This window comes from Brachyistius frenatus, unplaced genomic scaffold, assembly GCF_029030835.1.
Source record: "Brachyistius frenatus isolate BFR_SWC_R1_liver_20210118 unplaced genomic scaffold, ASM2903083v1 Contig_7, whole genome shotgun sequence".
Lineage (NCBI taxonomy): Eukaryota > Metazoa > Chordata > Actinopteri > Embiotocidae > Brachyistius > Brachyistius frenatus.
In genome coordinates, this window is record NW_027210606.1 from 2,978,119 (window position 1) to 3,032,191 (window position 54,073).

Genomic DNA, 54,073 nt, shown 5'->3' on the forward strand with positions numbered 1-54,073 from the left:
TGAACTGTGCTGCCCGCGGACCTCGTGCCCTCCACTTCTGAATTAAAGATGAGCCTGACAGCCCATTGTTGTTTCTCTGGTTGTCATTATTGTACAAAACAGAGGCAGATTTGGTCGTGATGAGGATGTGGCAAGTTCAGTACAGGCCAGATGAAAAAAAACAAACATTACTTGATTATTCTTCACTGTAATATTGTGCAATAGTGTTTTTAGTTAAAGGATTGAGTGTTAGTGCTGCTGTTAGGTAAGAAAACAATTGTAATCCTGACCCATTCATTTATTTTGTCAGTATTTATACATTTTCTTTGATCAGAAATCTACTTTTTCCCTGCAGCTTCTCTGTGAATTGTTTTAACTAAAATGTACAAAAACCTATAAATATGTAGAGGAAGAATGATGGCACATAGGGATGATATGTTAAATAACGTTTCTTATATATTCTTCAAACCATGAAATGGATTAGTTTAGGTAATTATAAACCAAAAGGAAAACTGAGAGTGCAGCTGGAGATTTAAAGAAACCACTGGACAGTGGTGGAAACACAAGTTTAATGGAACTACTGTATACTTCATTGCTTTAATTCTTTGGAGAATTTCAACTACTGTTGTTACCATCTTTCAGCAGATCAAAGTATTTGGGATACATTTCTGACTGTGTTTGATCATGCAGATCCTGAGGTGACAGGAAACAAGCCGAAGAGAGCTGCGGGACAAAGGTCCCTTGTCGCAGAGTTGAAGCAGGGATGTTGGGATGATGCACCAGGCCAGACTCCCCCCAGTGACTTTAAGATTTTAAATACAAGTTTTTCTGTTTGGATTCCAGTTCATGGTAGGTGATATCTTCCAGTTGCCCTGGACTCATCTTTCTTTATTCTTACTAGTCGCCTTAATCACTTTTCTCTCCTTCTTTCCTTTCCTTGAACTCACCCAAATCTGGATATAGAAGCTTGGATAAACTAATCTCAGGTTATCTTCCCCTATATGTTGTGTGTTTACTTTAATATAACGTTTCATATTGAATAAATGCATTTTTCTCATATTGCTTGTTTTTAAGAATTGAAATAACGTCATCACTGATAAAGAAATATAATCTTGACACAACTTTTTGCCTTAATATTCCTTTCCTTGTGTGCTGGGAAACGTAAAGTCCTCCCCTCTCGCTGACCTTCATCATCAATAATTCACCTCCTCCTTCATTTTAAATCATACAAACAAGTGTGAATAAGAGTCATTGCCGACTCTGTCAATCACTCTTCAGCTCCCCTCTCATTGGCTGCTCCTCCTCCTCCTTAGCCAGCTGGGGGCGGATCCCGCTCAGGTTGGCAGAGGCAGCATACCACAGAGCTCCAGCACGCTCCTTTGTGAGACAGCCGGTCCGAGTGAGCAGCAGCTGCAGGCGCGCAGGACTCCGCCGCGCCCTTCCTGCTCCTCCTGGGACTCTGCGCGGATCAGTGCGCGCAGGTAACAAGCAGCCTAACTTCCGGAAAACAGAGGAAAGTCCCAGCACAGGTGACGGAGACTCTCCCGTGTTTAACTTTGTGGGACGCAAAGAAAAGGCTGAAATGGAGTCTGGAGGAAGAGACTAATTGCCTTTTTCTTAATTTCTTTGCCCCTCTGGTGACTTTTGTCTGACTCAGAGGGCGTTGGAAGCGCGCAGGTGCGACACAACATTGTTTCCCAACTCGACGAGCTCTGATCTGGATATACTTGACAAGCGAGTTCATAGACACGAGTCAAGGTGAGTTCAGATATATATCTCTCTCATATCTCTTATTCCCTCCTCTGTTTGTGTATAATGCTTCTACTGTGAGTGTGAAGTGTGTGTTGTTGGGAGAAGAGCCGTGTTTGCACGTTTTTTGTTGTTCCTGTGCCCGGAGGTGGTGACTCCCATCAGCGTGCTGAGGCATCTGCATTGTCTCAAAGTGGTGGAAGGAGTCTGGAGTTCATTACATCCTCAGCGCTGCCCCGCTTGAGCCGTGATCCCATGTTTTAATGCAACCTCAACAAAAGCAGCGCTCTCCGTGCGCAGGATAAAATATTGAATCAGGTTTTATCTTCCTTATCTATTACTGGATGCCTCCACAGCACACACAGCACACACAGCACACACACACACACACACACACACACACACACACACACACACACACACACACACACACACCAAATGACAGGCTTCTACTTCACACCTTCCAGTACAGATGTAGTCCGTTTTTAAAAGTTACCTGTATGATCTCATGCAAGGAGAAGGACAGCCGTGCTGTAAAGTCTGCCTTTGTGAAGGTTAAACTGATCAGCTCTTGTAGACACAGTTACAGTGTTGACTCAACCCTGGCGAAGTTTGTGGGGCTGTAAATACCTGCTGTTGTGTTGAACTGTCATAAGGTGTTTGCTTCTTTTTTTTTACATTGAAAAGGGGGGAAAAGAAAAATCTCTTTTAAGGCTGTGGATGACTTTTTCTATCAATGTAATAATCATTCAGTCTATGAGACATGAACTGATGTTTGATGTTAGTTTGAGTCTACCACACAGGGAAACTGAGTTTATGGCGATATAGATACAGAGAAAAACTGCAAATCCTCCCATTAGAGAAGCTGGAAGATGAATAATAATGATACTAATTATACATTTCTTTTATATAGCGCTTTTAATGCTACTCATAGATGCTGATGTTGAAATGATTAAACAACACAACGATAGTATAGATTTCACAACATACGATGACAACCAGTATACAGTATATTTCAACATCACAGCTGGAGCTCCACTTGGAAGCCGACCAACATGTGTCTGCAGCGCCCCATCAGAAAAACACCAACTGGTTTATTTTTCTTTGATCAGATGACTCAAATCAAGCTTTGTTCAATTTAAAACTTGTTGTTGCGGTACAGTTCAGACACACCAGGTAGTCTTTACACAACATTCAACATTTGAGTGTTTTGGCTTCTTTTGCTAAATTAAACTTTTTTTTTAATTTTTTTTTTGTGGACCAACATGTTCCTATTAAAGTAAGATACTAAAATGTAGTGTTTAGGATATGTGTTGGTGCTCATATCCAGAATTTGTAATGAACCCAAACCCTAATCACCACTATTTACTGAACCTTTTTAAGGACAAGGTGTAAAATAGCTCTGTTCAGTTTCATACAAAGTGATGTCCTTAAAATGCTTGTTTTTAGATAGACAGTCCAAAATCAAAATATATTGATTTCATATATAGTGATATGAAATGGAGTAAAGCAGAGAATCTTCAGAGAAGCAGAAACTGGAGATTGTAAGAAATAATGATTGACATTGAAATTGCAGCTCAGATTTGAAAGATTAGAGAGTGAACAGATGATCAATTGTGTCAATGCGAGAGGAAAGATGCAGAGATAAATTGACTTTGATTCAACGGTGGGAAATCTTGGCGTTATTCATTTACCGAAACCCGTTTTGACCTTTATGTATCTGAACCTAGCTGCAGTGAACACACTACACCTGACAAACTCAGGGTTTGTACTGCTATTATAACAGTTCTGTTTCACAGCACAAAGATCAAACGAACAGAAAAAACATATTTACAGTGCTTAAATTTGAGGGATGATAAGAGAAATTGCATCTCAAATCCATTCATGACAAGCCTTGTTTTACCAGTATTTTGTGATTTTTATTTATTATGGTACATTTATGGTACACAATGTGTTTTCCTTTAATACAGTAATGATGTGAAAATGCATAGTTTTTATTTACCCACCCCTCACTGTGACTGCTGAGCACCTCAGCCCCCCAGAACCTGAATGTAAACCCTGAAGCTGTTTACTCCAGCGGCTTGTTTTTTTTTGCAACCATAGTTAAGCAGTAACTACTATAAAAATTTGGAGATTTAAATAGTCAAATCTAAAATGCAGAGACAATATCTATGAGTTTCTTTCAGATGATATTTGCCCACTTATTAAATTTGTGTTCCTGTTTTAGTCGGATTTGAATGAGATCATTTTAAATGGTGTCTAATTACAGTATTTGTGATGCATAGCAGCAAACCTTTACATAGTGTATTCATCAGATCCTCTTACGCTTGAAAACAGAGAGATAATATAGGAAATGTGAAGTTTGTGGGTTTTGGTCTCTACTTTCTGAACAAAAAAACAAAAAAACCTGGCCTGTAAATGCACCACGTGACAGAGGAGGAAGGAGCTGCCTGTGCACGTGTCTGGGAATCAAATGGCTGAAAGTGATCATTATACAGGCGACACCTGGTCAGTCCCACCAGTTGCTTGTTGCTTATAAGTAAAAGCAAATGCACTCAGAGAAAGGGATGGCTCCTGTGGCGATGAGCAGACTCTCTGTTCTTCATCCAAATTAGACTTCACAAACATAATCGACTGTCTCTACCTACACGGCTGTATTGGTTTTAGTGTGTGTGTGTGTGTGTGTGTGTGTGTGTGTGTGTGTGTGTGTGTGTGTGTGTGTGTGTGTGTGTGTGTGTGTGTGTGTGTGTGTGTGTGTGTGTGAGCACACACAGCACAGCAGAAGAGTACTGGCTGAAGTCGATGAGCTGAGGCTCTACTTTCACAGAGAGAGGGAGGACGGAGGGGAGACTTGGGTGTGGCTCCTCCGGTAATGACCGGTTTGCATTCAAACTGGTGTTTACTGATTCAGCCCCGTCCATTCACACACAAATAAAGACACATGGTGCATGAAAACACACAAGTCATGCAAACCCAGCCCCTGAGAGCCACACAGACCGGAAGGGCCACAGTGAACTTGTTGTTGGAGTCAAATAGTTGCAGCTCATACACAGAAAGGTCGCGTTTCAGAGTGAACACAATGCTTTAATTAGACTTGGGTTCTCGTTAACAGATGGTAATTAGTTCTCTGATTTATTTGTGTTGTTGTGAATGGTGGATGGCTGTGATCTTCGGGCCCTCAGGCAGCACTGCATTAAAAACAGACACAAATCTGTAGTGAGAAACATAGTCTGGGCTAAGAGGAACTTGTGAAAACCATTGTCTGTGACTAGAGTTCATCGCTGCATCCACAAATGCTGATTGCAGCGCTTTCCAGAGAAGGTGGCGGCCATATGCATTAGAGCACACGGCATGGGTAGCTTGTACGTCTGGGAAGGAACCATTAATGCTGAATGATATATTCAAGTTTTGGAGCAACGTATGCTGCCACCCGGACAACGTCTCTTTCAGGGAAGGTCTTGCTTATTTCAGTTAAACAATGTCAAACTGTGTTCTGCACGTAGTTCAACTGCATGGCTCTCTAGTAGAAGAGTCTGGGTGATAAACTGACCTCCTGCAGTCCAGACCCGTCACCCCTTTAACAAATTTGGTGCATCATGAAACGAAAAATACAACTAAGAAGAACCTGAACAGTTGAGAAGCTGAACTCTGACATCAGGCAAGAATTGGACAACATTTCATTCTCAAAACTCCAGCAACAGGTCTCCTCAGTCCTCAATTATTTACAGAGTGTTGTCAAAACAGGATGCGATACAAAACAACGGTAAACATGTCTCTGTCACGCAACAAAAACAAAGAAAGAGGCGTGGACGGAAGTGGTCATTTTTCAAAATACAACACCATGCAGGCTAATGTAAATCAAATAAAAATAGATAAATCAAAGGTTTTTTTTATTCTTTCTGTGCAGCCCAGTTCTGGAACAGATAATCAAAGGCCACGGACCTGCAGGTGCAATCTGAAATGAGACTTCTGTACAGTCAACATTGGAGTAGAGCCCAAACACTCAGTTATGACATAAGAAGAGTTTTTATTTTATTTTATTTTTTTTAACTATTGATTTACTAACCAGCCTATTCTTCTTTTTGTGTGTGTTGTACAGCTGGTAACAATGTGCACATGCTTTCAAACTTCCCATTCAATTCCACGTGATGAAGACGACAGATTTTACATTTTTAAACTTAAAGCGCACTGATATCAGTAGTGAGAGTTGGTAGATACCAGTGAAGCCCTGACTACAGTTTTAGTGCTTGATTGACACTTCATGTCTCCGATAGAACTAGAAGAAAAGTAAACTTTCCCATGCTGTCTGCACACCACATGTATGGGACCCTGTGTGTGTGTGGTATTGTTCAGTCAGTTATAGACACATTTGCACATACACCTGCCACAAATGCTTTATTATTATAATAATGTTGGCCTGAGTCGTCGTCTTGTTTTGACTCGTTTGATCCGTTCTCATTCTCTCATGACCGCAGTTTTTCAACTTTCCTCAACTGTTATGAATTGTTGCCTTAATCAAACCCTTTTCTTCTCCTCCATCATTTCAGTCTTCAGCCTCTAAAGTTCTTACTGTCTCCACATTTTTCTGTTTCTGATTTGGCATTTCTTCCCTCACACCCCTGGTAGAAGAGTGGGTGTCACTGAAGTTCCCTCCCTGTGTGTGTGTGTGTGTGTGTGTGTGTGTGTGTGTGTGTGTGTGTGTGTGTGTGTGTGTGTGTGTGTGTGTGTGTGTGTGTGTGTGTGTGTGTGTGTGCCTGTTTGGATTGAGATAGAGTTACATAGCTGGATTGTGTAATTGTGAGGTGTGTCTCTGCTGTAGGGAGCTGCTCTGCTCTTTCCATTGTTGAGAGTTGAACTTGGAGCCGATGGCGCTTCGCTGGCTATCACAGGAAAATGGAGAATGTGTGAGGGAGTGTTGTTGACTCCAGACGCACCGTGCAGCCGGGGCCCGTTTACTGTAAATAGAGGATTAAAGCCCGTTGCTGTTGGCCACGTTGTGCATGCATGTCTTGAAGTGAAGGTTAAGTTTTGCTCTGAACTCTGGTTGATTGCGATTACAGCGTCCCAGTCATAAAGCCTCGCATATTCCTTATTTTACAGACCGAAAAGCACTGTGAAGGATATTCTCTTTCTTTCATTGGATCTCTTGAAGTGTTGTTTTTTTTGTGCATTATCAAATAATATATCAGTGTCATTGATTTATATGTTGATCTATAATACATACAGTAAGAAGACAGTGAATAACGGACATCACAATTTCCCAGAGTCCGAGATGATGATGCAGATTTTTCGGGCCACATCAACTCTTAATACCAGGCAGGATCAAAAAGTTCAGAGACTGCTCCTGTTGCGCGTGAACGATGCGCAACACCGTGATGTGCACGGAGAAGGGAGAAGCTATAACCTTTGTGAATAAGTATTCCAAGCTTCATTGCTTGATCAACATCAACACCTGAGGTACACATGTTTTTGTGGCCACTGATCTGGGTCTGCTGGCGATGTCTCCGTGGACTTGAGAAGAGAGCACGCGTCAAATTTTGCGTCAAACTGAGGAAATAGGCAAGAGAGACCCCTGAAATGCTTCAGAAAGCCTGCAACAATGAAGCGATGAGCTGGGTGAGATGTCTCCAGTGGCATTGGTGTTTCAAGAAGGGCAGAACATCTGAGGAAAAACAAATGACCTGAACTGTGGCGTGATGGCACTTGGGGATCTCCAACATGTTGATGGACCTGTCAGCGGAGGTTTCTCACCCGCAACAACACAACTGTCGCTCTCCACCATCTCTGATCACTGGATTTGGCATCCTATGACTCCCTCCTGTTCCCCCAAAATTTGACAGACACTTTGATGTGCGCTCTATGCTCAAGTTTCAGTTGCATGGAGAAATCACGGATGTCACAAAAATGGGTGTAACTCTGGTGCTGATGTTGATCAAGTGACATAACTTGGAATACTTAATCACAAAGGTTATACTTTCTCTTGCTCCGTGCACATGAAGGTGCCTCCACACTACTTCAGTGTTTTCAGCGGGAAGTAAGTTGGCTTCACTGGCGATTAAATCTTGAGAAACATAGGATGGCAAAATACAGAGATTCTGCTGTTGTAATTATCAATACCAAACACACAGGTAGCAGCTTCTCACCTTTAGTCACTTTCAACAAAATGAAAGGCCAAGGCAGTGTGTGGGTGCTGACTAGGCTCACATCTTCACTGGGATTATCGTCTGGAGCTCTGTTCACATTCAGGTCTCAGAGGCTGCAGCTCAGTTGGTAGAGTGAGCACACTAATCAGAAGGTTGGTGGTTCGATCCCCAGCTCCCGTCCACATGCCTCAGTGTCCTTGAGCAAGACACTGAACCCTAAAATTCCTCCCGATGGTGTACCGTCAGTGTGTTGTAAGTCGCTTTGGATAAAAGCATCAGCTACATGTAAAGTGTGGGTGGGGAAATTTTGCAATAATTTCTAACAATGACGTGTTGCTAGAGTTTCGGTGCGCAGCATGCGATATATGCTGGGCGATGTGGTTAAAGGTCCCTTCGTAGTTTAAAAATGAAACGTCCATTACACTGTAACGATGCATAATGTCTGTGTTTGCTGTCTGTGCTCCCCGCAGGCTGTAGACGTGTATCCAGAGCTCCACACGGTAAAGGCCTCAGACATCAAACTGGATCCCTCCAGCTCTCACTTGTCCAGCTGATGGCATGCCGATCTTCACCCCACCACAGGGGGTGAGACTGAATGCCGCCCTAGTCCTGTGCTTCCAGTCTGCAGCGCCGCCCACCTCTCCGTCCTCTTCGACTCTTCTCTGATCCCACGTCCACCTGAGGTCTCAGCATGGATACAACGACTGAGGACAAAGAGGGATGCTACTACAACCGGTCTGTCCGATTTTTCTACGAGCAGAGTGGCAAGAACATCAGTGACCACTGGCGCACGCGTGACTATGTGGTCGTCCCTCTGGGCATGACGGTCTGCTTCGTCGTTATTTTTTCCAACCTTCTGGTCATTGCGGCCATTTTAAAAAACCGACGCTTTCACTTTCCCATCTACTACCTGTTGGGTAATCTGGCTTTGGCAGACCTCTTCTCAGGTACCATCATTTTACTTTATGTGCTTCTTTGTTATTATGTGACTAGAACAAATAGCTACCTAAATACACAGTAAACCCTGGCCTGATTTGACAGTTGGAGTTATTTTACAAGGGACATTTTCAGCTTTTATACTGGGCTGGAAAAGCTTTAAAAAAAAAAAATCTGTTTCTGCGAGGTTTTAATGTGTTGTATTGTTTTCCAGCAGAATGCATTTACAAACTAAAAGTTGGATTATAGGAGTTTGCGGATTTTGCTGCTGAAGGCTGAAGCTTATTGTCTAATAGTGGGAAGTGTCAATTAAATGAATTAACCACTTTTATTGGCCAGTCCGTCCAGGTATCATGAATTCATTGTACATATAAAAATCGACTTTATTATGACAGACTTTTTTTTTATATATTGCGGGGAACTACTGATATAATGAATAATTCTTGGCCATATTGTCTCCAAATATTACAATCGTCTCCCTTACAAACGATGTTCACATTTGGTTGAAGGATAATTTAAATATTTGGGAAATTGAGCAGTTTGTCAGGCGCACATGGATGTTTTAGTGACTTTAGAAATGCACTTTGTAAGTTAACCCTATCTTTGCTGAGGTGTTTGACGTCTAAAGTACAACTCATAGTCACTTACAGTATAAACTTATAGCACTCACTGAGCTAGTAGTCAGTGTGCGGTAGCTGGGATGTATCTATCTGGAGTACAAATGTGATAAAAGTAAAGATTTTCTGCAGTTAAGTTTAAATGCTGAGTAATCTGTCATGATGCTGCTGATGTGTGTTGCTTAACGACGTACAGTAAATACTTACTCGCCTCCGAACTGTGCTGCTAAAGTGAAAGGGCCGGTCGGCTTCTAGCAAAAGCAGAAAAATGCACCTTTATTACAGAAAGTTTATTACGTCAGACTTGTTGAAATATTTCCTGAAGAATGTATGAAATCCTAATAACAATATTGGCAGAAATACTGTTTCTGCAGCCCTGGCTGTGGTTGCATGGTAATGGGAATTCAATACAACCTCTAAACCTCAGAAGGCGTTTCTTATAGTGATTTTTATTGACTTTTTAAATAAACCATGAATATAAAGTGAAGTTTAGTTCGACAGGTAAACTTTGAATATTGTCTGCCTGCTTTTGTCATTTATACCTGTACAGGATTCCCGCTGGTCATCAACTTTCTAGATTATTAATTATAAAAGGCTATTCCAGACAAATCAGGGGACTTGATCATTTTTGGGGCCAAATCATGAAATATCATTTAGTTTTAGTTTGTAGCATGTTTAAATTTGAGTGATTTACTTGATCAAAATTGAATATTTTCCATGAAGTATTTTCTATATAGTGTTATTTAACTTATTTCCTGAGTGGTTTAATTCTCCTCCCCACTCATTAACAATTACTTCAGCCAAGATATGTTTTTTCCTGTAGCCGCTAACGAAGGAAAAGATTTCGGGAAAGTGAAAATTTTCAAGATTTCTGGCTACAAAACTATGACTTCAGAGATTAGGTGAGTAGATGACAGGAAAGCCAGATGGAAAAAATTTAAAACTACTATTGATCTATTAAAACATAGGAGAGGGAGCTCTTCACATGCACATTAACAGTAAGAGGCACGCTGCCCTCATCACTGCTCTGCTGCAGCCCAGTGGAGGACACTCTTTAGTGGGGGCAGGACTATTTTGTTCCCATTTAAAAGGAAATATTTTGCTCATTTTATTGTTTAAGCAGTTAAAAGAAACTTTACGTTTTTTTTACTGAAATGACTGAACTAGTTAATATATCTGACAAATTGCTGGAAATAAAATAATGGGGCTGGATTGTGTCTGATCAGCAAAAAGGATGGCTGTTTGCACCTCATTATAGGTAATTGGAAATTCATTTTTAGTCAGTGAAAGTCAGGGAACCCTGCTTGTACTAATGCGATTGACGGTAAGAAGCTGTGTTCACTTTATTCATCATTTGCATGTTAAGATATTCAGGAGTTTGTCTCGGTGTCAGTAGGTTTAAACCAGCCTTACAGTCCGCTCTGACCCAACACTGTATGAACCCAAGTAAAGTGTGTACCTCTTAAAAACCTCTGCTTCTCCTCGCAGGTGTCTCCTACCTCCACTTGATGTTTCATACTGGTCCCTGGACCATTAAACTCACCAAGTACCAGTGGTTTGTGCGACAGGGGCTGATCGACACCAGCCTGACGGCCTCCGTCCTCAACCTGCTGGCCGTGGCCGTAGAGCGTCACCAAACCATCTTCAACATGCAGCTGCACAGCAAGATGAGCACCCGGCGGGTCTTCGTCATCATGATCTTCATCTGGCTGGTGGCGATAATCATGGGCCTGGTTCCCACCATGGGCTGGCACTGCCTGTGCGACCTGGTGAACTGCTCCACCATGGCGCCGCTCTACAGCCGCAGCTACCTGGTGTTCTGGGGCCTTCTCAACCTGCTGACCTTCTCCATCATGGTGGCGGTCTACACCCGCATCTTTCTCTACGTCAGGCACAAGAGCAAGCAGATGTCGCAGCACACCACGCAGATGAGACACAGAGACACGGTGTTCAACCTGATGAAGACCGTCTCCATGATCCTGGGTAAAGGAAGCACACACTGTACATACACACATCAGGGGCAGCGTATCAAACTGAACTCATTAAAACTACGTTATGTAGGCATGTTTGGTAAATTAATATGTCACGTAATCCTATAACGTATCTGACAGTACAAACAGCCTGTCGGTGTCACTCAGTTTGTGTTTGTGGCTTCATTTACAAGAGAGAAATTCATATCAGTGTTGCGTCACTGTAGCAGAGAAAACATGAACATTTGTACGATTCCTTGTCTGAAAATGACATCAAATGAAATATGTTTTAGTTTTGGACTGTTGACTGGACAAAACATGACACCTGATGACATCACCTTGGTCTCCCAAGAAATTCTGAACTATTATATTATTATAATTAACACAATTTTCTGACATTATAAAAGCCAAACAAATTAACCAAGAAAAAAAAATAATCCTCCATTTAATTTTGAATTAAAATAACCCTAATTTACAAACCTCATTTCTGGTAAAGTTGGGACATTTTGTAAAATGCAATAAAAACAAAAGTCTGTCATTTGTTAATTCTCTTCAAACTTTATTAAACTTACAAAAGTAAAAAGAAAAGATATAAAGTTTTCACTGACCAACCTAATTTTATTTTGTAAATACTATAAACATATTTAATATTTGCCCCCCCCTCCACCTCCAAACTCAAGTTTTAAACCACATTGTCATTGTTTTCATCAGCAGATTCGTAACATCGCTGATGTGTTTTATTTCTTTGATTTCCAACACATGCCTAATGATTCTTGAAATATATTCATTTAGCATCTAGTAACTCACAGCCATAATGAATAATTTTATTATCTCAGTTTAGTTTTTTTGTGAATTTTATGCTTAATCATCAAGAATATTTCCTTTTACCAAATAAACTTAAAGATTCTCACATCTGTCAGCCACTTACACTCTATTAATATTTCACACCTTCAATGGGAATTTTTTTTACAATATGTAACATTATGTTTAGTCAAGATATTTGTGTGTCAGACCCTTTTTCATAAGAAGACGTTGTTGTAAACTGTGGCGGGCATCTTGCAGCAGAAAACACAACAACCATTTGCTGATTGGTCGGCTCTTCTGCTTTGAAAATAGTCAGGTTAGAACTGGCAAAAATTTTAAAAAGGAATTGGCATTAAAGGACAAAAACATTTTATTATTACTCTGTCATTGTAATGATTTGTGATTAAATGAGCAATAATCAAGCTTAGTGTTCAAAAAAATATTTTTTTTTCAAAAAGTTTAGCTTAAAAAGTCCCCAGAATGGCAAGAAAACACAGAGAAGACAGTCAAAAATAATCCTGCCTTGTTTTAACTTTGTCAGATAATGTTGTCTTCATGTATTCATTCATTGCTTTTAGTACATTAAACAGATTTTTCTCATAGTATGAGAGTTAGTTTAGGGAAATGTTCACCTGTGTCTTTCAACACTTTCAACCTTTCACTGCACTCACAGGATGCCATGCATGTTCCGCTCTCATCTTGTTTGTACTTGTTAAACCACACTTGGTTACCCCCCCACACGTTCACTCCCACTGATTCCTCTTGTCTTCTGCTGAACTGGCCTCGCTCCTCTCACTTTCTTTCCTCGGTTTCCCAGCCCTCCCGTGCCTCTGCTTACACATTATGAACCTTTGATTAAATTCCTTAAAATTTTAGGAATATTACGTGTCTTTCTCCTGTCGCTCGGCAGCCGGGATTCGGCCTCTGCGGCATGTGAGGAGGGTAAGGACAACCCCGAGCGTGCCCTGACAGGCAGCTGCATAGTTCAGTTGCAGTGACAGAAAACAGCCTCTCTCCTGCTCGTATGACACCGCTGAGGGGGGTTGCAAACTTGGAGCTTGTTTTGACCTTGAGGTTGTGGAAAATTTTTTGCGCACATTGTTGGCTGTTCTTCATGTCTAAAAATGGTTATGAGGGTCAGGTTTTAGATGTAGAGACGAGGTTAAGTGTGCAGTTGTGACAGATAAGGTTGTGGTCAGAGGTCTGACTAATGCATTACACATTGAGTGCGTGTTCCTGCATCGTTTTATCGTTTCCGTGCGCATATATTAGTGCTGAACGTGCTACAAATGTGTGTACACAGTGAATTCCTGAGCTGCCTAATCGAGTATTATGATAATGAAATCTGATCATGCAGACTAAACCCACTCCACATGCTGACATGTTATGTATCTGTGTGTGTGTGTGTGTGTGTGTGTGTGTGTGTGTGTGTGTGTGTGTGTGTGTACGTGTGCATTGCCTACAGTGGAATTTACGGTGCTTCCCCTCTGCCCCTCAGCGACCTTCTCACAATCGTTACAACTCTGTTCATCTTCTTTCCTCCGAGTAATTCCCCTTTTATCTGTGACTTGATTTCTAATGTTATTTCAAGTCTTCTTATGACGTTAAGTACCCTTAATACTGCCCCCCACCCCTCCTCAACAGGCTGCTTCGTGATCTGCTGGACACCCGGCTTGGTCGTGCTGCTGCTCGACGGTCTTGGCTGCGAGAGGTGTCAGGTGCTGCGCTACGAGAAGTACTTCCTGGTGCTGGCTGAGTGCAACTCCTTCGTCAACCCCATCATCTACTGCTTCAGGGACAAAGACATGAGGAGCACCTTCAGGGAAATCCTGTGCCCGTGCTGGCGGGGCAAGAAACACAAGGGCACCTCGGAAGTTCATTTTAACACCCTGGAGCACGAGGTACTGTCCGAGAGCACCGGAGTTGATGACAGCAATCACAAACAAAACAACCACTCAGAGTAAAGACTCATGGTAATATCAAAGCCCTGTAGATAGATGCTGATCTGTACAACCAGGACAGCCGTCAATCAAACAGTTACGCAACAAAAACCTTTGTGAGAGTTTAGCTGAACGCAGCCTAACAAAAGTGTGAAATCTAATTAATAGTACAAAACCAAAGTAAAAACATCCAGGTACATTTGCATAATTTTAAAAGTCCACATCTGTAAAAGGTCTTTTTTTGTTTTTGTTTTACTTAATTTACATAAAACATTTTTAAGTGATGTTTTTACACTGACTGTAAGAAATGGTTTTCTCGTAGTGGAGAAAAACCTGTCAGCTGAATATGCAGCTTTACAGCGAGTTTCGGCTCTGTTCATATATTGGACCCACAACACTCGTTTTAATTCACTTTTAGTGCTCTGGTACTTCTGGCCGCATGCAGGCAGCTGTTTCTGGCAAGAAAACTCTAAAACCCTACCATTCTCTTCACCATGCAGCTATGAACACAGGTAAACATGTAGGTGCTAAAGAGACAGAAATTCGCTTCAGGAGTTGGTAGGGACCAAAAACAGACCTGAAGGGGAGATAATATGGCTCTCAGTCATCAGGTGGACACAAACACGACTCCAAATGAACCTTGAGCTTTTACTGCTGGTTTCGTGAGTACAGTAAGCAGTTGTTTGCTAAAAAAGCCTGTTTCAACTTAAAGGTGATGGTATGTCAGTGCTGTATTCACAATTTATCATTTCACAAGTGCGCAAAAAGTCTCTAGGTTTAAAGAGAGCACACACCCGGAGACTTATTTCAATGTCCTCCCTGTATTTTGTATTGTTCGTGTTTGAGCTGAGCTTCATTCATGCTCCGTGAACAGTAAGTGCAGCAGGGAGGTGAAATCCACCAAAAAATAAGTTCAAACGGCACCCTTTTTATCAGAGAAAAACAACGTAGCATGTTAAAAAGATGGCACATGATAGTGTTACCCTAATCTAGAAAACAGAATAATGAATGAACGCAAGTGTGATTTATTCCAATTCTTTCCGCTTCGATGTCTGCTTGCGTAAGTGTAAACAGAAACGCTTTGGCTCTTCAGGTTGTCCGTTCATGTTTGCCACGACACTGTGTTGAATCTAAAAACTTCAAACTCTAATCTTTACTGTGCCACGGTATCACTGCGGCGCAAGAGAGGATGTGACTGTTCATTCATGTTAGCTGGTTGATGCTTATTTGCACTGTTTGAAGTTTGGTAGCCGTGTGCTACTGAAAGAGTGGAATTTCCATGAGCACTGTGTGCTGCTAAAAGCCACATCCCGCATGTGAATGAGAACACGCAGAGGTCCAAACTACACAACTGATTCAGCACAGGGTACCTGCGTCTTATTTTCTGATACCCAACACTACATTAATGTTTAGCAGTATTTCTTATTGAAGTGTTTCCTTCTTTCACTTCCTCTTTAATCCAATCAAAATTAAATGTCACGATGAGAATCGTGCACACTGTGTAGTATCACAGTCGTGTATGTCAGAAACATTTCAATCCACAAAAAATAGTTTGCATTCTTAAACGTGCCCGATTCAGTTCTCCTGTCTTAGTTTCTGTTCAGCTTGCGGCTGCAGTCGTGTCACGTTGCATCGAAATTTGCTGATTTTAATGTATAATATGGCTCCCTTGTGATTTATGTTGATCTGAAGGCTTATTTCTGTTATCACAGGCAAATCGCAGTCACATCTGCAGTTTTTGTAACGTCAGCTTTATGATTAGGTTGTAACCCAGTCGACCATCTGAGCCACAGCCGCCCGGGGGTCTCCCTGGTAGAAGAAGTGTCCTATTCTCCAGGGACCACTTACCATTACACCATGAAATAGTATCCGTGTTGAAACTAAAAGACTATTTAACTCCCCTTGAGCTGAACATAGAAACTGTGGGCAAATGTGTATTATAATTGACATAGGTTCCAAGCACCGCTATATTTCCTGTTATTGGTTGAGCACATCGTTTATTTGTATGCCATTAGATTTGGATTAAAACATTTCAACATTTTGAGCACACAAAAACATGTTCGGCTTTCATGTATGTTCCATTTTGTAGGGAAATAGTAATTTATTTTGATAAAACTAAAATCACCTCCGTGCTTCCATGTTTGCTGTTGTTCACATCAGCAGTAACCCCTCTCACTTCTCATTTGTCCTCCCTGCTGTCTCTGGCTACAATATGCCACACTGTCAGCCTTAAACTGAAGTTTATTAATTCAGTTTTGTCTAAACCCGATCAAAATCCAGTTGCAGGGACTGCTCTTTGCTCGATAATAACCTCTCTACAAAATATGATTTGTGTGTGTGCTAATATTTTCTATCTGTGCTCATATTGTGTCCCTTAGTCATGCAGAATCGAGGCACAAATATAATTCCAAGCATGTGTAACTTCATCCAGCCAACATGTCAAATTTTCCATGAGGCAAACTTGAGCAGAACATCAAAGCGTGACCTCGATCAAACTCCTCAAATCCCATAAAACGAGGCCTGAATGGCGACACTGCCTTGTACCATAAACGTGTTTCTGTTTTGGAATGACCCAAATGCAAGGAATTATCCTATTTCCTTATGCAATTGTTACTTAGTTCATACTGACGGGAACATTTCTGTGTCATCTGTGCTTGTAGTTAATGTGTGTGTGTATTTGCCTGTGTGCTCGTGTTGTACAGTCTTAAACCGGTCCAGATGTGTGCGGCTGGTTCCAGTGCTTCTCTGCCGCATTTCCTCTGACTTGTTACTCTGGCATGTGTGTATGTTGGAGCCGTTCACGCTCACACACACACACACACACACACACACACACACACACACACACACACACACACACACACACACACACACACACACACACACACACACACACACGCACGCCCTAAGTGCAGTCACGAGTGTGTGTGATCTTGAACGTGTGCACATGCATATATGAGTATAAACAGTGAGTCACAGACGCATTGTTTTACATAGTTTTTTTAATAGTACGATCCGAAGGGGACACTGAGGGAGAGGAAGGCAGAAATTTGCATGGCGTCCTCACTGTGCCCGTAGTAAAATGTGCAGTAACTCGTGCAATTAAAGGGGAAGTTAGATGTTTATGGAGGCCGACGTATCATTAACTATAAGTACATTTAAATGGAATTCCATTACAAGAAGCTATTAAAGGGAAGACAGTATATTCTAACTATATTCTTTTCTGTAGATTTCAAATAAATCAACGTGTTAACACTTTTTTTCATGTTATAGACCTCCTGTTGGTTTTGTTTTGACAATTCAGACACCTTTTTATCTTATGTTGGGGTTTTACTTTTGTGCATTGTTCGAAGTAATATGAATAAATGCTCAACTTGCCTACATCTGTGATTTGTTTGGTCATGTCTGCCTTGCCTGCTTTGTTTGCTTTCTGTGATTCTTTGTGATGGCTGGTCAAATTTAACAATTAGAAACATGGCAAACTGTGTGGAAACACAACCAGTGGGATAAACATGTTTCTAATCTCTCAGGTGATTTCGCTCTGCTAATTTGAACATGACTAACCTGTTTTTTTCCCTCTTCTCTTTTCAACTTTTCTGTTTCTTTCTGCTGCATCTAATCACCTTATCTTTTTTTGATTTCCTCTTTGGCTCTCCTTGTTCTTTACCTCATGTCAACTCTCGCCTCATGCTCTCCATCTGTATCTCCACCTCTGTCTTGTAGAAGTCTAAGTCTCGTAATGCCAAGTCGATAAAGAGGAGCAACGGCACACTTCTCAACCGGGAAGCCTCAGACGTCACCCCCGCCTCTTCCGAAAAATGGAATTAACTCAAACAACAATACATTATCAACACACTCAAGACAACCGTAGAGAACTGGCAACCTGGCAAGAGAACTGTGCATACATAAACAAGAACAGCCAGCGTCTGTTGTGACAGGAGTCAAAAGGGATTTATTTTTATTTTTCAATTGGATTTTTGCCTCTTCTGCCAGTGGACAGAGGTCATTATGTCTGTGTCTGATTAAGCTATGTGGCAAAGAAGTCTTGATTAATTTCTTACCACTGTAAGAAGTTAATGTATCTTGAAGTGTCTTCTAATGTGTGCGCTGTCATCAACCCTCAGCAGACATAAAGAGACAAACCACTCCATTACTGGGCCATTCATACAATATGGGGCACATCTGAGAGCTCATTTCCTGTTGAGAGGACTTGCCAGTTTTTGTGTAAACAGACGGAAGAGGAACACCTGGTACAAGCTGGATGTGTAGACAGTCGCAAAACATGTGCCTTGTGCAGTGTCAACAAGTGATAAATCCTGCCCCGTGTGTGCATGCAGCCTACAGGCAGTTGCCAGTTTGTTTGGTACACTTAGCTTGAAATAATGTCAAGTTTAAAGGACCCATGTTTTACAGTTTTCTGGTGTGTTTACAGTCTTGATATGCATATGGTATTTTTGAGGTTTTAGATACCAAAAATTATTTTAATATATAGTTTTACATCTCTTCTTTTAAGCTTCTCTCTGGGTCTCTACCAAGAACAGGCTGTTCTGTGTCTGTGTCTTTAAGGTGCATCGATATCAACGAGCCTCTCTTTTCATTGGTTGACTCTTTTCCAAGTGACACACGTCCAGGTCAACCACAGGTTGTCTTCAGTCCTTTATCTTGCTAGCGCTGCGATGGAATAACAGCTCTGTTTTATCTTCAACATGAAATGTTGGAGAGTGGGCTGTGCTGTGGACGGAGATATGAAATGAGCGTGAGTTTGTGACATCACAAACTTACGGAAGTCCAAATGGCAGACTTGCTGAATACAGGCTCTATGCATTTTTCTGTGTACTGAGTGTTTTGACACATTCACAGTATTTATACAGCACCGGGCTCTACTCTTAAGATATACGAAAACAAATGGAAATCGGATTTATACAATAAGGGACCTTTATTACAAGTTATTACAACTGTTAGTACGTTTTAATCCTCCTTCATACTTAGTTTAGTTGAATGAAGACCTCTCTTAAACAGTTTCAACATAAACTGAATATTACAACCTTCATTGGTGAAAACTGGCAAATAAAAGTATGTGGAATAACTGGAAGTCGTAAGTTCGTCTGCATCCAAAAAATGATTTGGAGTCAGAAGCCTCTGAAGCTCAGAGAAAACTCAACTCATTCACAAAGCAAACTGAAGGAGTTTAAACTATTGTATTTGTTGATGGTTAACAACCCATTTCCTATTGCTTCATTGATCAGCCATTGGTTATTATTAACCTAACATTTTGGGTTGCCAGGTTGTGAAACTTGCTCAGGGTTTTGCTCTTTATTGTTACACTGCAGTACCTCTAATATGGACGGATTGGCCAAGAAATCAGATACAAATTCAGTTTCTTTAGAATTTAAGATTTGCATTTGCTGCTTTGTTACTTTAAGCGTTTATGTTCCAGACAGATGGTTAAGTCTTATTCAGTGACGGTCTTCGCTTCCTGCTCGCTCTGCACTGGATTATTCGATTTGTATTAAGATATAAACCAATTCAATTGAAAACCTGATGGATTATTGCACTGAAAGAACCTCTTGTCACTGATTTACTATACGTTTAACAGTGAATGTACTGGTTTACTACTTAGTTATGAACTTGTGACATTTTAACTTTTTGTCAAGATTAATACAAAAAAAATACCATAAGAGATCTGACCATGTTTTTTTATTCACAATGTGGCAACCTAAGTTCTTTCAATTAACAACCTATTACTGATCTTAAAGCCTAAATATGGGATTTAAAAAATATATTAATAAAGCTTTAGTTAAATGTATAGCCCTTTTTTAAATTACTGTAAAGGTTACATTACATTTAGCTGACGCTTTTATCCAAAGCGACTTCCAACACATCGATGGTACACCATCGGTAGCAACTTAGGGTTCAGTGTCTTGCTCAAGGACACTTAGGCATGTGGACAGGAGGAGCCGGGGATCAAACCAACAACCTTCCGATTAATGTGCAACCCACTCTACCGACTGAGCCGCAGCCTCCAGGTTGAAATTTATTTTATAAAGCCTCTCTCCCTTTGTTTGGTATAAATCAGAATCGTCTTTGTTGGTTAAATGTTGGATATTTACAGGTTTTGCCTCAATATAAGTGTAAAAATGATAGTTTTGTGCACATCATATGGATTTTTGAAATATTAAACCACCCTTTCCTAGAATTTAATGATTTATGTCTTGTTTGTGTCCTAATGCAGTTTAGTCAGAAACTTCTGCTGTTTTTTTTTTGTTTTTTTAAAGCCATTTTTTTATACTGTATGCTATATGCGTTTTTCTTTTTCTTTTCTTTTTTTTGCTCATTTTTGTTTTGTTTTTGTATGCTGCTGGTGTTTGCATCATGTAAATTTTCTATACGCTGGACTGACACAATATTCTTTGTAAATTGTTTGTGATATAAAACTTTATTTATGATCACATTGTGACAGTAAATATTTTGTACAGTATTCAGTGCAAATAAGCAATTGTCAGTGACAATAAAAAAAAAACAACAACAATATAAGTGGAACTCAAAACTGTCCTTTTCAAGTAAATAGCTTCCAGTTGTGTTTTTAAATTTCTAATGCTGCATTTTTGTCAAGCACGACTGAGCAAACATGTCGAGTAAGTGATGAAGCTTCAGGGTAAAGCGTGGCTATCTCACATTTTGCTGTAGTGGACCGGCGTGTCTATTTCACGTTTTGCCGTGATACTATGTTGGAATAGGAAGGAACCTTTATGGCTGTAACACCGTCTGTTGTGTCTCATTTTTAGTCATGGATCGACTCTCAGGAAGTCACTGTGACGTCATTAAAAACTGAGTACGTGTATCTTTCTGATTCTTCCTGCTAAATTCAAGGTTGTTGCACTCACTTTGGATCCTATCGGACGTACGAATCTCATGATGTCAGTTAGTTTCTTTTTAAACGCTTTTGCCCCTTTTTCTTCCTTCAGGTTCACAGAGGGAGGCAAAAACCTCTGGTTGAGTGCCAAGCCCTTTTTTGTTTTCTTGAGAAAATTCCTTTTTTATCTGCTCTCAGACTCTTTCCAGCTCCCCTATGTTATTTTTCTTCCTTCCCGGTAAAGCATTTTGTAATGACCCCTTGCTTATGTCAAGAGAAAGTGTTTTCAGCGATATCGGTGCTTTATTGTCTTTTGCCAGTGAAAATCTCTTCTGGGAGTGCTTGTCCCTCATCAGGTTATTCAGGCTCCGTTTATCCAGTTTCATCTTCTTGCGTTTCTTGCTGGGTAGCGCCCCCTTCAGTTGATTCAATGCTTTGTTTACAGGTGATTTCTTCTTCTTTTGCCAAAACAAAGGTTTTTTGGAGGTAGAGCCACCCATGGCTAGTTCCTAGGAGGAAGAAGTATTTGATCAGTAAAAATACAAAGATTATTCTGGCAGAAAGTTAGTTTTTTCACAACAGAGCAAAGTTCACAAGGAGCTCAATATGGATTTTTGAGGGATTAATTCCCCTCATAAATTTGTAGCCTGAAGTTGTGCCATTTCAAAACTTAACTGTAAGTTTCTTTTCATTTGAAAAATGTTTATTTATTGTAATATGTATATAAACATCTAAAAAAATTTGTAGATATCTAATAGATAAATTAATAGATATTAGATTTAATAGATAATTCCCTGACAATGTCAAAGGGGAAAAAGGAGAGAAATGTGTGGGTATAAATTCAGGCTGATGTCTGTCAATGCGAATTATTTGAATGCATTAAAAGTTCAGTAAATGGTTCAATCTCAGTTACTTTCTCATCTGTTGATAACATTTTAATTATTGTTATCTCCTTTGACTTTCAGGCAAAGGATGTACCTAAACTCTCCTCTGAATAAATATGTAAACATTTACAATAAAACACACTCCTGCAAGAAGATTTGGTTTAAGCTATTTAATCTAAGGCTGAAATATTTAATCACAAAAGTGCATAACAGTTGTGCCAAACCAGGACATTGATTTACAAAAATTAGTTGATATCAACTGACCTGGGATAAAACTTGTCATTATTAGATTATATATCAAAATAGTACAATAGATACAGTGCATTTAGTCAACATACGAGATAACAGAATTATGAACTTACATGTGTTTTTTTATTCACATATCACACACACGAGCTTAGGCACATACACACCTGGAGTTTTCACAGCTGTCAGTCAGAGCTGAAGTCTTGATTTATTTCTCCCGTGTCCTTTGTGCTGAGCTTCAACCTGAATCTAAAAGTAATGAGCCTCGTGAAGATCCAGATCAGATGGCACGACTGTATAAACGTAACCTGACTCAGATCCGAGAGACATGTATTCCTCATTTCCGTGATTTCTTTCTTTAACATTGCAGTTGAACGTCGAAGACCAACTGGTTCTGTGACATTCTCCAAGTCAAGTGATTTTCTGCCTCTGCTTCTGCTCTTAAACATGTTTGGCTCTCAAAGTCATTGGACATCCGAACATAAACGGTTTTATTTTAATTGAATTGGAGCTGTAGAAGACAACGCACATGTTTTACTAAAAACATGAACAATGACTGTTTTCTTAAGTGCCCGAGTAAGCTACGACAGAGTCACAGTCAACCAGAAGAAACTGTTATTCATTTTTCATATTTTATTTTTTGTTTTTTCCATCACGACATGTGAATTCAATTCAGGTACAAGCTCATATCAGTGAATTTTAAGCAGTACGCACGCTAGAAAAGTTTTAAAAGATTGTATATTAAACTACTCTTGTTTCTAAACGCTCACAAATAAAGGAGTATTACAACAGAAGTTGCAGAGGACTGTCCGACGGCTGATTGCGGCTCCACTAGAGGGCGCTGTTGGTCAATTCTCTAAAACTCAAAGCAGAAAAACAATCTTTTTAACCAGACAATCAAAAGTAACAAAGTAAAAAAAAAAAAAAAATCACCAGTGCAGCTGTTCTCTATTCATTTATATTATCTGTTCAGTTTGGCAATTTTTTTTTTGCACTTTGAAAGTAGATATGCTTCTTATTTAGCTTCAGCTGTTTACATCTTCATGCAATAACTTCAATTAAACATCTCCAGGAACTTTTGATCAGTTTGCATATCAGCTTGGATGAATTGTAGCCCACTTCGCTGTACAGAACTGCTTTTACTGAGATTGTGGCAGATTCCTCTGATAAACTGCTTGTTTCAGGTCCTTCAACAGCATTTCTATTAGATTAAGTTCAGCACTTTGACTTGGCCATTCTAAAACATTCACTTTATTCTTCTTTAACCATCATTTGGTAGGAAGAATTGTGTACTTTGGTCATTGTCTGCCTTCAAACCCACTTTCTGTTGACTGACAGATGTCCTAACATTTTCCTTCAGAATTCACTGGTAGAGTTCAGAGTTCATTGTGTCATTATTTATATTCGTGCATTTAATGATCTGAATACTTCTTCCACCTCTGAGCTTTTCATACTAAAGGGATGAAGGATGGGAAAACTGTGCCCCTGTTTCCGAGCAAAGCCTTACATAATGTCCACTGGCTCAGTTACGGCGTGAAGTTGGTGCCTTGTTCAACAGCACCTCCTTGTGGAAGAAGGGTGCACTGTTACTGGTATTTATATTATCAATCCAAAAGCTTCAGAGTCCTCAGATTTTCTGAAATTTGCGTTTCTGAAAAGTAGGTTCCTGTCACGAGGCCTGTTGGTGCTGCAGCAATAAATATGAAGGATTACAGTGAGATGTTTTCTCAGACATCCTCATTGGCCGACATGTGACGTTTAGGGGGCGTGGAGCCGGGTTGGTGGCACAAGTGAGTCATTTTAGTCTTCATAAAGCCGAATTCTGATCCCGATACGAGGCCTCATATATTCTGTTTTCATCCTCTCTTATTAACTTTTGTTGTCATATCATCTTTTATTTGTCTCAGTCTGTGTCTGCATCACACGGTCCTCCTCCTCCTCCTCCTCCTTCCTTCCTCCTCCTCCTCCTCCTCCTCCATCCCTCCTCCTCACATTTTCCCGGTGCTGCTGCTACTGCTGCTGCCTCCGCGTCCTCCGTGCGGCACAGCGCGGCCATGGTGGACTCTCCCAGCGCGATGAAGAAGACCTTCTCGGTGCCAGAGATCAAGCCGCTGGACCGGTACGACTTCAACCGTGCCAAGATCTGCGCCAGCGTCCGATGGCTGCTGTCGAAATCGTACGGCTCTGCAGGTAGGCTCCGGTCTTCACCCGCTGCTCTTCATCACTCAGGCGCGGCTTGGGTGGGGCGCTTAATAATTTATCCAGCTATATATGGAGCTCCAAGTTAAGACTTGTTCTGCTATTTGGCGTCTGTGGGGAGCCTCCAGCATCCTTCTGCACAGCATCCATCTTTACCCATCAACCGCTGCCCTGATGCTTGTTGTCAACCTGCGCGTCCCCCTGAGTGTGCAGCTTTAATAGCGCATGTAGGTTACCATATTACTGAAAAGGATTTTCAGCCAATTATTTGACTTGAATATGAGGCTTGTCAGAAGGAATCTCCAGAGTGGTGCGTGATGCATGAAGGCAACTGGAGGATGTCATCGCTGCAATGCAACAAAGCCTTTTGTCAGAGCCGGGCTCCATCAGGCCTGTGGAGGGCTTTAATGAACCAGGAGAAATGGATTCACTGCTCATGATGTAGTCAACACAAGTCTGGAACACGTTTTGCAAAAAAAAAAAATAGCCTACTGTATATAGCTTATGAGTGGGGCCGCCTGTAAATGGGTCAGGCCTGCATAATATTTGTGTCAGTGTTACGCACGCATGCAGCGCGTGGCAGCAGTATAGTGAAGGTGAAACAGGAAGACAATGGAGTGGTTTTGGTGGCAGCTGCTCCAAATGCATGGATTTGCTTGAGAACTTATGAATATTAATGTCTGTCAAACGTGCAAAATCATACGTGCACAAATTATAGATGATGTTTTAAGTGGTCCAAGCAGGTTAGTGTAGACAAGGTGGGCTCAGAAACACTTAACACCTGCACAATTTTTTGCAATCCAATTTGATCTAGCTGAGGTAAATAACACCTTCATGCAGGTTATTGTAATGATTCGATTTTCGTGAGAGAAATGTTGAGTCAGCTTTGTGTTCTTTGTATGGGCAGCTTTATGAGGATGACATCATACTGCAAGGTGATCTTGTAGATGCAGCTGCAATCAGTGATTGGTTTCATTTTTGAACAATCTACCTGTCAAGACCATCCAGTCACCATCAATCCAAAATCCAATTTTGATTAAGCTTGAATCTGTGGATGTTTGTCTTGACGATCAAATCGTTTTATCTGTTTCTGCTGTTTTGTCCACCCCCGGCTGCTTGTCAGCTGTACCTGAACGAATGGTCCAGTCAAACATGTGCTGTGTGTGAAGGTTCAGAGCATGCTGACGAGCACAGTGATGTCAGACTGCGCACTAACATTACAATAGTGAAGTTGTGGAGTTACTTTTGATGTAATGATCCAGGATTTGTGCTGTAGTAATGGCTTTAGACAGAATTTCATGTTATATTTGTGTCTGCTCCTCCAGTCAGTGGGACAGGAGGAGAGATGAGCTGCAAGCTCTCAGCAGGGAGGCTTCATTGTTTTCTGTCAACTGGAAAATGCCCACCGGGTGCCTCATAGAATTTTAATGGAAGCCCAGAAGAAAATAGCATTAATAAAGCCACACATGGGACTCATTCACCAACACACTCCTGATGCTGATGAGATTTATTCTGCCTGACATGGCCAAAGGACAGAAAACAGCTTAGTCAGTGACATTTCTTTAGAGTTTCTTCTTATCCTCGCTGAGAATATGTTTCTTCAGGTCACTTATACACAAAAATATTGAAACCTGATGTGGTTATGGAGTCAGTAATACGTGTTCATGTGGTCAAGTATAAAGTCAGCGGCGTGCCCTGGTTATATACCTTTGTTTAGCCTCACTGACTGTTAAGACCTCTCGTACAAGTATGATCTGATATTCTGTAAAATAAACACAAAGCTTAAAAGAGCGTCATATTAATATATCTAATGAATAAAATATAATATGAAGAGAGTAATGGAGGGTCGCTAAATGTATTTGATCAGAAGGATAACTTAAAAACAAACAGCAACACCATAGCACACATCATCAAACCTTAAGCCTGCAATAAATATGTTTAAGTCACTCAGAGATGGTAGAAAACTAGCAAACGTAAGACCAATATTCATCTTCTTTTAGCTCTGTTTTTGGTCTTCACCATCTCCTGAGGGAAACATTTGGCTCTTTAGCTCCTGAATACTCCTTGAGCTTTATTAGCTACCTTTTAAATTGTCCATCTGCCTCATGGTGCCAGGCATGAGGCAGACATTCAGTTTTTACAGGTTTGGCAGAAAACGATGCTAGAACAAAACAATGTGCTAAAAGACACTATGATGTTCCACAGAGCTGAGAGGAACTCTGTCACAGCATTATTTTGGTCATTTGCCAAAATAATGGCCCTACTTATTCAAATCTTTTCTTAACATATAATGTTATTATTACGAATATCAAATGTATTTTCAATGTTTGGAGCACGACAAACGAAATTCAATTGACTTCTGTAGTGAAATGGATGCATATCTCAAAAGCTGGGATGGATAAAACTTGCTGTTCATAATTACCAGAAGAAGTGAGGTAATATTTCCTTTGAAATTTGTAGACCGACACTTTCAGTTATCCAGCAGCGGTCAGCATGATGTTAAACTAAAATTATGACGACTAGTCTTCTAAATTAATTCGGTACTGTTTGTATTTGGACAGAAAATAAATTTTAGTTATTTTTCAAGCAACTTTTCTTTGCTATGTAAGAGAGCAGACTGAATATCTTTGAGTTGCACACTGATGGTTGCACAGAATAAGTAAGACTCCAACTAATAACTAATAAACAAAACAAAACAAGTAGAAAATAATTAATATTTGCATCCCCAAACGTGTTTGTATGTCGTAGGATATTTTAGGGAGATTTGAAACAATGTGCTTTTGTTGCTTTTGTTGATAGCGTGTATTACTTGTGATTTAAGCACCGGATTATATTCATACATCCTTATAATGTACCATCGCTGTACTGTGGAGCTCCACAGGCCTGTTTCTGTTTCCTCCAGATAGAATTAGTGACGTGTTAAGTGGTTTAGGCCGTTCCTACTCTGCAGTCCAGTCTCACTGCCTCTGCTGTGATTGGGACAAATGGCCGCTTTCCATTTCCACCGTTCCCATGGTGACGGCAGTCCCATTTCCTCCCTGCACTGCAGTGTGAAAGGCGAGGGTTCAACCCCAAAGAGTGTGTGTCTCCCACTGCAGAGCAATGTGTGCTAAAAGTGTTGTCAGTGTAATAACACAAATACATTTTCTATTCAGATTCTTTGTCTCTCCTCTCCTCTCCTCTCCTCTCCTCTCCTCTCCTCTCCTCTCCTCTCCCTCTCCTCTCCTCTCCTCTCCTCTCCTCTCCTCTCCTCTCCTCTCCTCTCCTCTCCTCTCCTCTCCTCTCCTCTCCTCTCCTCTCCTCTCCTCTCCTCTCCTCTCCCTCCTCCTCCCCTCCCCTCCCCTCCTCTCCTCTCCTCTCCTCTCCTCTCCTCTCCTCTCCTCTCCTCTCCTCTCCTCTCCTCTCCTCTCCTCTCCCCTCCCCTCCTCTCTCTCCTCCTCTCCTCTCCTCTCCTCTCCTCCTCTCCTCTCCTCTCCTCTCCTCTCCTCTCCTCTCCTCTTTACAGTGAAATGGGACAGAGGAAGCGTTACAGTTACATAAAGAAGCCGTACAACAGTGGTTTACAGTAAGAAAGAAAAGAAGAGTAGTTGTAGCTCTCCCTCTGAGTCTTAGTTGGATGTGTGGACAGATGAAGAAGTAAAGGAGCAGAAAAGAAAGGGTGAAGACTTAAAGGGGAATAAGGGCTGACTGCAGAGTAAATGGAAAAGATGTAGACTCTGATATTTCCTTTAAGAAGTCCACTCCAATCTTCAGGATTATCCCGAGCTGGAATATGGGTCAGCGAGGGAAGTGTGTGTTCTTGTGTCCACAGTGTGTGTGTGTGTGTGTGTGTGTGTGTGTGTGTGTGTGTGTGTGTGTGTGTGTGTGTGTGTGTGTGTGTGTGTGTGTGTGTGTGTGTGTGTGTGTGTGTGTGTGTGTGTGTGTGTGTGTGTGTCTACGAAACGACCCACTCGTAGCGGTCTGAGATTTCTTGACGTGCACACTTGCACACTCTCTTGTCTGGGTATCCCAGCTGAGCAGTTCATGCAGATGATGACATTATTCTCTCCTGCAGGCTCGCTGAAGTCAGAAGCTGTCGCTTTCCGTCACCTACTTTCAATCAGAGCAGAGAAAAACTTTTCCACTTTGATCCAGTTATTTGGTTTTCTTTACTCTCCAGATAATGTAGTGGGGCTGCAGTCTCTTGGCAGCAGCCCGTATGGCACAATTATTCGACAAAGCAATTCTCTGCGTTGAGGCACGTTTCTCAGAGAACAATGCAAAGAAGCTGACTAAGTTGTTCTATCTCTTATTTCTGCAGGAAGGCCAGAATTATCTTTCATCTGCAACAGAAACTGTTTGATGGTCCTCCTGATGTGCAGCTCAGGCCTTTCGTAGATCCTCTCAGTAATTACCTCAGCTTGTAGATAATGACTGAGTGCACTCTTTCAACTTGCACCATCCCATGAAATATTAATCCTGAGCTCTTTTGAATTTATAAACCTGATTGTTTCTTTCACTCTTCACAATAAAAGAGATGCGAAAAGAAGTCTTACCTCTTTACTTCAGTATGATAACTGCTTCCAGGATGCTAACATGCTAATGCTAAACCGACGTAATCTTTGTTCTGATCACTGTCTTGATTCGGTACTAATTAGTACAGCACACAATACACAAAGCAGATCAGATGTTATGAGTTTTGCATGTATTTAGGCAAACTGAAAATGTGAAATGTTAACGGCTCAACACAGTACCAGTAAAATGAAATAAAATCCTGGATTAAATTTAATGGCAGTTTTTTCAATAGTTGTTGAGACATTTCACTTTAAAACCCTCCAACGTCCATATATGAGGGCATAACGTTTTGGGTTTGTGACACCTTATACTTGTTTCTGGTTAACTTAGACCTGACTGGTGAACACTTTTTTGGGGCCATCTAACTGCAGCACAAGCCTAATATACTCATCAGGATGAAAACAAGGGGCGCCAATCGTTGTCCAAGTGTTTTACAGGCAAGATAAAAGTGGAGAGGATACAAAACCTCATTACATTTTATGGTGGAAACTTGTTTATTTATGCCTAATAATGTTTATAGTTGAATATGGAATTCAAATTGGACACCTTTTTAATGAGCTGGGACGCTGCTAAATAGGAAGTAGGGCATGTCATGGAGGTTAGTATAGCAAATTAAATTCAGAAGGATTCCTCTTCCTGGTATCATGAATGTCTAGTTTTCTTCTATCTGAAAATAGAGTAACAAAATGTAAACTTGTTTTGTCCTTCTAAATAATTGAATATTACTTACGCATTGATAAGGCTGTTACACTTAAAATAAGTACAAACCTACTTTTAAAATGTATAAATGTATGATTAGGTTTCTATTTGACCTCAGGAACATCCCTCTTCAAGGTCAATCGTCTGCCAGAGGAGGTCCACATTCCACGGCTCCACTTTTCCATGTCCATATGAGCCTGCTGGAACAAAACGTATATGACTGAAAGATAAAGACATTTTGAAAACACATTGGAATATAGCCTACAAAAATATGGGATGAGACAAAGTCTTTGTTCACCAGTGTAATTATTGAAATATTTCAAATCGGTGGGCCAATTGACAGACCAACATGCCACAAACATGACAAGAAGCTCAGTGACACTGTCGTCGTTCCTTTTTCAGAAAATGTTCCTGTGGAGCTGCGAGAGCCGCTTTACAAGGACCAATATGACCAAGAGCACCTCAAGCCGGCCGTCTCCAAGCTGCTTCTCTCCCCGGAGATCTACTGCCGAGCTCAGGCCCTGCTGGCCCAGGCGCACGGGGTCTCTCTGCCGGCGTCGCAGGGATCACCAGCTGACAACTCTGCCCTGCTGCAGTTCCTCATTAAGAAAGGTTTCACTCCTAAAGTTCAGGATGCAGACGTCACCGAGGACGACCTTAGCAACACGCCAATCAAGGCGGTGCGTGTTTTAAAAAAATTGTTTTATTTAAATGCGAGCTGACCAGTTGTATTTACAGAAGATAAAGGAAAAAGGTGTTGAAGCAAAATCTACCTAAGTTTCCAAAGTAAGATATCAGGTGAAGAAAGGGAAAGGAGGAAAGATGAAAGGAAAGTAGGGAAACAAAAGAAGGAAGTAAATAGAGTGAAGGGGAAAAGAAAAGAAAAATAATAATAATAATAATAATAAGGAAGTAAAGTAGGGAAAAAAATGCAAGGTATGCAATTATTTTTTGAATGTAGTGGTGTTAAAAGCACAATATTACCATCTGTAATGCATTAGAGTAACCAAAATAGGAATACTACTAAATAATGGGTATTAGTGTCTTAAGATTGTCATTTCCAACTTTGCAAAAAAGTTCCATTCTTGGTCACACCGTCTGTCGCTGTGTGCTCAGGTGTTGAATTTATCCTTCTTGTCCCTGATTGGTGCAGAAAGCCCACCTCGCACTCATTGACTCGCTGATGTCGCTGGCTGCCAAAGAGACGGTGGGCCGCGTGAAGATGGCGGCCGAAGCGGAGCAGATGGGTGTCGGGGCTCCGTGGGAGAACACTCTGCTCTTCTGGGTCAACAGGGTGAGACCACGAAACCATGGCAACAGCGCTGATGTCACTCTCAACCAATGGTCCTGTCACAGTTTTTCACAATTTAAACCTCATGTAGATAAGATGATCACACACAGCATGACATCACTAACAGTTTTAGGCATGACTCTGAGCGCCCTGCTGATATTAGACACAGTCACACTGGGCAATAGGTTGGTGCCTCAACAACCAGGAAACCAAACGTTCTTAGAAAACTCATGTTAAAGAAATTAACTTTATGTTATGATGAGAGAAAATACAGTCTGGCATGTCAGATGATACTGTGTTGTTTATTGTAAAGTTTTGTTGTTATTGTTTTGTCCAAAGTGTTGATTGAGGTGTGCTATTAAAAAAACTATACTGGAAGCACTACTGGGCTCTATCAATAATGAAACAATATTATTTGTTAATATTGTATTCATATGTTTTAATTTCATTATGTTTTAATTATTTATTTAATTGTTTTGTTCTCCTTTTTTCAGCCTTAGTTGTTTATGATTTTTTTTTTCATCATCATTTTTTTATGTGTAAGTGTTTGACTGTGAGGATGATAGTGTGTGCAGTTGATTTGTTTTCCTGTTTTTATGTCATGTGGATAAAGGATTAATTCATGATTTGATTTGATTTATTTTTTCATGTTAATAAAGCACTGTCATTTTTTTTGCTATTGTGGATAACAATTTCCTGAAACAAAAACAAAAACAGTTCTGTTCTAAAAAAAACATTGAAATTCTTTAATCCTCTTGCAGTTGAACCAGACGTTGAGAGAAAGCACAGAAGAAGAAGAACCCCCAAAGTCTCAGACGTGTACAGACCTGCAGCCTATTCAAGAAACGGTAAAGGCACCTCCAACACACACACACGCACACGCACACACACACACACACACACACACACACACACACACACACACACACACACACACACACACACACACACACACACACACACACACACACACACACACACACACACACTCATAAACTCACATGCATGATCATTTCTGTGACGCCGAGGCTTCTAACATCGTCCCTGCTCTGCCTCTCTGTTCTCTCCCCTGGTGTGTCTCTGTCATTCCTCGCTCTCTGGCAGTGTCAGTCCACCCGTTGGTACTGGAAACTAGTCCCCGTAAGTGTACTCTTCTCTTGTCTGCTTTTCTCTCTGTCCGTCCATCTGCTATGGCTGACTTTACTGTGCCTGCTGGAAATGTCACACACACGTCTAATCTGTCCCCTCATGAAAAGTGCCTTTGTGTAGGATGGTTATATTGAATACAGAGTATCTGCTGACCTTATAAACTGACCGTTAGATGGCTGATATGTCCTGTAACTGCTGATTAATGTCAACTGATGATGTTTTGGACACTTTGGGTGTTTCTGACTTTGCTACATTCATCTCAAAATAAATATCAGAGCGGAGGGGGGAGGAGGAGATGCTGGAGAGGAAGGAGGGAGGTGAACTGACTTCCTCCCTGATTATTAAAAAATCTTTCTGCCCCCTTTGTTTGTCCCCTTCCTCTCCTCCTCCTCCTCCTCCTCCTCCTCCCCCCCCTCCCCCGCTCCTCTCTGCTGGAGCAGTGCCGTGTGACTTTGTGGGTGTGGCGGTTCCCATGATGACCGACCCCCTTGTCATTTATGCTTGTTTCCCTCTCTCTGCCATCCCCCATCCAGCATGCTATCGCTTTTTGTTTGAAGGAGTCGGGGAATAAGCCACCAGTGGTAATGTATAACACCTCTTCTCTCACCCTCATCCTCCATGTCTCCCGTAGCAACGCACTCGACCGACCGACAGACTGACCAATCGCCACACCTCACCCGCACTGTCGACCAATGACTGACTGACTGCAAACTAACCCCCTCTCCAGCCCCGAGGCTGGAAGGATCAATAAACCCCATTACGGTTTAACACTGTTTATCCACATTCATTATGTTTTTATGTTACAAAGCCATGTTATAGGAGGCATAATAAGACTGCATGTTACTCTTTGACACTCAGCATCTTTGCCCTCTTCCAACAAGGTGGTGTAACAGCACAAGTTACAGTTGATGCACCTGCAGATGTGCAGCATTTGTATTATTTTTGCGTGTGTTTGATCTCATGGGCGTTAAAGAGCGATGCAGTCTATTAGTTGATTTGATTATGTAGTTTGTACCTGATCAGAAGTCAGGGCGTACATTGTCATCTGTTTCTGCTGCATGGACACCGGAGGACAAACATCCTCATTTTCACTCATGTTTTGTCTTCATTATATATTCTTTTTGTTGTTGTTTGTAATGTCTTTTTTTAAACCTTTGCACTGAAGCCTCTGGTTGGTGTGTGTGTGTAAATATGAATTAATTGAGGCATCATTGGTCTTGTGCTTCCTTTCTGTGTGTTTTCTTCTCTTTTCCTGGAGTTTGGCTGGCTGCGCAGTTTGAATCAGTGCTTTTATTTTTTGCCTGATGAAAAGACAATCCTGGCTGGTTTTATACAAGTATTTCCTTTAAGCTCTCTTAACCATAACTTGTATTTTACATGACCCTTTAATCTATTTTCATATCTGTTTTTTTCCTGTCTGCCTTTCTCTTATGATCTCTCCTCTCCTCCCCTTTTTCTCTCTCACTTGCTCAAACTCTTCTACTTTGTACCCTCTTATCTGACCATCCTCCTTCTTCCCTCTCTCTTCCCCTCCAGATCCGCTATAGGAAGGACAAAGTACAGTCTAAGCTGACTCCTACTTTCCCTCTGGTTTCTGCGGTCAAAGATCTGTCTAATGGCTGCGCAGTAGCTGCTGTGCTGCACTATTACTGCCCCAGCCTGCTGCCTCTAGAGGGTACACACATGAACTCAAACACACACGCCTAAATGTACAGACTGGATGATGAAATATTTATATTTGGCTGATGTAAGAATTTTTTTATTATTTTTTTTTTATACACTTTATTAATCCCCGAGGGGAAATTTCTTCACTACAGCAGGGGGGCTCTCAGGGGGGAGATGCTGCAGCAGGCTGCCACTAGCGCGGCGCCAGGTAACCTGACCTGAGGTGCATGTTTTTGGATGCATTCAAACACTCAACAGCTGGAATAATGAGCCCATCATTTAAAAAAAAATATATATAGATGGTAACTTGAATAAATGCATTCCCTGATCACTAAAATGTGTAGAATTATTTTTACATTAGATTTTAGAATTGACACCAGCATGCCTTGCAGCGGCGGCACAGTGGTTAGTCTTGTCGCCTCACAGCGAAACGGTTCCGGGGTCCATTCCCGGCCTGGGCCTTTCTGTGCAGAGTCTGCATGTTCCCCCTGTGCCTGCGTGGGTTCTCTCCGGGTACTCTGGCGTCCTCCCACTGTCCAAAACCATGCACCTCAGATTAATTGGTGATTCTACAAAAAATTGCCTTCAGGTGTGAATGTGAGGTTGAATGGTCTTTGTTTCCGTCTGTCTCTATGTGTTGGCCCTGTGATAGACTGGCGACCGTGCCTTCGCCCAAAGTGAGCTGGGATAGGCTGCGGCCCCCCCGTGACCCTGTTTAGGATAAAGCGGGTACAGATAATGGATGGATGGATGCCTTGCAGCCATTTATATTCTGCTGTTGGAATTTAAAGAATTGTGCACATGTAAAACATGTATTTTTTGAACATTTTCATGGTGTAATGTGTGAATATATATTCCAGTGTGAAAGCTCTTCCAGATATTTCCTTCATTTAATCTTTTTTTTTTGCCATATGTGGTAAGTATGTGTCATACATGTGATCGCATGTGGAAAACATGGGAAACTAATGTGTTTTTTTTAAGGAGTATTTAATAACTTCTTGCTGACAGGCCTGTACGTCTGCACGTAGACATTATATACTGAATATTAATATGTTTTCTTTTATCTGCATCTTCCAGATGTGTGCCTGAAGGACACCATGTCAGTGGCGGACAGTTTGTACAACCTGCAGATGATCAAAGATTTTTGTGAGAGCAGCTTACAGAGCTGCTGCCCCCTGGCTGTGGAGGACCTGCTCTACGCACCATCGACTCTGCATGTAAGCACTCTGATCTTTGACGTTACACTGTGGTTAGCTAATACAGAAACTTTCATGCAACTGAGAAGTATAGATGGAAAAAAAAGTTATGTTCACACATGTTTAACAAAGAATTTCCACAGTAACACATTTAATTCCATCTGGAGGAAAATATTTCTGTTGGCTGAAAAGTTAAACCTTCTGTGACGTCTGACTACACCCATCATTACTGTTTTGTTTGGCCTTTTCATCGTTCTGTCATTTTTCTGCAACCCACTGTTATGTACGATTGTGCACTATGATGGGTGTGTCCAGAGAATAGTGTAACCACAAGTTGGCAGCGCAAGTGCAGTACAGTGGTCCCTCTTAAAAGTATTGATCATTCACTTTCCCTGCAGTACACTTTGAGATGGTGCCGTCCTGACACATTTTTATTCAAATTGACAGTCTATGATTTTGCTTTCCTTCTAAACCAAAGTCATCAAAGTTAATTGTGCCTCCATAATCTGTGAATATGTTGTCACCTCCATCTGTGTTAACCTAACAAGGCCTTTTCCTCAGCTGAACATCATGAGCTTCATAGCAGAGCTGCTGGAGTGGTTTGAGGTTAAGAAGCCTGATTTTGTCCAGCCCATACAACTCATTGATCTCTCAGGTTTGTGTCTTCATCACGTTCATAAGAACATTTCTTTGTCATTGTTATACTGAGTTTGAGCATGTTTTATGCCGGATTTTTAGATTTATCAATAGAACCTGAAATTAATGTGTTTCTGTGTCTTTCAGATGTTTCAGGATTACTAGACTGTACAAATCCAGTCACTGGGAACAGCAACAGGTACCAGCATCCTATTTATACTTCTATCTGCCCTCAAAACTGCTTTAATTCTTCACAGCTTAGATTTAACACGGTGCTGGAAACATTCCTCAGAGACTTTGGTCCATGTTGACATGATGGCATCACACAGTTGCTGCACCTTTCTTCCCCATTGAAAATTGGTTTGAAGATCCTCTTTAGCATGCCTACATGCTTAGATAGAGTGAGTTTCTGCCACATGATTGGCTGATTAGATATTTATTTTAACAAGTAGTTGAACAGGTGTTACTAATGAAGTGAACAGTCAATGTATTTTGGCAAAACCTGATAAAACTCTAAGTAAACATGACAAATATTTTCAATTAAGACCTGCTTAAGACAAGGAGATTATTCTAGAGAAAAATCTATAAAAACCTTCGCCAAAAGTTTCAGGCCTGAAATCAAACTGCAACACAGATACAATATAGTGAAGCACTTCATATTTGTTGTATTCTAAAACCATATTGTCTTTTTTCAGTGGTTCTCCCTCCTTCATCTTCAAACAACCCTTTGTTCCCATCTCCTCCCCATTGTCACCAGGTAAGAACTATTGCAGATATCAAATGTATTTATTCTATCCATCAATATTATGCATTTGAATGCACTTAACCATTAGACTTTTCATAAACTTATTTATCTTTAATCTTTTTTGCAGAAAATAAAGGTTGGACAAAGAAACAAATCAGGTAGATACACCTCTAAACTTGATGTGGTTTCACTGGTAAATGTTGTGTTGCCTTCATGTTTTATCTTAATTTTTCAATCTTCTTACTTTTGCTTCTGTGGTCTCTGCTTTTCCATACTTTTTGACACAACCCATCCATCTGTCCATCTATCCGTTGTCACCCACCTCTCTGCAGTCGTCCTCTGTCAGCAGTGACTTTCAGCATCCCATTTGGGCTGGACAGTGATGTTGACATTGTCATGGGAAACCCAATCGATTCTGTCTTTCGCTCTGTCAGCACTGACGGCACTGACAGCCTCACCGCCGGCATCCCTGCAATGAACTCACCGGTGACATCAGCAGGGTTGACTCGTGTCCCATACAGCCCTCCAGAGGACCTCAGCCACCTGGTCAGTGCCTCAGCCCCATCGCAGCGGTCTTCATGGGGGCCCTATGCTCACACAACACCCATGGGAGAGCTGCCGACCATTGAGGAGGCGCTACAGGCGGTTCATATGCCTGATAGCAAAGACCGGAAGAAGGGACGGACACTTGAGAAAACTGGTAGAGGAGTGCTGGCAGGCAGACCGGAGCCCAGGTTACGTCCTGAAGGAGCTCCTGCAGGTTTCTTTCTGCACTGCCAAGAAGAGGATAATCCCCAGCTCAGTAGCTCTGCTCCCTGTCGCTCTGGGATCCTCTACCGGCCAGCGGGAGGAGTAGTGGGGGATACTGAAAGGCAAGAAAGTGGAGAGAAGAGGGAGAGATCGGGACGCAGCTCAGATATGTCACGTGACGACGACTCTGTTCTACGAGATGGCAGCGTTGACTCCTCTGAAGCATCGGATGATACGCCTAGAAACGCCCCTGGTAATATTCGACCCGGCAATGGTCAGCAGGGAACCCACAGCACAAACAACAGTCCACGCATGACAAGCTTTGCTGAGCGACGAGACAACCGAAGAAGGCAACCTGCTACTCCTGGGGAAGAGTCAAGTTCTGCTCCAACCCCAACAACCCCAGGAACTCCACACACACCCTCCACCCCTTCAGGAGCACCTGGTCGCCAGGACAGCCCCGGTCCCCGAGGCCCTGAACCAGGCTCTGAGGCCTGGGAGCTGGGGGCTCGTCTTGAGGAAAAACGCAAAAGCATTGAAGCCCAAAAAAGACGTATCGAAGCCATTTTTGCAAGGCACAGACAGAGGCTGGGAAAAACTGCTTTCCTTCAACTGAAAAGAGAGCAAGGAGAGGGAGGCACGGAGGGAGCAGAGGAGGATAATCTCACCCTGGAGGAGCGTCTCACTTGCATGGAGGAACAACTGAAACAGGAGGAGGAGAAAGAAAAGAAAGAGAAAGATGGTGAGAAGGACAAAGAGAAGCCATCTGTTTCTAATCTTCCTCGGTTAGAGAAGCAGGTCACATTCTCTATTGAAAGTAAGAAAGGGGCAGAAAAAGAAAAAGGAGCGGAGAAAGAAAAAGGAGCAGAGAAAGAAAAAGGAGCAGAGAAAGAAAAAGGAGCAGAGAAAGCAGGTGAAGCTGTCATAGTGGAGTGCAATGAGGTGGTGCAGAAACTGAGTGAAGCACTGCAGTCACTACAGAAGGACATGCAGAAACTTACTGAACAGCAACAGCAGCTCATGGGCAACCAAAGACCTAAAAATACACCCAGAACCACTCCAAAATCAACAACTACAAGTAATACCAAAATGCCAGTCAAAACCCCTCCTCACACCCCGACAAAGACTTCTACCAGGAGCACCAGTAAAGCTTGGGTGATTCCTGCTGTTTCCAGTCCTCCTTCTGTTTCTTCCCCATCACGACGTTCTCACGTTCTTTCCTCGTCCACTTCCCCAAAAACCGTTGTCTCCTCCTCCTGCCCAGCTCCTCGCACTAAGATTCAATCTTCCTCCACTCCCCGCAGCCCCAAACACCACCCACGTTCTCAACATCAGCCGCACCCACGACCCTCTGAACTCAAGTTTCCTCCGCTCAATCGGGCCTTGACACCAACCCACAATGTGGACACACTCCCCCACCTGCGACGAGTGTCCCCCAGCAAGTGTCAGGTACAGACCTCGTCTTCCTTCCGCATCGGTGGGCCCCGGACTCCTCAGGAGCCTCCTCAGCCCACCCAACAGCCACATCCCGATGAGAACACCTCAGACACAGGCTCGAGCGAGACACCCACCCAGTTCAGCCTGGAGTTGGAGCAGGAGGATGGGGAGGCTGTTGGAGGGCTGCCGGTCTTGCCACAGCCCAAACAAGATCGCCAGGGGGCTGCTTGTGGCAGCAGCTCTGGTGCTCCTTCTGAGTGCTCATTTGAGAGCGAGACTTTGTCCCTGTCTGCTGCGTACAGCGCAGTAGGTGATGGAGGAAGAGCCGCAGGTGCAGGGAAACGCTTCAGCCTGATAGGGGTGTCATTATCATCTCATGGAGGGCCTGAGGGAGGCAGTGATGAACCAACCGATGAGGGGCATGAGTTTTCCTCTGATTCTATGAGCGACCACACAGAATCTGCAATCGAAGCAGCAAGGGGACTCGATGCAGAACCTTTAGATCCCATTGAGCAACTGAATATGGCCACAGAAGCCAGGGATTTGCCAAAACAACCAACCGAATGCAATGAAGAGCACACGAGACAGACTGAGACTTTGGAAGCAAGTGGAGAGCTGAATGAACAGGAAACCAGAGGAGGAATTGGGTTCTTCTTTAAGGTGAGTGCTTGCAAAAGAGAATTAAGAGATAGTTTAGCATGCACATGAAGTCTGTCTTAACAGCTGAGTGAATGCCAATGTGCTTGTGTGGTTGTAGGAGGAGGTACATAGTGAAGGGGAGATGGCCCAGCGTAGAGCTTTGCTGTTGGAAAGACAGCAGAAGAGAACTGAGGAGATAAAGAAGAGGAGACAATGGCATGAGCAAGAAAGGTAACACACAGACACACACATTTACAAAAGCACCTGCACAAAGTGGAGTTTGCACAGTTCTTTTCATCCAAACTTTGCAGTTCTCGAATTTGTCAAAGTCCAACTGAGCTGCATAAATGTAAAAGTAACCTAATTTCTCTGGCTTGGTTTCAGGTCAGTACTGTCAGAGAAAAGAGTGGCATCTCCGGCCAATACACCTCCTGCAGGCACAACCTCACCTTCCCCCACACCTCCAGCCACTCCAGTTCGCCGTGGAGGTTTCACACGAGAGGAGTACGCACGCCGGCATCAACTCAGAATCATGGATGACCTTGACAAAGTGCTTAAGCAGAAAACCACCAATCAAGGACGATCTTCTACTAAGAAAAGCCGCTCCCGGCCTCGCAGCATGACCAGGGAGGAAACACAGTTGTCTCTAAGTCCAGCCAAGGGAACAACTGGTAAAGTCAAAAGAGAAAAAAGTAGTCAACTAATCAAGGGTGTTTGTAGATGACTTCAATGACTTAACTGTTTGAATGTCTTAACATTTGTTTCCCCAGGCTCTAAGTTGACCAAAGTCTACTCTCACTCCTCACTCAACCTGGCAGCCACAGATGACCCAGGAAACAAAGGCACTGACCCTACAAAGAAACCCCACAGGTATGTCTCTTTAATACCATTACTAGATGGTCGTTGGTGGTATTGCAAGCCTCAAGCTGTGGTGCTCAGCTTGCAGTGTCAAAATTACTGCAATAGAATATGCCACTCACTACTCACTGTTTTGCAGTCTGCTGTGATTTATAACAATGTGAGGGACTAATTTATCCGCTGTTTGACCTCTCTCCAGTAACCGTCCTGATTCACCCTTAAGATGCGTGACACCAAGCAGACTGGCCAATCAAAACGGAGATAAGGACTGGGAGACTGGTTCCAATGGAACTTCAACTGCACCAGAATATACAGGTATAACACTAAACAGAGCTTCTTCAGTCCTTGTATGTGATGTACAAGTCATTACAATTATAGGTTTGCAAAAACAAGTGTGCCTGTGTTTGTATTTTCAGGTCCAAAACTCTTCAAAGAACCGAGCTTCAAGTCCAACAAATACATAATTCACAACGCTCTCTCTCGCTGCTGCCTCGCTGGGAAGGTTAATGAAACGCAAAAAAGCAAGATAATTGATGTAAAGGAATCATTTTACTTTACTATTAACCACAAGTATTATTAATTGAGACATTTATCATTCATGGCTTGTTTTTAATCTTGTTCTTTGTGTAATTGTAGACACCACACTTGGTCATCTAATATGATTTGTTGTTGATTTTCTTTCCCTCACTTTCCCTGTTCCAATCTCAGGAGATGGAGAAGAGTCCTGCCAACCACTTCCTCATCCTCTTCCGGGATTCCAGCTGTCAGTTCAGAGGCGTTTACACCATGAACCCCGACTCCCAGGAGATGATACGATTGGCTGGCGTGGGCCCACGGACAGTTAGCTCAACCCAGGTGGAGTCCATCTACAAATACAGCTCAGACAGGAAGCAGTTTAGTGCCATCCCCTCTAAAACAATGGGCATGAGCGTGGACGCCTTCACCATCCCCAGCCATCTTTGGCAAGGAGGAGGAGGAGGAGGAGGAGGAGCAGGTGGAGGAGGAAGCAGGAGAGCGAGCATTACTAAAAAGGCGATAATTTCCAAGTGAGGACCAGAACACATAATGACACATCATTAAATAAACACGATAAATACACTGTAATTACAGTGAAACCTGAAGTCAAACACAAAATAACAGATATTTATCTGCACACAGATGGGCCTATAGACAAGTGTGTGCATAAATACTACACCTTACCCCGCTTGCCCTCAGATTTCACAAGAAATACAAAATATTAAACAATTATTTGTACTCCCCTTTATGTGTATAAAAATGTCAACCGCACAACTTTCAGAGAACAGAGACACTCATACAGAGGAAGGTTTTGTAAAATGTTAATTGCACAAGGAAGAGTTACTTTTAAAAAGTCTCATTACGTATGCTTTCATTATTTGAATGAAACTCAAACTTTTTTTCTTGAGTTGTTTATTGAAAAACACTGACATTCATGAAACACAACAATTACAGTCTCTCCGGTTCTATGGGCTGAAGTCCTCAAGGAAAATATCAGTTTTATACATAAAGCCAAACAACAGGGAAAAATGCCTTCGTGTCAGAGTGACTGACAGGACTTTTATTTTGTACAAAGTTAATTCTACAAACAACTGTTAGTAGGTGGATCGAAGCACATTTGTTTTGCAAAATGAAAGCCAGCCATAACCATGTGATGCAGAGAACCCAGGTGATCTCAGTTTTAAAGGACATCTATAAATGTGTCAGTGGTTTTCAGAAACGGTTACCACAGCATGAATGGTTACTTACTGTATAAGGAATAAGCTTAATTCAGAATAATATCACAGTGAAAAGTTGTGGTTTGATGAAACTATGTTGATGGTATATGAGCGTTAGAGGCCAATTAACACAACTTTTGTACACTGAACTAATAGGATACTGAGGATGACGTGTCATGTGAAGCATACGTTTAGAAGTACGTACATGGGTTGTCATGCTCTTGGGTAGGGATGGAGGTCCAAGCTCCGCTGCCGTTGAATCCCCAAATGAATCGTTCATTCACAAGTCTTCTTTCATCTCTTTATGACTCTACAGGCATTCGTGAAGAAAAAAAAAAGTGCTAACTCAGGGAAATGGTTGTTCATAAGACTACATGAATAAACATGGTGGAGAGCAAAAAAAATACTGTGAAATGCAGTATTTGCAGGAGGGAACCCCTGAATAAATATTCATCTACCATCCATACCATGTTGTAGGTCAAATGTGATATTTTTCATAACCTGAGAAGCACCTCTGCTCTGCCCATACCATTTACTGTGACCCGCCAGAGTCTGTGACCATGTTATAATCCATTACATATAGTCAATATTATTTCCACTGAATTGTTTTATCTTAGTTTCTACACACTCTGCAGGTGTAGAAACTAAAGTAAACACTTACTCCTGTGTTTCCTGTTGCAGCAAAAGGAAAAATTAGTCAAAGATTCATTAGGGGATTCAGAAGAATTTGGTACGTGAAGTTCAGATTTGGTAAAATGCTGTTGAAGCCCATCCCTACTCTGGGCAGAGTGCATATTAAACTGGTGTGTTTCAAACCAGTATACCTGTATTAAAGAACAAACTGGATTAAACACCACTGAACCAGCTGTTTCTCTGTCGTTTTTGTTTTATCTCACACTTTTTAACCTCGACATATTGTTCAGGTCTTCCTCATTTCCTGTTTCTCCCCATTTACTAACAGTGAGAAATTTAATTTAGTTTTATTTATGTCGACCCCAAATCACAACCTAAATCAGCTCAGAGCACTTTGCATAGTAGGAGCTAAACCTTGCAATGAAATCACATCATGTTGAGAACACTACATGTTTTAAATGACTGTCCTCGGGAAGAAAACAGCCTTCTAAATGGCTGCTCCATGACACCGAGAGGCCCTAAATAATTTAAATAATAAACACAGAACTTTAATATGTATTCATTTTCTGGCCTCTTGGGGGCACCCCAACAAACTGAAAACTTAACACCGAAACTGGATGGGAAATTGAGAAACATAACTATCGACAAAGTCATTTCACATTTCATTTCATTGAATTCTCAAATCTTAATCTTAATGGTAAAACATTCAAAGACCTGTGCAAACAATCACAGTAAGCAAATGATTCTCCTGGTTAAGGAAGTGTAAAGCCACCAATATAATAATGAATAAAACAAGAGTTTATGTTTTTTTATTGCACTTTTAACAGAACATACAGTGTGTAGCTCAGAGATGTGTTGATAAAGAATGTCATATATTAACATACATAACTCTTATTGCATTGGTTCGATCAGGTGTGATTCTTTGGGAGCTTTGGGGCAGTCCTACCATGATTAGATTAGACTGTAGGGTGATTTTAAAATAGACGGGATTACAACACAATTTGCAAAGCAATGCTATACCGAGGATAAAAATAAGGATTAAAAAAAAAATAGGAATTATTATGTAGTGATCTTATTGATGTAAATACGCAGAAAGATTTGAGCAAGATTTCACGCAAGTGCTGAATGGAGTAAAAACCAGCAAATGGAAACTTGTGAGATTTCCTTTGGAAATAAACAGTTTTGTTAACATTTTGTTTTGTTTAAATGATGCTCAGTTGGCCAAAAGTGTGCCAAGAAAACATTGCCCACACTATTACACCACCACTAGAGTGAATTATTGATAGAGGGCAAGATGGATCCATGCTTATGTGTTGTTTGTGCCAAATTCGGACCGTACCATCGAATGTTGCAGCAGGAATCGCAAATCTGCTTGAACCAGTCGGGTCATTCTTCTTAAAACTCACACAGAGAACTGCAGCTCACTGGATGTTTTCTTGCCTCCGTGCCGGTGACAGCCGTAGCCGGAGGCATTATGTTTTTCCGAGCTGTCTGTCCATCTCTACGTAAATATGTCGGTCTTATTCTCGTGAATGTGAAGTCTCAAAAACGCCTTTAAAGAATTTCTTCAAATTTGGTACAAATGTTCACTTCGACTCAATGATGAACTGATTAGGTTTTGGTTGTCAACGGTCAAAGAGGCTGTGTTCTTATATCCGTCCCATCAATCTGTCCCAGTCTCATGAAACCATTATCTCAGGAATGCCTTGAAGGAATTTCTTTGGATTTGACACAAACGTTCAAAGTGGATTCAAGAATCCACTGATTCAATTTTGGTAGTTGTCAAAAACTTGCCAAAAGTCAAGGTCACTGTGATCTCACATCTGCCAGTTCCACTCTCATGAATGCAATATATAAGAAATGCCTTTAAGGAGTTTCTTCGAATTTGGTACAAACTTTCACTGAGAATCGAGGTTCATTACATCAAGTATTTGGTGGTCAAAGGTCAAGGCCACTGAGACCTCACGTCCATCCCATTATTTTGAACTCCATATCTCAGAAATGCCTCTAAGGACTTTCTTGAAATGTGCAGCAAACATTCACTGGGACTCAACGATGAATAGATAACATTCCACTGTTTATAGATCTGGTACCACATGTCCATCTTATACTTGTGAACGCAATGACATAATTCAGAAAAAGAAGGGAAGATTGTGACTATATTTGGCTTTTAATCGAATACTGAGTCGGTGACACTGATCTTGGGTGATTGTAAAGATCTTCTGAGCTGCTAAATTGACGATGTTTATGAAGCACACACGTTTTAGAAGTTGGAGCTTGAGCTGCTTCAACGAGCAGTTCAACAGATGCAGCTAAAGAAATGGCCATAAGTTTACTTAAAGCCCAATTACTGCAGTGTTAATTGACTTGTAATGTTTTTCATCTTCACTGGTAAATTTCTTCCTGTTATGACAAATTAGTGTCACCAGCTGTCGTCATTCTGCCACATCACATGTATCATGTTGGACCTGACATCGTCCTCTACTTGCTGGTAAAACACCAGATACAAATGCAACAAACCTGCTCTTCAGTGCCTCTAGTGGTCAAACACTCAACAGTGCCTTTAAAATAATGTTGGGAAGCACGAAACAACAGACTTGGGGAATTTGGTGGGGAAAGTAATTTTAAACATTTTTGATAGATGCATGTGTAACTGCTTAAACTGGGAGAATAAGTCTGAATGTGAGGGCATCTAATTTAGTCCCAAAACATTTTGATCCAAGTTAGTGGAAAGAAAACTTAATTGGTGTAAATATTTAATGACTGACTTATGTGAGTTAGACGACTTCATTCAAAAACTTTAAAATAACTATTGCGGTTATTTACTTTTGCTGAGCTTTTAAAATGAAAAATTCAGGGAACATCTCACAACGAGACATGTTGTACATGGCATACTATTTTGTTGATATCCCTCGTGTCACAATCCATTTATATTGTCAGAATAAATAGCTTCACTGAACTGGCCAAAGCAAATGTAGCAAAAAGGGGAATGAATTCCAAAATATACTTGAAAACATATTTAAAATGCAAAATATATGGCCAGTGTTCGGCAGGCACTTTTCAGCACAAATACTGGAGGGGGGGGTAAGTTTAATACCAAGTCAAATTTAAATAATGATAATAATTTAGTAAATTTCAATATTAGTAGTTAGGTTTAAGATTGCAACAAAGATCCCAATGAATACTTTGCCTGATTTTATGATGATTCACCAATATGTTGCCACAGGTGTCATGAAAGTAACTGATGAAGTTTGTAGGAAGTGATGGCCGGACAGAAAGTTTCAAGAATCACTAATTACAGCCTCAAACTCCACATTAAGATAGTTAAGTTTCCTCCGATATGAAGCTCTACTTTGGTTAGCCCCAGCATTTTATTAAATCAATTACACCGATTTCTAGTGAAGTCCTACCAGTTTGTTTTTGGATTAAACTGATGTTAGAGGACGTCTGTTCCTGCCTTCAGCGCTAGCTTTGAGAATCAACACAATAACTTTGAATACTTACTCTCTAACTAATACATACACTTAATTCTATGATGATAATCTCAGAACGACAAAGTGGAAAGGCATGTGTTCAGTGATACAGGAAGCTGCAGGTGCAAAGCTGTGATAGATAGAACATAGAGTTAAAACACTAAGTGCCATAAGGAGGAGTCGGTGTAACACACAGGAATAGAGAGATAAGGAGGAAGAGAACAGCCTGGCCATCTATCGCACACATTCACTCATGTTTCCGTCACACCTCCAGTGTTTTGCTTTCTATTTAGATTCCATGTTAATATACCTGGAATAGCTGCTTGAATCACATCTGCCTGTTGCTAATGAGCATCCTCCGGCTTGACGACAGGGTCACTGTCACCTCGCGTGTCCGCAGGGCTGTGAGCTGTGCTGTTCCACAGGGCAGCGTCAGACTGCGGCTCCAGTGATGGGCTCACCGAGACGGGATCGGAAGAGTTGGTGGTTGGGTCCAGCAGGATCTGGGCGGAGGTCGGGGGATTGCTGAACGCGGCGTCGGCGGGCAGGTCGGATGCGGGACTGGATGGAGCGTGAGATGGGGGGGGAGTGGATGTGTCAGAGGGCTGCAGTGAAGAGGAGTTGTAGGTCATGTTTAAGTTGGAGGTCGTGTTTAAGTTGGAGGTCGTGTTTAAGTTGGAGGTCGTGTTTGAGGTCGTGTTGGAAGACAGGTTAGAGTGAGTGAGTGAGGGCGAATCAGAGAGTGTGTGTGGGAGAGGGTCAGACGAGGAGTCTGTGGGAGATTCGGTCGGAGTCGGCCTGGGCGTGTGTGGAGGAGTCGGCTCCTGTGGGTCTTTGCAAACTGGCTCGCCCTCTGCCACATACCACACCTCATTGTGCCTGTTCAACAGCTTCAAGGGACTACACACACACACACACACACACACACACACACACACACACACACACACACACACACACACACACACACACACACACACACACACACACACACACACACACACACACACACAGGAAAAGAGCAAGAAGACAAACACAACAAAAGTGAGTTGCGTGTAATCTGTCAAGACCAAGTCCATGCAACCCTCAAAATTGACTTCTCTATGTAGTTGTAACTTGTGACACAAGGGTCTCCAACCTGCGGCTCGCAAACTTTCCGTAGCGCGCGACCTGATTCCGAGTACCTCGTAGAAGTTTTCCCACACATAGACTTACTTGAGCGGGAAGCCAAGGTAATATTAATAGTTTCACACAGGGTCCAGCTATGTACCAGGTTTTGATCTAGACGTGTTTCTTTCAGGAGCTCTTAGAGGGAAAAAAGGTCGGAGACCCCTGTACTAAAAGTTACGCTCATTGGCTGATGGCAAAATAAATAAATCCCTCACTAGAATATTAAATCTCTGTACATGGATGATTTGTGCAAAAATAAAAGTCATGACCGCTCTGACAGAACTGTGAAATGCTAGCTGTGTGTGGGACACCTGTCGTAGCCGACTCCGTAGTGATAGCTGTGGTTGTAGGAGGCTCGAACCCTCTCCAGCTCTTTGGTCAGCAGGTGGGCGTGAACCCTGGAGGTGACCGACAGCATCCAGCCTCCATAAGTCCTCACGTACACGTCCATCTCCGGCATCTCCGTGAAATACAGCTGCGCAGGTGACAGAGATGCGACATCAGCAAACACCGAGGCAACACCGCAGTACGGACAAAAGTCCAGTGCAGCGGAGAACGCAGCACAAATACAATTACAAAAGTTTACGTTACCATGGATACATAATGCAGAATGTGAAGCTACAGTAAGAACCATTTGAAGGGCAGACATTTCCGAAAACTTCATTCGGGATCAAAAACCTGACATTAATATCCTTAAACTTCGTATAGTCACAATACGATGACTTAAGATAATGTCAGTCGTTATCTGACGTTAGGTGCTACTAACTTTATTTTTAGGTAGGCTATAGTCTATTAACCAGAAAGCTTCTCGGTCACAGGAACTAAATAAAGCCTGATGCTGAAACGTGACTGGAAAAGAAGAAAGAATTATTCTACTAAATTAAATGTTAGAGAGGCAATTTATGAAAATATGACTATAAAAGGGGCAATCAAAGACTTCTCAGACTGCTGCTGTTGCGCATGAATGGAGCACAGCACCGTGACGTGCATGGAGCAGGGGGAAGCTATAACCTTCAGGAGTCATTATCCCAAGGTTCTTCACTTGATCAACATAAGTACCTGAGTTATACACATTTTTGTCACCATGGTTCTGAAAGTTGAGCGGCGATCTGCACATCAAATTTTGTGTCGCATTTTTGCGGAACAGAAAGAAGTTAGAGGGAGCTGAATCCGGTGATGGGGAGCAACCATTGTGCTGTTGCAGGTGCATTCTCATGTTGGAGAACCTGGGTGTTATTGTGCCACAGTTCAGGTCATTAGCACCAGATTGTTTCTCTCAGACACCTCAACATATCGCAGTAGAACTCGCTGTCTGATCCTGGGGGACGAGTTTAAAGAGCACAATCCGGCAAATGTCAAAGAAAACCCAGCGGGTCAGCTCCCGGCCTGATGCGACTTTTTTGGGTTTTGGAGATTCTGCCCCTCGTAAAACACAAATGTCACCTCGGACACTGTTGATTTTTTGAAACATTTCAAGGGTCTCTGTTGGTGATTTCATGATTTTGACTCAAGATGTGATGTGCACTCTGCTCAAGTCCTCAGTGAAATCGCAAATGTGCACATACCAGTGGACACAAAAAAGTGGTAAACTCAGATGCTTATAAATGTTTGCTCCACCCTCGTCAATGTGTTTTGGTGGAAATCATTAAAACATAAACTATAATTGACCTCCTGCTAACACCGGACTGAATGCTGTATATTGAGTTATGAAGTCCTTTATTTCTGAACCATTTCATGATGATGAAATCATAAAACACATACAGGACCCACAGGAAGCACTGACACCTTCCTGAAGCAGCACTATTTATTTATATTCTGCTGAGTGAGAGCAGCACTAAATACTGTACATCCATCAGTGCTCTCTATTGATCTGGAAGCAAAAATCACTGATCAGATTACACACGTATACTGGGAGGATAAACAGCATTTGATCTCATTACAGGAAAAGGCAGCCGGCCGGCTCCAGAAAAACTGCCTCACTCTGCACCTATTGGCTCATCATGTGTCAGCTCACCTTGTCATTAGTGGGTGCAGGCGGCTTGTCCTGATAGGCTGCAGGCAGCGGGAAGTTGAGCGTGTAGATAGCCGGCTCCCACATCTTGGTCTCCTCTGGGACCTTGACCAGGACAGGGGCGGTCATCTCCATCTGGACGCCTGCCCGGGACACACACACAAATAAAATGAACAACGCAGACACACACCATCACAGCTTGACTTGCCCCTCCCGTCCTGTCCTCACCTCCTTCATTGGCTCCGGTGATGTACAGGAAAAGTTTCCTGAAAGCCATGGCTGCACCCACTCCCATGAAATAGGCTTCGGCATCTGTTGACACCCAGCGAGTGGGGCTGTAGTGTCGCACCTGAACACAAACAACGATAGCTGTGAGATACACAAGCCATGTATGTGTGTGTGTGTATGTGTGTGTGTGTGCTAGCTGATGGGGGTTTTCACTCACTTCGTACTCATCTGTTTTGCAGACCAGCTCATATTCCAGACACTCCTTTGACTCCGTGCAGAAGCTGGTGTTGGTACTCAGTCTATAATGAAGTGGCATTTAAAAACAATATTATAACCCAGCAACACTATACGGACATGAGCACGTGGACACCTTTGATTTTAAACGTTTGGACTTGACTTGTTCAGATTAAGAAAACCTTAAATGTCACTACATGCACTGACATTTTAGACAACAGTGGTCTTCCAGCTTTGTGGTGACAGTTTAAGGAAAGTATTTCGCTTTTTCAACTGGGCACTCTGCCACGCACAACGCCAGGTCCATAAAGAAATGTTTTCCCTGTCTGGTGTGGAGGAACTTCTCTGGCCTGTGCAGAACCCTGAGCTCAATCCGATCCATCCACCGTTGGGACGAGCAATCAAACTTTATTTATGAATATATATATATATATATATATATATATAATGCATTATAAAACAAGGGATAGGACTGGCGGTCTACAGTCATGCTCGCGTCTGTGGGAGGATGGAGTCAGCCACAACTGTACTCACATTAGTATGCTAACATGCTCCCAATGACAATGCTAATACATGATGTGACAATGACACTGAAAGTTGCTGGATTGAAAGTCGGGAGATCAACGTAACCGCAATTTATTCCTGAGGGGAACGTGAATGTTTGCCAAATTTAAATGGTAATCCATCCAATAGTTATCCAGGCATTTCACAATGTGACAAAAATAAACTGACGGTAGAGGAAAAGTCATGGAAGCCGAGATATCCATGAAGTAGGTAAAGTAAATCACTAAATAATTAATAACGTTTGACCTGCTGCTGTCACTAAAGGGAAAGTTAGCAGTTCATTAAAGGCTTCAGAATTTACCCTCGAGGGGATGTTGAGTATCTGGAACAAAATTTATGTCAATCCATCGAGTAGAGATGTTTCAGGCCGGACCAAAGTGGTGAGTAGACAGACTGACAGAACGACCATACGATCCATCAATAAAAATACATATATAACCCACAACGTATTAAGAAAAAGAATGAAGGAAAGCAACAAAACGACTGGACTTCAAGAGGACTTTAAAAGATGTGCACCACCACCTTTGCTTTCAGCTTTGACCTTGAGCCAGACAGCGCTCCACCCACCTTTAAGTTCAGAGGTGTTACGGGTGTCACAATGTAATTCCTTGTTTGTCTTCAGAAACTTTGTTAGTACCCGATCCCTCTAATGCTCTCGTGGCTGAATGGGGAAAGAAAACAATCCCCGCAGCACAGCTTCCAAGATCTCATTAAAATCTATTCTGGGGCGGAGGCTTTCTGTAATAGCGCATTAATGCCCTTTGTGTTGGAAAGATGTTGGACATTGTTACATGCAGTGACTGTAACTCAGGTGCTGGGAGTGGTCACGGATCGATCCTCTGCTCGGCATCACAGTGTTGGGGGGGTAAAATGGAGGAACGTATCTGCCAGATGAATTTGTGGCGGTTTCATTTACATTTTGGGTCTGTTTTGATGTCAACGTGCTTTTGGCCATGTGGTAGCTACGTAAAGGCGACATCCATCCAACTGAAGCATTCAACTTACCCAACACTACCTTCAGCTGAGACCACAAGGGCCAAAATCGCTACGACTGAGTAGATGAAAGCCCTGGGGGAAGGACACACAAATCAAACATCTCCATACAATATGCCCTTATTGTACAAGTTAAAGAGAAATGAATGACAAACTACAAAATAAAATGTTTAGTGCAATTGCTGTAAAGGACAAGATATCTTAATTTCTCAAACAGGTTCACTCTTTAAGGAAGGTATAATACAAATGTGCAAAAAAACAGAAGTCATAAACATCTGAGGAGGTGGACAGATCTTCAGTGTGCCCGTCTGCGCGTCAGGGTGCTGCATTCCGGAGTTTGCACTGCAGAGATGAAACGGGACACGTTTCCCTGCCTCTTAGAGCAACGCGCGCGCGCGCGCGCGCGCACACACACACACACACACACACACACACACACACACACACACACACACACACACACACAACACACAACACCCACACAGATCTGCTGCATCATCAGGCTGTCTTTTCAAAATCAAAGGCGTTTTGAGGTCAAGCGTTCAGATCGTAACCTTTTTTTTTATTATTATTATTATTTTTTTACCGTTTTATGAGACCGAACAGACGATGACAGACAAAAAAAAAAAAAAAAAAAGGTTTAACAAAAGAAGATTTTAAAGAACAGGGTGAATTGTCTCCAAATACAATCATTAATTCAGTTTCATATCATCTCTGTTAGTGCACAAGCAGCCTGCAAAATATTCAGTAAAACGGTTGGATTTCCTGCATGCGCAATGACGGCAAACGACGCAAAAACCAACTTCACCTGAGCATGACGCCACACAAAAAAAAGTCGTTAAAAATAAGCCTCAGACGTGGTCAGTTCTTAACTATCAAAAATCATAATCGTAGCTTTGGATTTTTTACTTCAACTAGAAAACATAAGAGGTGATACTCACATTGTCCTTTCCACCTGCCAGGGAAGCGCAGGGAGGAGCAGTGTGATGGAGACTGCAGTCTGCTGCACTCTGACGGGCGCCAGTGGATTTACTGCGGACTGCAGTGAGGACCAACGTGCAGCTGCAGCTGAGAGGGAGGAGAGGGAGGGGAGGGAGGGGCTGAGCTGGCACCAGCCTCCAGACTGTGATACCGGACCGGACCAACACTGGACAGACGATATGCACCTGTTTTTTTAAATTTTTTATTATTATTTTACTGCGAGTTCACCTCCAGCGCTGCAGCAGTGACGAGGAAGTCTGATCAAAAATGCACCATTAGTAACATCGCACAATGCAAATCTGAACGGTTTAAGAGGAGGAGGTCCCAGGACTACACTTCTGATGTGGATTCTTTATATTCTACAGGAAGCTATGTAAGGCAATGTAGCAAACTCAGACTGTACCCTATTATTATGGGAGATTCAAGCTCTACATGAGCAGACTTAAGGGACACATTGGTTTGTCATATCTTCCTCAAAACTGAAAAAAACCAACATGAAATGCAGTTTTAGATTCAAATTTTCTAGACTAGATAATTTTTCCTCATCAGTTGATCATTATTTTCTTGATGAGTAAATTGTTTGTGCTCTATGAAATAGCCACCACAAGCTCCCAGAATTGAAAAAGATCTATTCAAATGTCTTGTTTCATCCACAGGTTTCCCATTCAAATTCAAATGTCAGATTCCCTGAGTTTTTCCAGAATTTCACCAACTAAAAAGCTGAATTGATCGTGAAAATTCAAAAAAAAATCCAGAAAATCACATCATATAAAAGTTATAAATTGATTTGTATTTGATTGTGTGAAATAAGTATTTGATCCTCTACCAACCAGCAAGAATTCTGGCTCCCACAGACCGGTTAGATTAGTCCTCTCACTTTAAGAAAGTACTCTGAATCTCAACTCATGACCTGTATAAAAGATACCTGTCCACAGAATGAATCAATCAGATTCCAACCTCTCCACCATGGGCAGACCAAAGAGCTGTCTAAGGACGTCAAGGACAAGATTGTAGACCTGCACAAGGCTGGAATGGGCTACAAGACCATCGGCAAGCAGCTCGGTGAGATGGAGACAACTGTTGGTGCGATTAATCGGAAATGGAAGAAACACAAAATGACCATCAATCGCTCTCGGTCTGAGGTTCCACACAAGATCTGGCCTCATGGGGTATCGATGATCATGAGAAAGGTGAGGGATCAGCCCAGAACTACATGGGAGGAACTTGTTAATGATCTCAAGACAGCTGGGACCACAGTCACCTAGAAAACCATCGGTAACACACGACACCGTAATGGATTAAAATCCTGCAGCGCTGCAAGGTCTCCCTGCTCAAGAAGGCACATGTACAGGCGCATCTGAAGTTGGCCAATGAACACCTGAATGATTCAGAGAAGTTTTGGGAGAAGGTGATGTGGTCAGATGAGACCAAAATCCAGCTCTTTGGCATCAACTCGACTCGCCGTGCTTGGAGGAAGAGAAATGCTGACTATAACCCTGAGAACACCGTCACCACCGTCAAGCGTGGAGGTGGACACATTATGCTTTAGGGGTGTTTCTCTGCTAAGGGGACAGGACGACTTCACCGCATCGAGGGGACGATGGACGGGGCCACGTACCGTGAAATCTTGGGCGACAACCTCCTTCCCTCAGCCAGGATACTGACAATGGGTCGTGGACAGGTCTTCCAGCACGACAATGACCCAAAACATATGGCCGAGGCAACAAAGGACTCAAGAAGGCTCAAGAAGAAGCACATTAAGGTCATGGAGTGGCCGAGCCAGTCTCCGGAGTCTTAAACCCATAGAAAATCTGTGGAGGGAGCTGAAGCTTCGAGTTGCCAAGCGACAGCGTCAAAACCTGAAGGATTTAGAGGATCTGCAAAGAGGAGTGAACAAAATCCCTCCTGAGATGATTCAAACCTGATGACCAACTTCAAGAAACGTCTGACTTCTGTGCTCGCGTTTCTCCACCAAGTACAGAGTCATGTTTTGGTAGCGGATCAAATACTCATTTCACACAATCAAATTCAAATCAACTTTTGTATGTGATTTTCTGGATTTAAAAAAAATATATATATATATATATTCTGTCTCACTGTTAAAATAAACCTAC

At 42.0% G+C, this 54,073-nt stretch overlaps 3 protein-coding genes across 8 annotated transcripts; 2 read left to right on the plus strand and 1 right to left on the minus strand.

Annotated features, from left to right (window-relative positions):
- The first annotated feature begins 1,451 nt into the window (after positions 1-1,451).
- Positions 1,452-20,979, plus strand: lpar2b (lysophosphatidic acid receptor 2b). 2 transcript variants are annotated; one of them, XM_069689621.1, is made up of 5 exons: positions 1,452-1,737; positions 8,342-8,818; positions 10,913-11,407; positions 13,843-14,099; positions 17,862-20,979. In XM_069689621.1, exons 2-5 carry the CDS (start codon positions 8,563-8,565, stop codon positions 17,964-17,966), a joined length of 1,113 nt encoding a protein of 370 aa, XP_069545722.1. In that variant the 5' UTR covers positions 1,452-1,737; positions 8,342-8,562; the 3' UTR covers positions 17,967-20,979. The 2 variants fall into 2 exon arrangements, with proteins under 2 accessions (XP_069545722.1, XP_069545723.1); XM_069689622.1 differs by having other exon boundaries at positions 13,843-14,171; positions 17,862-17,931.
- A 2,956-nt stretch (positions 20,980-23,935) lies between these two features.
- LOC138615773 (calmodulin-regulated spectrin-associated protein 3-like) lies at positions 23,936-42,538 on the plus strand. Of its 5 annotated transcripts, none has more exons than XM_069689583.1 (19): positions 23,936-24,311; positions 29,976-30,253; positions 30,727-30,867; positions 31,626-31,712; positions 31,969-32,004; positions 32,547-32,594; positions 33,550-33,688; positions 34,756-34,895; positions 35,436-35,529; positions 35,658-35,709; positions 36,206-36,267; positions 36,383-36,413; positions 36,588-39,102; positions 39,200-39,312; positions 39,466-39,752; positions 39,852-39,951; positions 40,139-40,254; positions 40,356-40,474; positions 40,648-42,538. In XM_069689583.1, exons 1-19 carry the CDS (start codon positions 24,176-24,178, stop codon positions 40,987-40,989), a joined length of 4,836 nt encoding a protein of 1,611 aa, XP_069545684.1. In that variant the 5' UTR covers positions 23,936-24,175; the 3' UTR covers positions 40,990-42,538. The 5 variants fall into 5 exon arrangements, with proteins under 5 accessions (XP_069545684.1, XP_069545689.1, XP_069545686.1 ...); XM_069689588.1 differs by having other exon boundaries at positions 36,690-39,102; XM_069689585.1 differs by lacking the exon at positions 32,547-32,594.
- Positions 42,539-44,369: 1,831 nt separating this feature from the next.
- soul5l (heme-binding protein soul5, like) lies at positions 44,370-52,147 on the minus strand. The gene is made up of 7 exons (XM_069689618.1): positions 51,920-52,147; positions 50,991-51,053; positions 49,405-49,486; positions 49,188-49,308; positions 48,963-49,102; positions 47,260-47,423; positions 44,370-46,678 (listed from the first exon to the last, which is right to left on the minus strand). Coding segments are annotated over exons 1-7 (1,128 nt in total). The 5' UTR covers positions 51,922-52,147; the 3' UTR covers positions 44,370-46,122.
- Positions 52,148-54,073: the final 1,926 nt, after the last annotated feature.

What these genes read in the sequence shown, in the direction of transcription:
- lpar2b (XM_069689621.1), top strand. Translation starts at nt 8,563, where the DNA reads ATGGATACAACGACTGAGGACAAAGAGGGATGCTACTACAACCGGTCT. An exon ending in TTTGGCAGACCTCTTCTCAG is followed by an intron (nt 8,819 to 10,912) that starts GTACCATCATTT and finishes TTCTCCTCGCAG; the next exon opens with GTGTCTCCTACCTCCACTTG. An exon ending in GACCGTCTCCATGATCCTGG is followed by an intron (nt 11,408 to 13,842) that starts GTAAAGGAAGCA and finishes CCTCCTCAACAG; the next exon opens with GCTGCTTCGTGATCTGCTGG.
- LOC138615773 (XM_069689583.1), top strand. Translation starts at nt 24,176, where the DNA reads ATGGTGGACTCTCCCAGCGCGATGAAGAAGACCTTCTCGGTGCCAGAG. An exon ending in GCAACACGCCAATCAAGGCG is followed by an intron (nt 30,254 to 30,726) that starts GTGCGTGTTTTA and finishes TGATTGGTGCAG; the next exon opens with AAAGCCCACCTCGCACTCAT. An exon ending in AAAAAAGCAAGATAATTGAT is followed by an intron (nt 40,475 to 40,647) that starts GTAAAGGAATCA and finishes TTCCAATCTCAG; the next exon opens with GAGATGGAGAAGAGTCCTGC.
- soul5l (XM_069689618.1), bottom strand. An exon ending in TCAGCTGAAGGTAGTGTTGG is followed by an intron (nt 49,487 to 50,990) that starts GTAAGTTGAATG and finishes ACTTCATTATAG; the next exon opens with ACTGAGTACCAACACCAGCT. An exon ending in TACGGAGTCGGCTACGACAG is followed by an intron (nt 46,679 to 47,259) that starts GTGTCCCACACA and finishes GTGTGTGTGTAG; the next exon opens with TCCCTTGAAGCTGTTGAACA.